At 41.4% G+C, this 60,000-nt stretch overlaps 4 protein-coding genes and 1 long non-coding RNA gene across 5 annotated transcripts in view; 2 read left to right on the forward strand and 3 right to left on the reverse strand.

Moving 5' to 3' along the window:
• Positions 1-494: 494 nt before the first annotated feature.
• Positions 495-3,706, reverse strand: LOC142937927 (homeobox protein engrailed-1a-like). The gene is made up of 2 exons (XM_076081053.1): positions 3,157-3,706; positions 495-817 (listed from the first exon to the last, which is right to left on the reverse strand). Exons 1-2 carry the CDS (start codon positions 3,704-3,706, stop codon positions 495-497), a joined length of 873 nt encoding a protein of 290 aa, XP_075937168.1.
• An 11,322-nt stretch (positions 3,707-15,028) lies between these two features.
• Positions 15,029-42,104, forward strand: marco (macrophage receptor with collagenous structure). Its single transcript, XM_076081029.1, has 11 exons — positions 15,029-15,195; positions 22,937-23,035; positions 23,216-23,370; positions 25,103-25,220; positions 25,724-25,777; positions 27,112-27,201; positions 28,248-28,334; positions 37,843-37,878; positions 39,204-39,263; positions 39,422-39,586; positions 41,102-42,104. The coding sequence occupies exons 1-11, from the start codon at positions 15,087-15,089 to the stop codon at positions 41,230-41,232; spliced, it is 1,104 nt and encodes a 367-aa protein (XP_075937144.1). The 5' UTR covers positions 15,029-15,086; the 3' UTR covers positions 41,233-42,104.
• Positions 36,332-52,586, reverse strand: LOC142937908 (uncharacterized). Its single transcript, XR_012949464.1, has 5 exons — positions 52,529-52,586; positions 48,826-48,917; positions 40,960-43,178; positions 39,070-39,625; positions 36,332-38,785 (listed from the first exon to the last, which is right to left on the reverse strand). It is a non-coding gene; the product is annotated as an uncharacterized LOC142937908 (long non-coding RNA).
• dbi (diazepam binding inhibitor (GABA receptor modulator, acyl-CoA binding protein)) lies at positions 47,584-54,492 on the forward strand. The gene is made up of 4 exons (XM_076081030.1): positions 47,584-47,728; positions 51,172-51,289; positions 52,558-52,620; positions 54,123-54,492. The coding sequence occupies exons 1-4, from the start codon at positions 47,714-47,716 to the stop codon at positions 54,194-54,196; spliced, it is 270 nt and encodes an 89-aa protein (XP_075937145.1). The 5' UTR covers positions 47,584-47,713; the 3' UTR covers positions 54,197-54,492.
• Positions 54,493-59,299: 4,807 nt separating this feature from the next.
• The window catches only part of cunh2orf76 (chromosome unknown C2orf76 homolog), a 10,657-nt gene continuing 9,956 nt past the window's right edge, over positions 59,300-60,000 (reverse strand). The window contains exon 5 of the mRNA XM_076081041.1: positions 59,300-59,772. Coding sequence (XP_075937156.1) covers positions 59,696-59,772 — 77 coding nt within the window. The 3' untranslated portion in view covers positions 59,300-59,695. The remainder of the gene's footprint in view (positions 59,773-60,000) is intronic.

The raw sequence follows: 60,000 nt of genomic DNA on the forward strand, positions 1-60,000 counted from the left end.
TCAAATGTGTGACATCTCTGTAAAGTGTACTGTGGGATTATTACAGTTCTTGGTCAAGCTGGTCCAGAAAAGCAACAAAACAAACGTGTAATGAAGCCCACGGCTGGTCTCGGTGTTCGGATGGTGTGTGTGGCTGGAGGGCCGCTGTGTGATGCAGCAGCAGCACCGTCCACAACCACAGCAACATGCTTCTTTTTTATTGTTTCTCGAAGTGTCCAGGCTCTGTTTTCCGATAAAATCTCTTTGGTTTTGCGGTGGCAGGTCAGTCTGAAGAGTCCGCAGTCTGTTCTGCTGTATAGTCACTTTTGAGGAGGAGGAAACGGAGATGAAGAAGAGGAGAACTTCTGACAAAACGCGCGAGATCTGCTCAGCTCTCCGTCCCCGTCCTCGTCATTAAATTAGATATATAGCATTTATTTACATTGTCCAGAGTGTGAGGAGAGCGGGGGAAGCACACAGTCCTGCCCCCTCACCGTGCGGCCGGGCCGGGCTCCTCAGTCGCTGTCCTCCTCCTTGTCCTCCTGGATGGTGGTGGTGGAATGGTTGTACAGTCCCTGCGCCATCAGCTGCAGCGCCAGCCCGTTCTTGAAGCCGCTGGCCTTTTTGATCTTTGCCCGCTTGTTCTGAAACCAGATTTTGATCTGGGACTCGTTGAGGCTCAGCTCCTGGGCCAGAGCCTGCCGCCGCTGCTCCGTGATGTAGCGGTTCACCTGGAACTCCGTCTTCAGTCTCTGCAGCTGCTCGGCCGTGAAGGCCGTGCGCGGCCGCTTGTCCTCTTTGCCGCTTTTTGACTTTTTCAGTTTCCGTGTCCTTGGGCCTGCAGTAGGGGCGAAAGGACCGGAGAGCGGGAATATAAATACGCAGCGCATAATGATAATAATGAGCAATGACTCACGAGAATAAATAGAACGAAAAAACACAACATCAGCCTGTGTGCGATGGACTAAATATGATGAATGTGACGATCGCGCTCACTTCCTAAACATATGGGGAAAGGTATAACAATGATAATAATAATACAAATAAATAGTAATATTAATACGTATTGTTATTATTAGTAGTAGTAGTATTGTCTTACTGACAATCGTACGAATCATATCAATATTTGTATGAAATGAAAATTATAATATTATAATAACCCAAATAGGAATTTGTCTTTTCAATTGAATTTAATTTAATTTATTTTGTATAGTCCAAAATCACAAATCACCAGTTTGCCTCAGAGGGCTTTAGAATCTGTACACATTTATAATTACATAATAGAGTTACAGCTCCGCAGCATATCTCGGTATAAAGATCATGTTATACTTCTGACTGCATTTTCAGCCCGAACCTTTGTTTGTCTGATACACAATACACACACAGCACACAACGATACCCGACACAATTATTGCGTCATTTTTGAAGTGTCGAAACATAATACTGTTTTCAAAATATTAAACACACACACTTCTACTGTTTTCTTACAGACTTACTTATACGTGAAAAACACTCAAATAATAATAAATGTTCATTATAAAAACGGAAAGTTAAAGATCAGCCAGATTGAACGAAGTAGCTAATATCTCACTAATAATGCGCAATACTTGTGCCCACAAAACATACAAACACAAATACAAAATAGTCCTAATGTAACATAGATACAACATGTAAAATGTGAGGCTATTCGTTTACAATTGACCTCTAAGTGTGTTGTTATTATTACACACATATTTATTTGTAGGCGTAATTGTTTGTTATTCTCGTGCAGATTAACAAAATACTTCAATTATAGTACAACCGATTAATCACTTATTGTTGTTAAAGATAACTTGATATCATGAAGTGAAAGAAAGCCATTCAATAAGTCTCATTGAAGAGTTTCCGGAGGCTCCGTGCGTCGGCCTTGTTCACGCGCACACTGTGTGTTTGTGTTTTGGTGAAACTAGGAGTGATTTCGGCTGAAATCAGACGCAATCAAACAGGCGGTTAATGGATTCAAAATGTCTCCTGTAGCGGCGACAGGGAGGGCGGATAGCCACTATTAACGGCTAATTCCTTTGTGTTTTATTCCGCCATGCTTTACTGACAGTAGCTCATATATCTCACAGCAGCCGGCTCGTATAGGACAACAGGTTACACACCGTGATCACACATGCGATCACTGGCCAAATGGCTTTATATCGATAGAAAAGGTCTGCTGTCGATCCCCTGAACCAAAACACGTGTCACACACGCCAAAAGCTGCGGGGCTTGTAGCTGTCATCTGTACAATCCTAATCCAGGAGGATGCTGGCCAGCTGCATATGGAAATGTAACAACAGATTGTGTCTCAAAGACAGTGGAGTTATTCAATAAATCAGACAACTGAATGACACATAATCTGACTCCACCTGCAGCTTCATCTTCAAAATCTCACCTGCACGTGCTCTCTCGTCTCTATTTAAAACCTATAAAACATAAACAAGATCTAGAGCTGGACTACTTCTTGGTTTTGTTTTACTTTAGTTTTATTTAGCAAATACACGGATACATTTAAAGAGACACCTACATAGAATAAAATAAAATAAAGTAAAATCGCATGAAATAAAGTAAAGTAAAGTAACATTTAATCAAATCAAATAAAATAACATTTAATAAAATAAAACAAAATAGAAATTCATAAAGAAGGTGGAAAAACATAACCTTTATGTTTTCAATCTGTAAATGTGTACACAGCACGCAGGCTAAAGTATCGTCGTGTACTTGTTAGTCTTGGTCTGGTCCAACAAGATAAAATATAAAATATAAAATATTTATTTTTGTTTAGTTTTAATCCTCGTTAAAATAATATATTTAATCTAGCTGAACTAATATATTGCCACCCATCTCATTTGGGATTGTAATAGTGAAATAAACTAATAACTAACTGACAACATAAACACGTTATTAAACACTTTTCATTTAAAACACCATGTTGTCTAAAATATTATTTTGAGCTTTATTTTCTTCAAAAAAAACTATCTTGATCGTCTGAAAGAAACTTGCTGCATGTAGGATAAATGTAACTTGGTGTTTGTGTCAGAAAAAGAAGGATTACAATGCATGTGATAAAGATTGATGTTATTCCTCCATTATAAATAAACGAACAGAATTGCACGCTTAGAGTTGGTTTTCTTCGTGAAACTATTGCCTTACCAGATGAGGGCCTGTCCGAGTACCGGGTGCAGTAGACCCAGGCAGGCCAGAGCAAGGGCTGGCTCTCCGGTGTGGACGCCCCGGTTCCGTTCAGCACCACCAGCGAGGAGGACGTGTTCTCCCCGGCCCCACCGCCAGTTCTCTCCTCGGCTTTCACGCCGCTGCTCTCGGTGGGGGCGGCTGCGGTTCCTCCACAGCTGCCGTTACTCTTTTTGGGACTGGCCAAAGAGGCGGAAGAGGCGGAGGACGAAGTGCTGTCACTGCTGCAATTTGAGTCCTGGCACGGAGTCCCGGGAAGGCTCGGCCTGCTTACCGCCGGGTGTACGCGTTCCCGGCCTGAGGTCTGCGCCCTCTCCCGAGGGCCCCGGCCGTGCTCCTTCTTGCAGCCAAAGTCGGGCCGTAAAATGTTGTCGATGAAAAAGTTGGTGGTTCTGTGGGCCTGCTGGGCGACCTGCAGAGGCAGTATGGGCGGCGAAGGCAGGCTGGGAGACGGGGAGACGCTCTCTCCCTCGCTGCTGTCTGTGCTGTTCAGATCCCGCTGCTCCTCCATCGCTGCTTTTGTGAAGAACGTGTCCTCTGTTCTCTCAATCCACTTCCACTTTGTTGACCTGTTTGTATCCAAAATATGACAAAAGGAGGCACTAAAACATAGTTATTTTCTCTCCGAAATATTGCTGGTTTGTGTGATTATTCGCAAACTGTGGACATCCTGCTTGCGTAAAGGCGCTCCGGCGCGTCATGGTCGGTGCCTTACTATAAAACTGGCAATGGATGCTACTGCGCACTGCTCTCACACACCCATAGATTTTCACCGCTGTATGACAGTCAGGTCTTCACAAAGTCCGTACATCACATCACCATGCGCATATACACACACTCATATAAACTGACACACACCAACCGGAGGTGCATGTAACATCCAAAGCGCAGCGGGCCAATCACCGACCGGAACACTTTAGGACAGGGGGTGACGACGTCCAATGATGTTAGGCGTCTCTGACTGAAGAGGGGAACTGTGGAGCAGAGTACAGGCTTCACCAGCGACCCAAACAAGAGATTAGAAGTGCTCCGTGCCTTATCTGTTACATCTTATACAGCTGAGGGATAGCAGGAGGAGAGTTACACCCTCACACACACAGCCCCGTTGCTGTCTTCACAACTGCTCACCTCCAAGAAGTTTACTTTTAACTGGACGGACACGGTGGGACGGACGAATTCAGGCTATATTTGAGTCCTGAATTTGGCATTTTTCGTGAAACGATACAAATTGAAGCGTCCGGCAGACATCTTTCACAATTATGCTTGTATGTGGCTTATAGTGCATAGTTGGTTTACAGGACATATTTAGCTTATCTCTCACACACAAGCACGCGGGCACAACACACACAAGGTGCCATATTGGAGAGTAGGCCTACAGCTGCGAACCAGCCAACACAAGGCATCTATGTCCCACACATTATCCAAATTAAATTGTCCAGCTTGTATACCTTCAAATGCGTCATTTAACGGGCACCTGCATGTTTGATGCACACACCCATCTCCTCTGTCTCTTCTTCTCTGAAGTACAACCACCATTGTCAGCCGGTATTGTTTTCCAGTCCAAGCACCACAGAAGCGCGCTCTTATCTCGCCCTGTGAGAAAGAAGCTGCCGGCGGATAATTTATAGCTTTTAATTACTCTGTATTCCGCCTGATCAGCCGGATCTTCATCACCTGGCTGCGGGAAAAAAGCGACTCAAAGCCTCTGTCACCATCACCGCGCCAAGCACTTCATCAAAGTGCGCGCAAAGAGGGCCGATGGAATAATAAATGCAACGTAACAGACGCGCAGCAGAGGAGCGTTTTCAATGTGTGAATGTCGCTGTGCAGCCTGCAACAAAGAGAAGACTGAAGGGACAACTTCATTATTGTAATTCGTAATTTATAATTCATAATTTGTGTTATTTGTTTTTTTAAATGTGAAACTGGAGGCCTTCCACCAAGAACAGACAAATACCTCTGTTGTCTATATTAGGAAATTCATCATCATTGTAAAAATAATAATCAATTCATATCATATCTGGCATTCACTGATTAAGTCTGCGTACCTTGTAAGATGCTTTAATGACCTTTTCTGTCACTATACAATTCATCATAATTCCATAATAGTCCAGTTATTGAAAGTGTCTGTGATCGTGTTTACAGTAGAAGTCTGTGTTACAGCGGGTCATCAGGAGGAATACTTTGTTTCTGTGTTTTGTGTATCGTGGCTATTGCTAATTGTTTCTCCCTGTATGTGTTTATTCATTCTATAATTATTTTGTTGTAAACCACTCATCTATTTATCAACATAATAATCAAGCTAAGAGACCAAAACTCATAATATCAACACACGGTCAGACATTTCAATAGGAAGCGTTTCTTCCTGCCGTTGCTGGAACTACGAATACGGTTTTTCTATAAAGTGCTGCTGATTACCGTGAAGGCCACACACACACACACACACACACACACACACACACACACACGGATAAGAGCTGTTTCTGGATGAAGATTGTGTCAGTCGGTCAGCCCCTCACATGGAAGCAGGGCTGAGATTTAGAGACTATTTCTGATTTCCACAGTTTTCCTTTTACTGCAGATTAAGATTTAATCTCAAATCATTTTGGTGTCACTGTCTGCAGGGAGGATGCACATAAAGGACACAGAATAACAGCAGCGAAATATACCAACCAAATCGGAATAAAATGTAAAAATAATGATTCCGTTAAAATGCAATACATAGACACGCAAATCCAGGTTATTACGTTGTAGTGTTGCGTCTTAATCTATATTAGATTATGTTAGGACAGAGCAGAAATCATTATTATGAAATAAATGTTAGACCTGTAAAATAGACTCATTTGAATTGACTAAAGTATATATAAATAAGACACATTTAGTTGCTTTCAAACGCATTAAACTCACTTATACCTCGGCAGCAGCTGAGAGGCTTTACTGTGTGGAGCAGGTCGGAGGCTGTATCCTCCCCGAGGGAAGCTTTAGGAGCTGTCCGGTATGAACACAGATCACAGCAGCAATAAGAGCCCTGTAGATGAAGGGGGTACATCTAAGGATGAACTAAACTAAGGACATATGCGGACTAAACCGTGGATGTAAACCGGCTTCCCTTCCCGTCGTGGCCTGATATTCTGTATTTATTATGTAACCAGAGAGATGCAGAGACAGAGGACAACTTTATAGGTTTCGGAAGAGAAAGCAAGTCTGCTGCTTCATGGTTTACTTTTGTGGTACCGACATTAAATAAACATTAAATAAAATAGACTTAAAATATCTTTTAGGAACATTTCTGATTCACAATTACGACATTAAAACTGCAAAATGTTCGGCGACGAGCTGGTGGCAAATAAAACAAGTGTTCTGACTAGTGACAGTAATGAACCCTCTTGATGCGACATCTTCTGACATTAAACTCAACCGTTAACTCCTCCTCACCCAGATACTCCAGAGGGCACAGTGAGAGAAAATGACACCAGAGCGACATCTGGTGGTCAATGAGAGTAACGCGTGTAATAAATGAGCCTCCTATAACACTGTATCAGAATCAATTTACAGTAAATAGCCAAGCATAGTGACACAAGGAGCTTGACTCCACTTCTCAGTGGCTTTTAATAAACTTCGGCCTACATAGTGCAGATAACACATGTACAGAAAGATACAGACACACACTAAACAGATGGAACAAGCTCAACAAACATTAGCACACTTAAACATTACGGGCAAGATTCAAGAGCTGGCCCTGCAGCGTTGTTCCTACATGGATGACTGATTGATCCAGATTAGAGTGTTGACGATTTGACATTAGTCTGGCTTTCTTTGATCCTCGAAGCATGCAAGATTCATTTGGAACTGTTGTCAGAACACCAGATCCTCAAGATGCAGCTTAATGACGACTGGATCAGGACCATGCCATACATTGTGTTTTTGCTCAGTATCTCAAACTATATTTTGTTGTATGCTTTGTCATAGCATATGTAACTCTTCATTATGGTGGAAGTGGTGGGAGACAGGAAGATGATGGCTAAGCTATCATCCCTGATGAACAACACCTCCCACCCCATGCAGGACGTCCTGGCAGCTCTGTGCAGCTCCTTCAGCCACCGGCTGATTCACCCCCGGTGTGTGAAGGAGAGGTACCGCAGGTCCTTCCTTCACACACCACATATACATATATATATATACATATATATATATATATAATAATAATAATAATAATAATAATACATTTTATTTATATAGCGCTTTTCATAAAAGTCAAAGACACTTTACATTAAAATCATCATATATAAAAGCAATACACTAAAAACATAAAATACACAATAGTGGTCACACATTAAAAGCAGTTTTGAACAGGTGGGTTTTGATTTGAGATTTGAATGTGCAAAGGTCAGTGCAGTCTAGGATATGTTTGGGGAGAGAGTTCCAGAGGGAGGGGGCAGATATGGAGAAGGCTCTGTCACCCCATGTCCGGTGCTTGGTCCTGAGTGGAAGAGACAGGAGGTTGGCATCAGAGGAGCGGAGCCGACGGGATGGAGTGTGGTGGTGAAGCAGGTCGGTGAGGTAGGAGGGGGCCTGATTGTGGAGGGCTTTATGAGTGAGGAGAAGGATTTTGTATTGGATCCGTTGTGGGACGGGGAGCCAGTGGAGGTTCTGGAGAACAGGGGTGATGTGGTCACGGGAGCGGGTGTGGGTGAGCAGGCGAGCAGCAGAGTTTTGGATGTACTGGAGTTTATTTAGGATTTTGGATGATGTGTCGTGAAGAATGCTGTTGCAGTAGTCAATTCTTGAGGTGATGAAGGCGTGGATCAGAGTTTCAGCAGCAGATGAGGAGAGTGATGGGCGGAGACGGGCTATGTTTTTTAAGTGGAAAAAGGCAGTTCTGGTGATTTGTTTGACGTGGTGTTCAAAGGAGAGGTTGCTGTCGAACATGACTCCAAGGTTGCGGATGTGTGGGGAGGGAGACAGAGTGGAGTTGTCGATGGTGAGGCAGAAGTTGTGACTGGTTTTGGTGAGGGATTTGGGACCGATGATGATCATGTCAGATTTATCACAGTTCAGTTTGAGGAAGTTGGTTTGCATCCATGATTTAATGTCAGTGGGGCAGCTGGTGAGAGTGGAGTGAGTAGCAGTGGTAATGGCCTTTGTGGAGATGTAGAGTTGGACATCATCGGCGTAGCAGTGAAAGTGAAGACCATGTTGACGGATGATGTTACCAAGAGGGAGCAAGTACAGGATGAACAGAAGAGGACCAAGCACCGAACCCTGGGGGACGCCTTGAGACAGAGGAGCAGTGGTGGAGGTGCAGTCGTTGATACTGATGAACTGTGGACACACATGGAGAACTCTGTCAAGCTACATATTAGGCAAAGTGAACATCTTTTCTTCTACATAGTTGTCCTCAGTCTCATCTGCTTAACTTGGTCATGGAGGCATCAACATTTAATTGAGACGGTAAATTAACAGTGAAAACTCATCATAGCTTAATTTAACACCAGTATTCATAATTACACTTCATGTTTACTTCTCCTGATCTTTACCTCCTATAACAAGGTTCATAGGGGCATCTCAATAAATACACATGTTATATTATTTTATATTATATTATATATATGTACATATACAGTATATATATATATGTATATATATATATATACAGTTGTGTGAAAAAGTGTTTGCCCCTTCCTGATTTCTTATTTTTTTGCATGTTTGTCACACTTAAATGTTTCAGATCATCAAACAAATTTAAATATTAGACAAAGATAACACAAGTAAACACAAAATGCAGTTTTTAAATGAAGGTTTTTATTATTAAGGGGGAAAATAAATCCAAACCTACATGGCCCTGTGTGAAAAAGTGATTGCCCCCTAAACCTAATAACTGGTTGGGCCACCCTTAGCAGCAACAACTGCAATCAAGCGTTAGCGATAACTGGCAATGAGTCTTTTACAGCGCTGTAGAGGAATTTTGGCCCACTCATCTTTGCAGAATTGTTGTAATTCAGCCACATTGGAGGGTTTTCGAGCATGAACCGCCTTTTTAAGGTCATGCCACAACATCTCAATCGGATTCAGGTCGGGACATTGACTAGGCCACTCCAAAGTCTTCATTTTGTTTTTCTTAAGCCATTCAGAGGTGGACTTGCTGGTGTGTTTTGGATCATTGTCCTGCTGCAGAACCCAAGTGCGCTTCAGCTTGAGGTCACGAACAGATGGCCGGACATTCTCCTTCAGGATTTGTTGGTAGACAGCAGAATTCATGGTTCCATTTACCACAGCAAGTCTTCCAGGTCCTGAAGCAGCAAAACAGCCCCAGACCATCACACTACCACCACCATATTTTACTGTTGGTATGATGTTCCTTTTCTGAAATGCCGTGTTACTTTTACACCAGATGTAATGGGACATACACCTTCCAAAAAGTTCAACTTTTGTCTCGTCAGTCCACAGAGTATTTTCCCAAAAGTCTTGGGGATCATCAAGATGTTTTCTGGCAAAATTGAGACGAGCCTTTATGTTCTTTTTGCTCAGCAGTGGTTTTCGTCTTGGAACTCTGCCATGCAGGCCATTTTTGCCCAGTCTCTTTCTTATGGTGGAGTCATGAACACTGACCTTAATTGAGGCAAGTGAGGCCTGCAGTTCTTTGGATGTTGTTCTGGGGTCTTTTGTGACCTCTTGGATGAGTCGTCGCTGCGCTCTTGGGGTAATTTTGGTCGGCCGGCCACTCCTGGGAAGGTTCACCACTGTTCCATGTTTTCGCCATTTGTGGATAATGGCTCTCACTGTGGTTCGCTGGAGTCCCAAAGCTTTAGAAATGGCTTTGTAACCTTTTCCAGACTGATAGATCTCAATTACTTTGATAAACCACAGTTAATTTATGTTTTAACAGGGGGGGGGGGGGGGGGGGCAATCACTTTTTCACACAGGGCCATGTAGGTTTGGATTTTTTTTCCCCCTTAATAATAAAAACGTTCATTTAAAAACTGCATTTTGTGTTTACTTGTGTTATCTTTGTCTAATATTTAAATTTGTTTGATGATCTGAAACATTTAAGTGTGACAAACATGCAAAAAAATAAGAAATCAGGAAGGGGGCAAACACTTTTTCACACAACTGTATATATACATATATATGTGGTGTGTGAAGGAGAGGTACAGCAGGTCCTTCCTTCCTGCTGCTGTCAGCCTGCACAACAGGCTCTGCTCCCAACACTAAAAATCTGTGCAATATAAATAAACTGTGCAATACAAAAATGATTCTGTCTGTATATATAATATTTTAGTTATTGTGGATGTTTTATTTTTTTACTTAGTTCATATTCTGTTTTATTACTTATTTACTTATTTATAATACTTGTTTTGATCTTGTTTTTACTGTCTCTTGTGTGCACCGTACTATATGCTGCTGTATCCTGTACATTTCCCCGTTGCGTGACTAATAAAGGATTATCTTATTTTATCTTATTAATAAGGTATATTTGTGATAATTACACTAACCGATCATAGTAACATCATTATTCAAAATAACTTCATCCCGGAATAATACAACAAAAAACCTAAGCTGCATGAGAATAACCATTGAACGTTTTAAAGCCTGAATTACTTAAAGTTACTGTATGAGGAGCTTTCATTTGATGTTGATTTTGGCGGTCCCTGTGGATGAAAGTGGTAGTGTTTCCAAGAACCAGATTCCCCTTAGAAAAGCACTCATTTTACTGCAGCAAGGTCTGACAGTCTGGCCCTCGCAGTCTTGGTTCTGGTTCTCCTGTCCCTTCTGAGGTGAAGCTCTAGTTCTGGAGGATGAGGAGACGCTGTTGCCAGACGCTGAGCTCTCCTCTCCCCGCCAGAGCGTCTGACTGCAGGTCCAAGGCTGCGGTGAAGCCGGATCTGGGTCTGTCCACGGTGGACCGGTCTCTGCTGTAGCTGGAGCCTGAGCTGAAGGAGTTTCTGGTGAACCTGCATGAGTTCATCTCATTTCACCAGGATTCGACCCGGTGGCACCGATGACAAACATTAAGAATAACTTATAGAAATAGACCATCTTCTCTCTGATGGTCTCGTTTACTGATGAAGGTAGAGGATCAGGACTGGACAGGACTGAGACTGGTTCAGGACCAGTTAAAAGTCCCTTACAGTGACTTTAAGCCACATTTTGAGAAAAATACACAAATTTCAGATTGTAGATTTAGATAACTTTGTATGATGATGTATGTTCATCATGTCCAATGTAAAATCTCTATTTGATCACGTGACAAGCCGATACAATGGTGTGTGTGTGTGTGTGTGTGGTAACTAGGCTGCACTAGTGCCCGTCATCATACTGTGCACTGGGGCCCATTGTAACTAGCTTACACCACAGTGCAGTTTATTGAGAAATGATTAGAATCTGTTGGTGTTATCTATTTTTTCATAATGAAGAGTTATATACAGACCTCACTTTGGTGTAAGTAAGGTTTCTTTTTAATATAGAAGGGTCATGGTTATACATAATACTATCTTGCTTGTTCATTGGGGAGAATCCCACCAATTATGCACTCTTATCCCTCAGAGTCTGACTGTTCATTGGTAATATATCATCTTTAACAGAGTGGAAACGCTGTGGAGCGTCATGTAGGATAATAGGACCAAATGGCCCTTGGAACAATGCAGGAACACACGTAAAATGAAATGTCAATTCATCTCATTATGCTTTATTTCCCAACACACCTACCTCATGTAACTGCAATCACATGATCTGCATTCAACCAATAATATGGATGCTGATCAAAGTTTCATGTCTCTACTCATGTTGCATTTATTTCACATTAAGAGTGCAAGATAAGATCATTTAGGATAAGGAAATCAATCCTCAAGCTGCAGACCTGAGACCAGAACCCGCTTCAATAATGACTTGTGAGGTAAGCGGTGTGAGTCATGATCCAGCTAACTATCAATGAGCCTGCACTTTTTTGGCAGACTTGGCCGTTCTGACAATAGTTCCAGATATAAAGTAAGACAACTTCAAAGAACCAAAACGTCCAGACTCACGTCAAATTCTTAGCCGTCTAATATGGATACATACACAGAACAGTGCCCTGCACATCAGATAGTGGACTACAATTCAGATTTATACATTTGCTTGTTTATTTAAGAGCCAAAACAGATAAATCATTTGTCAAATATAGGAAGTCATTGTGCAAGAGATGGAATGTATAAAGGCCAATCATGTTGGGTTTGAATGCAGCTGATTTGGTTCTTTGAAGCAGTTTGAGGATTGATTTGTTCATCGTGGTGACGTTATCTTGGGTATCAGTGCACTCTTCTTCTGAAATAAAGGCAACATTAGTGGAGGGTTGAATGTTTGAAAAACTGATTTATGGGCTACATTTATAAGCGTAACTGCTTGACATCAGTCCATGAAATAATGCAACATATTGTGTGCAAATGAGACTGTGTGAGCCAGGTATCTTTATATCTGACCTTTGTACATTCCACAGGGAACAAAGTAAGTAAGTAAAGCTTCATTTAGTCATATCTCTGGCCACTTGGGGGCAGCAGGCTTTCTAAGTGAGTGAGAGTTCTCTTCCTGTTCTTGAGTCCACTGAATTATCTTCAACTTCCACACCATTTCTACACTTTGATTTTTCCACCATCCAAGTTTCAATCCAAACACACTTAACTTACCGACAGCAACAACTCAAAGTACACTGTTCAGGGTCAGGTGAGAGCATGACAAGAACACTAAATAAAGGAAGATGATTTAAATGAAATTCTGAGACAAGTGGAAATTTGAAGTCATACAAGCTTACATGAGGAAAGAGGAGATGTGATGTAACTTTACTTCTTCTTTTCGTTTTCCTCCTCTTCTGCATACAAACATACTGTCACATGCTGACACATGCAGAACCTTTGATCAATGCATCTGTATGAATATACATTTTGTTATCTAATTACATCTATGTATACATATCTGTTATATTGATGTTTCACAGAGAAAAAAAGTATACAAATGTGTTATTTACATGTGAAATTATTTTGGACTCTAAAGACGATAAATTAGGTTTAGTCGATGTCCCCACAGTGTTACATCCCAGAAACCATTTTTTCCCATTGATACCCTTTGATTTTGAATTTGTTTTCCAGTCTATAAAAGCATAAATGATCCTTGATCATAATTGAACCACAACGGTGTTTGCATTTTGGCTCTAAATATTTTGGGCTGCCGTTCTTCCTTTAGGTCCTCTGCAGTCAGCGGTTGCATTGAAGAGGTTAGACAATGCTATCTGCTGCTAATACTCCAGTTGGGCTAACCCATTTATATTGTAAAGTTTCAAGAAGAGCTTAGCTTAAGTAACACTCCTGTAAATATTCCAGCTGAGCATTGGCAGCATTATCATGAACAACGTTGCCCTGAAACAGCATTTCGTCCTGTTTAAATCTGCACACATCTCTTCCTGTAAGCTTCCTGTTTCTTTTACCAATAACTGCTGATTTATTCTATTCTTACCCAAATGTTGCTCAGAGGGATCTTTGTTAAGAAGAAGAGTTAAAAGCATCAAAGAGCATTCAGACATGAAGAGCAGTCCCCTCAGCCATTTGACTGAAACAAATCAAGCCGATGTGGGAGGCAATCCGTTTATATTCAACCAATAAATCTTAAAGTATTATTTTTTTTGATATTGTCAAAAACTCCCATGACAAGACCAAAATGAACAATGTGTTAGCCCGTCTCTCCATACTTTCTGATTTCCCAGCCCTGTCTCTGACTCTCAGCCTCAAGCCAATGAATTCCTGCTGAAGACATAATCACAAATATACAGTTTGATGTTTTTAAAAAGGCTCAGCAATTCCCCAAAAGAGCTGCTCCCTAGTGTATATGTCCTTTGAAAGATTTTCAGGAACTCAAGTTCAAGCTGAAGTTCAGGTCAGACTCTGTGCATTGCTCTGCTTTGTGTGTGTACACGCAATTATTTATACAACAATTCATTTTGTATGTGACTGACTCAACTTGCCGTGTTCTACTCTGTTCTAGATTGTTACAGTATGAGATCCTGTCTATTACATCAGATAAACTAGTGGACATGATGATGAAACAAACAGTAACATAATAAGTAGTGTGGTGGAAACATTCCTATACCCGCTTTGCGTGAGTCTTTTAATGCTGAAATACATAAAACCAAAAACCAGGTTGTCTTTGAAGTATTTATTCTCTGCGCAGAGAAGGTTCAATCATCACAACAGAATGCGTTCAGTCTCAGTGAGGAATAACCTCGGAAAAAGTGAACAAACTTTCTTTATACAGAGTGAGCAAAGGTGGGGGCCGATGGCCAATGTTACACACATTTCAGTCTCAGACGTTTGGTCTGAGACTGAAAGGAACAACAATGAAAAACAAACGGTCAGCAACCAAAGCAAGCGGCCCAAAGGCCTTGGTGCTGGAACATTCTCACACAACACAGTTAGTTATCTCTGTGAGCAGAGAGGAGAACTCTTCTTCTGCACAACAGAGACACGCTGAAGTTCAACAAAGTTCAGAGCAGAAGTACTTATGAATACAATATACTGAGTAGAAATATATACTAAGTAGAAATGTGCTATTACAGTAACATAATAATGCACCAGTCATTCTAAAATTGATGAAAAATAGTGAACTTTATTTCATTTAGTGTTTTGCAAGTCCTTCTTGCATCCGTGGTTTGAGTAACAACTTCCTCATTCTACTCCACTGCATAGCTGAGCTGCTGAATTTTGGCCACCTCAGCTATCAGATGTAGTTACTTCCTCTCCTTCAATCCATGTGAGTTCTTTCACAGCTTCTGTTGCAATCTGGGGTGAATTGTGTTTTCCCAACACCGTGCACTGTGATATAAGAGTTCCTGAAGGAGGAAGTGAAGGTGATTCTGGACTCTAGAGAACATGGAGACATCAGTGGATCAGACGAGGGATGGAGTCTCATTCACCCAGAGTAACCCTCTGTTTGAGATGTCACACAGCAGGACTGACCTCTACAGCTTCCAGCCTGATGGTGAGTATCTCACAACGAATAGATTGAGCTGCTGTTGGCACTTGTGAGAGAAAACATGGTAACCCGATTGATATGATTTTATTATAGGAACATGCAGACTTTAATTTACTACATGGACACAACAACTCAACTCATTTGCTGCAGCATGTAGTTAGAACCTGATAGGTTGTAACTTGTGAATACTTGAGTATAACTCCTCAACAGGAGTATAATGAATTACAGTATGATGATGACACAAAGCATGGATTCATTTCTAAACACTTTCAAATGATAAAATTGGTCTAATGTAATCTAGAAATGTTGAATTACCTTTTTTAAACTGGGTCTAATAATGAGAACCTCTGGGGCTGATTCTATTTACATGTATACAGTTACATGCTGTTAAACTTGTCCACCAAATGAAGACATTCAGCCTCTCATACAGTCGGGCATAAACGAACTTCATTATATTGAGAAGGAGGAGAATATCCCATTGTTTAGTTTCGTCCACATAAACGTGGAAAGAGATCTTAAAAGAAAGACTATTAAGCATATAAATAGAAAATAAGATGAACTTATCCTTGAGGCACCCCGTAGCCAATCAAAACAAAAGAATCAGTTTCCTGTGAAGCAGTTTCAGTGTTTCCTTTTTCAGCCTTTCGGTGATGCAGCACCTGGGGCTCTGATTGGCCAGCTGCTTAATGCTGACAGGGCTCTGGCCAATCAGAGTTTTTAACACTGCTCTTTAGTATTTTGACAGTGACAAACATTGTTTATTTGTATTTATAAGACTTCAGTGTATGATAGTTATGGCAGCAATCCAAACATCAGGCCATGTTGTGAGGGGACTAACTGTAACCCTTTACTGTGAAGGAAGAGAAGATTTCCAAATGTTTTCAACATCAAACAATATGTTAATCAAAAGCATCTCCCTCCACACCAAGAAAGTAATGAATTACCAAGTGAGTTTAAATTCTCCTCCCGCCTTCGCAGCTTTTGATATTTCTTTTTCGAAATGATACTTTGACAAACCAGCCTTACAGCAGTGCAGCACTGAACAAGCCTCCGTCACAGATGTTTTAGTAGCTGGAACTAAGAAGATTAAACCTGCATTAACTGATTTGTTTGGCTACATGGAGGTAGCGTAGCAATAGACTTAAAGCTGACATATCAGCTCATAATGTTATATATAAAGTTATGTATAAAGTTATATATAAAGTTATATATAGCTAATTAGCAAACAGTCCAGCAGACACAGACAAACATAAACATCTATTTGCAGTCTGTTTGTGTCCACTTGATGAATCTAAGTCCAATATTGATTTGTTATATATATGTATATATATTGTTTTAGCTCCACCAACTCCTGAGAAAAACCCACATTTAGCTCTCTTAATGGCTATGCTATACATTCACCAGCTACTCTAACTCTGCATGGCATTAGGTGCTGGGCAGGTAGTGCCCAGCACTACCTGCCCTACCAGCCTACCTACCTACCTGCCACTACCAGCACTATTTTTTTTTAAAGTAATTAATAAATACATGGCGAAAAGTATGGAAGCCCGTTTCCGCCACTGTGAGGAAAAAATACAGATCCTGTAAGTCATTATAATGAGATACTATCTCATAATAATGAGATACTTATTATGATTTAGTGACTGAGGGCGGGGCATAGCAGAGCAGGGTTACGGTTTAAGAAGGGACCCTGTTAACTGGTGACCTTCAGCCAAACTCAAATGAACTCAGCTTGACACATCTGTGTTCTTGGCTGGTTGAATTCTTAGTTTTATGGATTTGCTTTTCTTGTTGCCTCTGATGCGTTATTGTCCACATTGTGTATTTTCACCTCATGACAACATCACAAACATCTGCCTCATTAATTTGCAGCGCTACAAAGATTTGTCTCGGAAACCAGCTGTGTTGTAAACTGCTCCGTAGTACACGTCAAAATGCTCCACGGTAAACACGCAATCTGGTTTACTTAAAAGTGATTGCAATTTTCTTTATTCTATTATTTGACAAAGCACAGACGGAGGAGTCACAAAATGTTATTTCAATAAAAATGCAACATAGACCATTTTGTTACAATTTTGTTGGGGCGGTGGGGCATGAACATTATTTCTTCCTCCAAAGTGGGGCGCGACAGAAAAAGTTTGAGAACCACTGCCTTAAAGGAACAGTGTAGCATTTAGAGGGCTTAATTGGCAGAAATGGGATATATTTTCATAATAATGCTAATGACCTGAAGCTTAGATAAAGCCATTTATATCTACATGGAGCGATGGAGTCCATCATGTTGCACCTCCAAGTTCCTACAGTAGCCCATAACGAACAAGCTGAACACAGCTGCAGTCAGAGCCGTTCACGTCCTGAGTTATCTGCATAAATACCACAACCGGGAATTAAAGGGCCCCAGTGCAACATATTTAAAGACCGGAGACTTGATAAGCCGCAACCTTACTGGTGCTTTTTATTGATACTTTTTAATATTTTGGTGTCATTTATTATCACGTTGCAGCGTGCGTCTCCTCTGCTCTCTCTGTCGGGGCAACACACACACACACACACACGCACACACACACACACGCGCGCGCGCGTAGACACTAAAACACGCACACGGAGGTGAGCAGAGGTGCAGTGGTGCGGTGGAGATATTAAAGGGAACCAGGTGAAGTGAAGATTATTCAAGTTGAAGACAACTATGTGCGCTGTTCAACAAGCACGAACATGTTTACAGAAGTGAACGCTTGGAGAGGGAAGGTGAGCGGATGCATGTGTTGTTGTTTGCTATCTGCAACCCCACCACTAGATGGCTCTAAATCTCACGATAAAAAGTTCAAACGTGATCTTCAGGTTGAGCACAAAAAAAGCTTGTCTCTATATTCCATTCAATTCAATTACATTTATTAGTATAAACCAATATCGCAAATCACCAATTTGGCTCAAAAGACTTTACAAATTGTACAGCATATGGCTTCCTCTGTATGCAACAAACACAGCTCTGCATAAAAGACACAAATACACAATCATAACACAAGATACACAGGGATATGATATAATACACATGGAACAATTTTTAACACATACAAACGCACTTGAAAAAACACAAGTAAATGAATAAGTAAATGTCTTAAAAGTCTTTAAAAAGAAATGTGGGTGCATGTGAAAATAAAATGTTATTAATAAGCACATTGTTTTAGTGGTGGTAAAGTGGATTGTCATCAAATAATTAGACATTACTCATATTATTTAAAAACCTTCTAACCTCAGAAGGAGTGATTTAACTGCTGGTCAGTGGCACAGTTGGCGTATTCATTTTTCTTTACAACCACATATTTTGTGTCAGGCTATAAATGAATGAATCAATCAGCTTTTACCTCCAGACGAAGTCTGACCACGTTTAGGAGACGTTTCAATATGACTTGAATATGACGACAGGCTCCCCGTGGAATTGAAATTTGGGGCTATTTTGAAAAAAAGTAAAATAATTAATCGTTGTATCTTTGATGTAAATTCCCAAACTAATTTGGATGAATAGACTTTTTCAAAGCAGATGTTTGACATAAAAGCAGAAGTGTTACGAACAATAAAGATGACTCTGTTCTATTTCAGAGTCAGCCTGTGTGACAGTGAGCTGCATGAACAATACCAGGATATGAAACTGAAGCTGCTAAATAGAATTCAGCCATTTTATAATTTACACCTGAGCATTTCAAAATGTCTTTGTGACAAAGGACTCTATAACACCAGACACTGCTGTCAAAGGGTCCACATGGACAAGCCTGTTTTCTTTTGGAAGTTGCTTCAATTATAATGCAATAAATTAGGACAACTTCGAAAGAAATATGAGCCAACAACATCAGCATTGCCCAGCCCACTGAGCCCACTAAGGCCACTAAGAGGGCCAATTGGTTTAGCTAGTAGCAATAAAGAATACATCCGCCAATCAGTCAAGTTGCAGTTACATCTATATGTCTTAAACGTCCTCACTACATCATTTTATCCTGTTAGGCATTTGTGTGAAATTGTCATAATTAGCATATGAATTCCTTAGGTATGGACAAAAATATGTTTTGTGAGGTCACAGTGACCTTGGCCACTAAATTCTAATCAGTTGGTTCTTGAGTCCGTGGATCAGTGGATGTTTGAAGAATATCCCTCCAGGTTCCTGAGATATTGCCGACAATGGAACGAACGGACAGACGAGCAGCTGTCGCAGCGCAGTGGTATAAGAAGACATATAAATACAAGAGCTTATGGGGAACGCATGAAGTACTGTACAAAAGTTACATTAGTGGAAAAGAAAAAAATGAAAACAAATCAAGCAACAAAAACACAAGGGACATACACATTGTATGTTTTTACCGTTTTATGCTTGTACCTAGAGTCATAATGAAATGATTTTTGCAAAAGTCTCAAATTCAGACATTCAGATAATTCAACTTGTCCACCTTGCAGACGTACATTCACCTATCCTCCTCCATTAAAGCACTCAGCATGCACTGTGAGGTAACTCAGACTCATTACCTTTCAACATGTCAGAGTGAAGAACAGATGTTTCTTCTTTTAATAGGACTCAGTAAGTGCATGCAATAAACAGGAAATACATGTAACAATGTGTATTGTCTTAAACTTTATTTCTTTTTGATTGTTATGTATTTAGGTTTGAAATAGATTATGGTCAAATGTTTATAAAAAAAGATGTCCTGTCTCTTACATCATCTTTCCTTAGACTTAGTGCCTAACCATACGTACTTTAACCATAGAAAGCGGTAATCAGTGGTATTTCATTGCATCGGATATCATTGGGCGGCTGTGGGTAGAGTGGGTTGTCCTCTTATCACAAGGTTGGTGGTCCGATCCCCGGCTCCTAGTGTTTGAATGTGGAAGTGTCCTTGAACGAGACGCTGAACTCCAAGTTGCTCCCTGTGCGCTTCAAAGAAACCCACTGCTGCTAAAGCTTAGGATGGGTTCAATGCAGAGGTCAACTGTCATGTATGTACTGTACCTGTATGCAGTGGTGGGCCGTCAGGGCCTTCAAGGCCTTCTCTGCTGGCCTAAACAGAATCACAAAGTTATATCTATTTTATAATTTAATATTAAATACACTACATGTATTATAATTGATATAAATATTTTCCCCATTATCTTATCTTCTCATTGCACAGCTCCTGTCTTCCTCAGTTGCTCTGCTTCCAGTGCAGCTTGTTTTAAGTAGAGCTTTTATCCAATCAGATTTCACCTCTGTGTCTCTAGGTAAGAACAGAGGCAGAGGCCTGCAGACTCTCAAGTGCATCCATGTGCAGTTTAAGTGAATGGGGACGATATTGTTGATTGTCATAGTGTTCAACCAATCAGATCTTTAGTTTGACATGTTGGGCGTATTCTTTGACGTGTCAGAGCTGCTAGCTGGCCTACAAGTACGTCAGCATTACATGCAGCTCAGCTCTGCAGTGAGGAGCAGCGTGTGCTGTGATTGGTCAGTGGGCGAGCACGTGACTATTGGAAAACGAAACTTAAGCAGAGGCTTAGTTGGAGTAGTAAGAGTTGAAATTGAAAGATATGGAAGAAATGATTACATTTTTTGCATTTTGCTTGGTGTAGATTATTATTATTTTTACCTAGCTTTGTTTTTTAACACTCAATGGCTGAAGGAGGAGAAACGGATTTGTGAGTTGGGATTTAACCGTGAGATTAAACTCCTTGTCAACAAAGAAAGGAGGATGGAGTTTGTCTTTAAGTGAACAGCATTTGGTAAGTCAGTAGCTTTAAGATGCTTGTTTATATATTATTATTTGTACAACTTGTTTTTATGAAGATGGATATTTGTTTGGTTTAATATGTGATAGGAACTATTGTTACATCCTATGTTGCTCTGGGGACATATTTAGCTGGTACCAGTGTTGCCAACTTTCCAAAACCCTCTTGGAGACTTTTTTTGTCAAAAGCTACTAGCGACAAATCGAGTGACTTGTTCTGGTGTTGTTGGAGACTTTTGTGGCGTTGTGACTCTGACGTTAAAGCTCGTACGTTCTGCACTGTGGTGAACGAGCAGCGGTGCTGCCGTGAGCCGCTCCGCCGCCCCAAAGCACTCACAGGCGGTCACTCTCACAGCAGCCTCGCGCAGCAGTCAGAGAGGAGACGCAGTCTCGGCATATTCTCTGCAGTTAGTGTATTTATAGGTGTTGAGCTTCATCTTTACACAAAACAAATAATAACCGTAGCTGTGTTTCAGCTGCAGGTCAGCAGTGAAGCCCAGGTATAACATGCACGGCCCGCCACTGCTGTATGTATGTGACAATAGAAATATAGTTGAGCAGAGTAAAGAGCAGATATTAAAGAAAAAAGCAAATGATATATGAGTAGTGAAGGGGTGGCAGATAGTACTTTCAGTATGGACGTTTTGAAACTTTGCAGATAACAAAATCTCCTCAATATGTTAATAGAACATGTAACTCACATCATTTTATCAACACATATATGCCAGACATAAAACATAAAAACACAAGACTTTTAATGATGTTATTAGATATTTATATAGTTTAAGATATTTTTTCCTTCAATGCATTATTCTGGTGATGAAGTTAGACAATGTGCTAAAAGGAACAGCTGACAAGTGATATTCATGTCATATCTGATCCATTTCAGTTTATTCTTCTATACAAAAGTTTAATCTCAAATATATTACACAACACTATCAGCGCTTTGTTCACAATACAAGGCTATTAATCGGCTATCAGCTTTACCTGCTTAAGTATCGGTGTTATACAGTCTTTAAACTCCAGTATTAACTAGCCTCCACTAGCCTTGTAAAACACGTCTATGAGACAGGGTTGTTGCAACGGCTTCTGGAGACATCTACCCTAATTGCTACGCTTAGATCATGAATATTGACGCACCAGATGGTTTGTTTAAACAGAACCATTTGAGAAGCAGTCATTGGAAACTAATCTAAAATAGATGTCCGTGTGATGTTTTGATCGCTCTTCTTGCGTGATCTCGTGGTGTTGCAAAAGTCCAGCTGCTGTGCACGGTAAAGCTGTAATCATTCTCAAATCAATCGAAACAACAAACATCACTGACCATCACTTCAGAGCATATTACAAACTCTTCTAACCCACTACTTCCCAGAGACTGGGTAGGGACACGCAGGGCGGTCGCAGGAGATTTTATTTGGGTCGCCAAATTTATTTCCAGGATTTCTTCCATTGCCCTTTTTACATTTATATCTAGAATAGACTTTGAGCCACACGAGGGAGCTTAATTGTTCGTGATGTTCTGGTAATTGTAGCCTACTTATAGGGTAGCGTACATTCTGGTTGTATAACCGATGTGAGGAAATGAAAAGAATGAGATAGCCCGTTAACTCCGCCTAAATGCATTTAATGATGCGGAAATGGCAGTAAAAATGGCCAGGAATGTTCAATTCTACACAAATCCGCTCATCTCACGATTTATAGATAAGCCCAGTTGTGAATTGTGTCAGGATGGTTTGCCATTTCTTAAATAGTGTGTCCGCAGATACAGGACAGTTCTTTACCTCTCACTCTTAATCACTTTGGTTTTGTGTCACTTTCATGAAATTTCTGCCAACAAAAATAATTCTCACTAGGTTTTCATTGTGATTGACAGCTGACAATTTCCACTAGTTGTCCAAATATGTTGTGCTCAGAGCGTTGCACATTTATAAAAGCATTTGTATCAGCTGGATGAACCAGGCTGCTTGTTGTTGTGTTGATGCAGTTTCCTGTTTGTGTTTCAGATCTGAAGCCGGCAAGGCCCAGAAGACACTGGTGTTTTATTGTGATTGTTGTTTTCCTCATCTTGCAGACCTTCCTTAATGCTTTTCTCATTTATAAAGGTATGACTGCTTACAGATATTATTATTTATTGACACATATATTTAAATGTGATGTATTGAAGCGGAACATATTTCTATGCCAGTTTGTACTCTGGATATTTGTTTCACTAACTCAAGCTGATATCATTATGTAGGCCTGCTGATGAAACGTGCTTGTTGTTTTTCTCCTCTCTGTCCCAGTTATCACGTTGGAGTCTTCATCGTCTAATCCCAGGTTGGAAAAGCTGACATCCAATCCCATCCAACCTCCTGATGACCACATTCAAACTCTCCTCTACAACAACAGTGAAGAAACCAAGACCCTGAAGAGCCATCTATGGGCCCTGGAGAGCCAGGTCCTCTTGCTGTTCATATGTAACATTTTACTGAACTTTTTACTTTGGTACATAGGTAGTATATGTTTATTGTTTTATTTTTACTTTAACTGTTTATCCAGTTTTTCAATGATAAAAATTCTGTAAGGCCTTGGAATAATTATCATGACTTACATCATTACAAATACTTCAACATTTTAGAATATAGGCTTATTTTTCTTAGAGTGAGATAAGAAGAACCATATCAATCTCATTCATGTGTGTGTGCTGACTACAGAGTTGGAGTCTGCGTAAGCTTAGAATAAAGACTGGTACTCGGGGAATTAGCTTACCCAGCTAGGGAAGCAGTCAGTAGGTTGTGGATTATGTATAATAATGGTCCCCATGCAACCCACTTACTCATGATGATCGGATAAGAGGCACACCATTTGTCAAGAGCATAAATGTGCCAGATCGGGCAACACTTCATCTGCCATCTAGCACATTTAATACTGAATGAGTCAGGGACGACTCAGATACATCTTGCAGATAGAAATGAATGAAAGGGCACAGAGAAGCCCCGCATGCCACTGCGCAGATGTCTGCCATTGTCATCCCTCTGAGGAAGGCCATGGATGAGGATAAAGCTGTCTTGGAGTACGCCCCAACACCCTGCAGAGGCTCCTCTCCCGCTGCGATGCAGGTTTGTGTGATGGCGTCACACAGCCAGTGAGACAAACGCTGCTTTGACAGAGCCACACCTTGCGAGTGGCTTCTGTAATGAACGAACAGCGGCTGCTTCCTTCTTATGTTTAACGTGTGGACAACAAACTGAGATGAAGCAGAGTCGTGGGACACTTCTGCCTCATTCAGATGGTTACTCACTGTGAACTGCACAGAAATAGCAAGCGCCCTGCAGGATAAGTGCTAGCCCAACATCAACAGTGCAGAGGCATCTTTTGCAGCTCAGGGGAATGTCCGACATGGGACTGTAGCCCATCTGGCCGCCAGTACAAGGACAGACACCGCTAGACCTCTTCGTCTTCATTACTTCTTCGCCTGTGGACTGCTTGACGCTGAAGAAAAAATGTGAGCAGAATTATGGTTGCACGGCTGTTATATTTTGCAAGTGCAGACGTAAGGGCTGCCTGTGCTGCGCACAAGGGCACGGAAGAAGTCTTCACAACACAGTATGCACAGGGGGGAAAACCCAATAGCAACAGCGTTGAGAAGGCGACGCCTGTTCGTTATCGGGGCTGCCTGAGCTCAGTGGGTACAGTGGATCGTCCATTAATCACAAGGTTGGCAGTTCGTTGTGTATCTGTCACAGTTCAGCTCCACACCCTCCTCACTCTACTTGTCAGCCACTTTAATGCCAGACTTTCCAGCGCTCTGTCACCGACTGATCGAACCTGCCTACCCCTGATCTACCCGTCCCGCCTGACTCCCGGTAAACCCACCAGCCTTCTGTTCCTGACTCGGATTAATTCTGCCCACTGTATCTGCCGCTCTGCCAAGGACTTTGTGTATCATTCTGTACCTGCTAAGTTTATAATGTAATAATATAAGCCAACGGTTCCTGGAATCTCGTGTGCTGTATTTGGGTCCATATACAACCCGTCACAGCACTCAAAAAAAAGTGTTTCGCTCTCTGTTTGAACACACTTTGTGTTGGTTAATGTATTTTGCAAATGTTCATTTAATTGATGAGATTGTGTTTTACAGCATCGCACTAACACAACAATCATGTTTCTGTTGGTTTGCCTGACAACAGGTCAACAGCCTGTGTGGAGAGGAGGGTCAGCTGGGCAGGCTGCTGTCTGACCTGAACCTGCTCAACACCAGCACCCACAACCTGGAGGGCAAAGTGACAACCATCAGCCTCATACCAGGTATACACACATCTGTGTATTGTATTGAATGTGTCATAACTCTGTTCTGCTGTTCATTCTGTACACATGACATCTATCACTCTTCTGTTCATCCTGATAGAGGATCCTCCTCTGTTGCTCTCCCTAAGGTCTCTTCCTTTTTTGGGGGGAGTCTTTCCTGTTCTGATGTGAGGGTCCCGGGTCAGAGGATGTTGTATGTGTACAGATTATAAAGCCCTCTGAGGAGAATTTGTGATTTGTGATTTTGGGCTGTACAAAAATAAATTGAATTGAATTGAATCTGTGTTTGTGTGCGAGAGTATATACTTGAAGTCACAACGTCAGGAAAATGAGCATTTATCACAAAGAGCATTCTGTGGTTGTTAGCATATTGAGGATGGATTTTAGGTTTAACACTGACTGTTAAGGTTAAGCTGCAAAGCATAAAACTGTAACAACCTCAACAGAATTTTAAGGGCATTGTTTATCAACCTAGACATTATTTTGTGTGTGTGCGCCCTCAGGACCTCCGGGTACAGATGGGCATACAGGCGCGCCAGGAGAGAGAGGTATCAAAGGTGAGTCAAGGAGAGAGGAGTTAAAGCTGAAGTTAAAATCAGTTAAATATGAAAAGTGTGGTCAGCATCTCAACAATAACCAGATTTTATGGTCTGATATTAGAGTGGAGAAAGATAATTAAATCTGTTTAGAGCCTCGCGCCAACCTCTGAGCTAATAAAACCACCAAACGAGAAGTGAATCTGGTTTTAGCTGATATAGCAAAGCTGTGTATATGTGTTCAAGAAGCATTAGCTTTCAGCTGCTGGTCTGCCAATGATCCTGGCGTTGATGACCTGTCATCTCTTGTCAGACGTCTGATGAAAACTGGCTGATAAAGAGGCTGCAGCCATTATTTGACACCCTCACAACTTAGTCAGTACACTGACATTTACTATATGAGATCTCTATCAGCGCTGGACTTTTACCCTTGCTGACGAATGACCAAATATTTAGATAAATGAATAAAGATTCAGTATATCCCTACCAGACTGATTGTCTTGCAGTGTAGAGAAGGGTTTGCAATAATAGGCCATCTTGTGATTAACTTACAGAAGATCAAATGAAAGAGTTAACTGAATAACTAAAGGGTGTAGGGTCTGCACTGGAGTCATGACCGTATATTTCTAAAGATCCTGGCTCTGGACCTAGCTCTAGAAAAACTAGTACCAACCTTACTTTGTCCCCAAACTGCCTCAGATTGCCATGCACTTTATACAGTATATTTGTGATCCTCATACGATAAGTCTTAAGGATTTTGGAGACATCGTGACCTTTCCTTCTGCCATCAAGCCAAAATTCTATTGGTATAAAAAGAAAATCAAAATCTAATCAGCAGATTTATTGAGCCACTTCCATACAGATAACTCATTTATCAACCTCTCCTCAAACCAAAGGGTGAAATGGGACTCAAAGGCCAACCTGGGGCGCAGGGCATTGCTGGTGAAGTTGGTGGGTTTCATTACGATTATCTGTGGAATAATGTACTTGTTGTTATTATTAAAGCTGTAGATATGTTTTTTTGAAAAGGATAAACCTTTCATTTCAGACTTTGAGAACAGCGTGTCAGTATAGTGGCATGTAATGAGCATTGTGGGCTCCAAGACCTAACATCGGAATTTTATTCTTTTACAATCTCGTTCAGCTGGACGTCCAAGGACGTGTGATTAAATGTATTCATATGTCGCACGTGTGTAGTCTAAAGAAGTTCTAAACTGTGGACTTGGGTAGTGACCCCTGACTGGTGTACAGCCTTATCCAACGGCACTGTTTGTGTGCATTATTCAGCATGCTTCAGTAGTAGTGTTGAGCAGCAGAAGATACAGTCCATCACATACCTGTCATGTTCTTTCTAGGTGACAGTGGTGTTGCTGGCCCTCCAGGACCAAAGGGTGAAATGGGACTCAAAGGCCAACCTGGGGAGCAGGGAGTTGCTGGTGAAGTTGGTGGGTTTCATTACGATCATCTGTGGAATAATGTACTTGTTGTTATTATTAAAGCTGTAGATGTGTTTTTTTTGAAAAGGAGCTTAAAACACAAAATGAGGCTCCATCAGAAAAGGGTCTCCCATCATAGTAGATGACATGCTGTAGGGAACTTCAGTGCTCACCAGAGCTGACAGATGAAAAACAAGCTGCAACATCCAGACAAAGCTGGACTCACTGATGTGACAAACTCTTTCAAATCTGTCTGCTTCAGGCAAAGCATGGCAACTTCATTACTTTATTATAAAGCATCATAGACAATATTTGCAAACAATTTGGAATTTAAGTCACCTGGACCCTAGTGGTATCTTTGGTTTATCACCACATACCTGCAAAACTAATGACTTTCCCATCACCACAGCCGTGCTTTGTGTTAATTATCAAATGCTTAAATATTGCATTAAGGTTAAGCTTACTCTTGCTAAAGATCTACATGTTAACAGACACATTTATTGCCTAGGTTAGAGTTGCTTTGCTCTTATTGTCATCATCAGAGTGGCACGTTTCTCCGGTAAAAGCAGACCCAGTGAATAAAGATAGCACCGCGAGGAAAAGATAGGCGCATGAGATGCTGCATGGCAGTGAATGTTCTCCGGCAGCTGCTACGAGCAGAAATGTGACGCAGCCGAACACTGTTTACATTGGTCATTAGTCGTTTTTTACTGAACATATTTTATGGATAAATACATTAAATAACAGTTTTTTAAAAGTTCTCTTTCTATAAAAATAGCTTTATTATAACCAGGGCAGAGCTGAAGGGAAAAATGTGTGTTCAGGAAAAAGAGGCTTCACAGAGGCTCAGTTCCTCGATGGATCAGCAGATTGCAGTTATGAAATTATGAATTTCAGTTTCTCTTCCTCTTTTAACTTCTGGGTATCATCTGTTATATTGCTGACACAGCATGAAATGAATGAAACAATATGCACAGCTTGCATTTATGAAATATATATTTGCACCAAAACATAAATGTCAGTTCATAATCGTGTGTGTGTGTGTGTGAATGCAGGTCCAAGGGGTTCACCTGGGCTCCCAGGGGCCCCTGGGAATCAAGGACCAGGTGCAAGGGGAGAGAAGGGAGAACCCGGGGCCCAAGGTAAGGGTTTGGATATTTATTAAAGAATTCATAGCACCACTGTGTAGTTTCTATCTACATGGTGGTGCTTGCCACTGAATAGGCATGGCGGGTCTCCCTGCTAACACAGAAATAAAACTACATGTATCCTGACATAATGAGCCAATATTTCCTCTTTATTCGGCCAGGAAGACCATGAGATTTGTCATGTGTGTGCGTGCATTCGTGTGTGTGCGTCTGAGTGAGTGAGTGAGTGAGTTTGCAACTCTGAGTCTGTCCAAAGCTAATCCCGCGTTCTGCAGCAGCGAACTGCTAAATACTTTTGGTTGTAGGCTTAAGGACCTCTCGTGATTGCGGTGACAAACACTTGTATTGTTTTATCCCGCCATTGACTGCCCGCCTACTCTTCTCTCACTGGCCCTGGCCGGTCGGGGCCACTAATGATAACATGGCCATCTCCATGCCGCCCAATCTAATACTCTGTGCCCACAGTGGGGGGACAACAGTTGATTATGTGTTTGGCTAACAGCTCACTGAAATACCACAACACACACTGCTGTGTACCTCTCGGCCGCTGCTCTGCGGCTCACTTTAGTTGTTTTGGACGGTGTGTTTGGCTAACCGCTGTTGGGAACGTAGAGGAGCCTGTTTGGTTATCAGCATCTAAGAAACTAAATTCTTGACATCAATAGAATTATTAATGTCAGTAACAATCATTAATGATTATTAATAATAACGGGGCACCACCCTGCGAACAGGGACCAATAACCAAACAATAAAACTAAGTCTCATAATTAGCGTTCACTCATAATGTCAATAGTCTGAGTACTATTACACATTCAGAGTGAAAGTGAAGGTTTAAGTTCGAGCACAGGCCACTACATCCAGTTATTATTACACACATATGCACAAGTAATCACAGACGACTGCTCTTTAAAATATAACAGAGTTTATGAAATAAAATAATAAATGATCAAATCAAGTACTATCAAAATAAACAAACACTATCATAAAATTATATGTCTAATACCTAAAGTCAAATGAATAAAGTGGGGTAAGGATATGTATATAGATATATGTACACGTGTGAGTGTGTGTGTGTGGAAACAAAGGGGGGGGCCTACTCAAACAGTGATGGTACGTAACCTAAAAAGGGGCGTGTGAGCCTACAAGCAAAGATGGCGGAGTCTATTGACCCGCGACAAGATAGCTGAGAGGTGGCTACGTGTAACCACGTGGGACGGCGCACAATGTGGGTTGGGACAATAGATTACGCGACCACGTGTCTGAGAGGTTCACCCAAAATCAGTGAATCTAACTATGTGTGTGCGGGTTAGTAGGAAGAGAGGGAGAGAGAGAGAGAGAGAGAGAGAGAGAGAGGAGCTCTGAGCGCGGTGCTCAGCGCTGCAGTGAGAATGTGAGGAACAGCTGATCACTCGTAAACTCTGCAGTCGGATTCTGAACCGACCGGTCACGCTTGTACGGTGATAGTTGCGGTTCTAGATCTCACTCACAGAGCCGATTTAAAGAACAGAGAATAAAACCAAACAAAATAAAATAATCCCCAAAACAAAACATCTTTATCACTGCGGTGAGATGCGAGTATTGCTCTCTTATCACCCCGAAACTCGGTCGGCGAGACGAGGCTTCGCCACCGTGGTTTTGGTCTTTGAAGTGATAAAATCACAACCTCCACATCCACTAGCAGCGACGGATCTAATGCAAACAGTTACGGCAGGAAATACACAATATAACGGGACTCCGTGGTCCGCGATGCTTGCGCAATAACACGTTATAACACGACAGTAACTTAACGTAACAAGACACAGGAATAACAACGACATAACGAATAGGCTAAATTAAGCTAATGCTATGCTAAGCTAAGCTAGGCCCAGATACCAGTAACTCTTACTTGTAGAAGCTTCGTTCGGTAGGGTACGTTTCCCGTGGTGGGGATCACTCGGTCCTCGAGTAGCCGCTGGCTCTCGGTGGCGCGGCCTCGGGGCTGGCTGGCGCAGACTCGGCCTCCTCGCTGCAGAGAGGGGCTTTTTAACTTCGGCTGAGGGACGAGGTTTGGGTCGTCCTTCCCGGAAATCTTCGGCGAGGAAAGATTGTTACCTTCTGCCGGCGGTGTGTACACAAAAAGGGTGGGAGAACGGGGCATAGGAGTTATCCGTTCTCGCACTACAGGATCCAAAACTCAAAATAAAACACAGTCTGTTCGACCAGCGAATGTTGCATGTGACCCGATAGGATTTGATGAGGCCGCGGTTCCTCGTGGATCTTCTTGTCCCCTGGACGAGTCCGGAGTGAAGAGGCCTTGTGGACCTCCTGACACCAGCGCGTGTCCGGGGTGAAGAGAGCCTTGTGGATCTCCTTACACCAGCGGTGTCTGGACGGAAGAGAAAGAATTCTAGCTGTGCTCAGGCTTATAAACCAGGTGGCACAACCAGTGGGGGGGCCCTTTCTTGGCCAATGAGGGACCAGCATCAGGTTTCTGCTGGAGCTGGAGGGTGTGGTCATCCGGCATGAGGTTTCTTGTAGACCCCATGTCAGGCGTTTTGGTGAAAGGAAGGAACATGGCTGCTCCTTTGTTTGAAAAGCACGTGTGAAGGTCTCAGCCAGCCAGGACAGCAGGGTCAGATCCCAACACCGCTAAAAGAACTACCACACACAGCTGTACGTTTCTGCAACTCAGCTGCTGCTACGCAGGCAGACAGCTTGGTGAGTTTAATTCTTTTTTTGGCCAAGATTGTATGACGTGCCTTACACGATCACTTTAAACCTTTTGCAGATCACCGCTTGTGTTTAAGTTTGAATGAAGTTACGCCACCTTACCATGATACCGTTGGTATCAAGATGGGGGATTATTCATTCAATCACACAATAAAGCTTTTGGTCATTGCAGACACACCTTTCTATTTCAGTCATTTCTTAAAGTTCCAATGCACTTACATCTTTACAAAATGAAATAAACGAAATAAACTAGCCCCAGTTCAAAAAGATTGGTATCAATCATCAAACTCATGTAAGTTGAGTCATGAGTCTTAAAAAGATGGCAGGTTAATTACCGGGCTGTTTTCCCTTTGCTGTTAAGAGTTTTATTTATTTTTCAAATAGAGTTTTAGGTGTTCCTACACTTACTGTAAGTAGACAAGCTAGCAAGGCTACAGAATGTGCCCACCCAAACTAAACCAACATGATCTTTTAGTAGAGACTACATATATGCTTGTCATGTATCTATATTGTGTAAAAGAGAAGAGTTACTCCCCAAATCCAAATCTCGCACCTTCATTACGCACAATGTAGCTCAACTGCTGACTGTTGAGTTGTAGAATCAGGTGTGCTATGCTATTAGCAGCTGATGTAGCCTTGAGCCTCTAGTCTGCAGAAGAGATAAGCAGTGGGCTACATGAGTCAATGATTTATATTCACACAATACCAGGAGTTCTCCACCTACCTATTGACTGGAGATTTCTAAATGCAAAGTTGTTGCTAACAAATATACGGCCCTTATATCCTGGATTCTGACAGGCCAATAACAACCCTTTATCTACATGTGTGGGAACATAGGGAGTCCCCATGTGGAGATGACGAGCTGTTAGTGGTCGACACTGTCAACGGACGGATGAATCATGTTTTGATAAGACAGTCTGTTCCAAACCGATTAACAAATACTTTTGCCGTTAGCCTGACAAACACAAACTAACTTTGAAGGAGTTTTCTTTGGTGACTGTGGCTGAGCCATCCTGTGTTGCACGGGCGGAGGGGAAGAGCTGCTAAGTAGAGAGCAGAGATTCTGAAAGAACAAAATTTCAAATCACATTCTTGAGCCGCTTACTGGCAGGAGAGCTCTGAGATTAAGCAACAGTGAGGGAACTGTATGTGTCTGGTTTTAAGTCATGTGACCGTGGTGTAGTTTCTTTATAGCCTAACATTAGCTTTTTACTTTTGGCGATTGCATTTATTCTTCAGAAATCATAGTGGTGCTAATTTCTAAAGATTGTCTTTCTAAACAAAACGTGTAAGTATCATAAATGTTTGTTTGCCACAGAGCTTTTTTACTGCAATAATCCAAATTGACAAGTAAGTAAGTACGATTTATTTATAAAGCGCTTTTTACAGACATAAGTCACAAAGTGCTTAACAGGGGCAGAATTAGAGACATAAAAAACACAATGTGACCATATAAGGGCCAATAATGTACATACACACAGAAAGAACTAAATTAAAACATGGTTTAAAAGCAGGTCTAGGACATGAGTTTTTAGTCAAATGCCAGTCTAAAGAGATGTGTCTTGAGCTGATTCTGGAATGAATTCACAGAATCTGTGAAACGTAAGGGTGCAGGCAGAGCAGTCCACAGCCTCGGTGCTACTGCCTCAAAAGCTCGGTCACCACGGGTCTTAAGGCGAGTGCATGGGACAGACAGAAGACCTAACACGTTTGACCTGAGAGCGCGGGCGGGTGAATAGGGGTGAAGTAATTCAGTCACATATGTAGGAGCCTGACCGTGAAGTGCTCTGTAAGTGAGGGTGAGTATTTTAAAATGGATCCTAAATGCTACTGGGAGCCAGTGGAGAGATCTGAGTACGGGGGTGATGTGAGACCGTCGATTTGTCCTGGTGAGTAATCTGGCGGCAGCATTTTGGATGACCTGTAAACGGTTAAGAGCAGATACACTGAGTGATGAGTAAAGTGTGTTACAGTAGTCGATGCGTGAAGAGATAAATGTGTGTATGATCATCTCTAGTTCAGCTGTTGATACTACAGATCTCAGTTTACTGATATTTCTTACGTGGAAGAAACAGGATCTAGACAGCTGCTTAACATGGGGCTCAAACGACACTGATTGGTCAAATATTACCCCTAGATTACGCAGGTTGCAATGAGCAGCAGAGGAGAGTGGACAAATACTCTGCTTGATTGTAGGGGCAACTTCATCTGGTGCAATAACCAGAACCTCCGTCTTGGTGCCGTTGAGTTGTAAGCAGGTTTCTCCCGTCCAGTCTCTGATGGCATTGACACAGTCCGGAGCCTAGTTACTGTGAAGGCCTCGCTGGGTTTGAATGACAGATGGAGTTGGATATCATCTGCATATAAATGATAGGACACATTGTAACTTTTTATAATCCGTCCCAAAGGCAACAAATATAGGGAAAATAACAGAGGCCCCAGAACCGAGCCCTGCGGTACCACAAGACAGTGGAGAGGTAACAGACACAGAATCACCCACAGAGACACTAAAACTTCTGTTATTGAGGTAAGACGTGAACCAGTCTAACGCTATGCCAGATATGCCAACCCACTCACGTAGCCTCTTAATCAAGATGTTATGGTCTACAGTGTTGAACGCAGAACTGAGGTCCAGAAGTACTAACAGAGAGCAGTCACCTCCATCAGAAGACATGAGAATGTCATTTGAAACCCTCAGGAGAGCGGTTTCAGTCGAATGTTTTTTACGGAACCCAGACTGGAATTCGTCGTACATGTTGTGCCTCTCCAGTGCAGCAGTAAGTTGGTTGTTCACCACTTTCTCTAAGATTTTTGAAAGGAAAGGCAGTTTTGATATGGGCCTGTAGTTCATGGGCAGAGCCAGATCCAAGTTGGGTTTCTTTAATATAGGCTGGATAGTGGCATGCTTAAAATAGGAAGGGACAATTCCTGTAGACAATGAGGAATTAACAATAGATGTTACACTAGGGCCAATAATTGGCCGAACTTTCTGAAATAGAGAGGATGGTATTATATCCAGAGGGCAAGATGATGGCTTTGTTTTGTTAATTAAGTCCATCAGGTCTTGAAGGCTGATAGGCTGGAAAGAGTCCAGAACAGTAGGAGATTGAGAGGAGCTACATGTAGATGAACAGATCCCAGGCTGAATGCCAGACCTAATAGCTGTTACCTTATCATTGAAATAGGTAAGGAATTTGTTACAATCGTCAACAGAACAGCATGGTAATGTAGAGACAGACGGTGAAACAATTCTCTTAATTGTGTCAAACTAAATCTTGGGATTTCTCTTTGAGGAAGAGATTAAGTTGGCAAAATAAGCAGTTCTAGCTTCCTTTACTCCAGCATTAAAAGAAACTCTGAGGTCTTTGAGATATGAGCGATGCACTTCTAGCCCAGTGGCTTTCCAGAGCCGCTCTGTCCTGCGACACTTCCGTCTCAAGCTGCAGACAGCGTCTGTCATCCACGGAGAAGTGTTGTAGGCAGCCCTGGTCCTTTCCTTAAGAGGTGCCACTTTATCCAGCAAAGTGGTGCAATGTTCATTAAAAGGCTGTATCAAGAGTTCAACATCATTAAGATTTGTATTAATATCACAGCAGAAGTGCATAGAGAACTGATCAGCTGTACTCTGAGTGATAATGCGGGAGTGGAATGTTTGTTTCAGACACAAGGGGTCAGCATTGACAGAAAGATCAAAGAAAATACATTTATGATCACTGATCAGTAGGTCCTCACAACTGGTATTATCAATATCAAGACCCAGAGAGAACACAAGGTCCAAGGTGTGACCACCCCTGTGAGCGGCGCCAGAGACATGTTGCGTGAAATTAAAAGATTCAGTAATATTAAGAAACTCAGTGGCACTAGTCTGTGGCATCATTGATATGCAGATTAAAATCACCAACCAGAAGCACTTTGTCTAGCTTGATAATAGAGGTCAGAAAGTCTGTGAACTCTGATAAGAACTGACCTGCTGGACCTGGAGGTCGGTAAATTAAACGGCTTTAGCCGGCCCACTTTAGTCAGCTGGAGTTCAAAAGTAGCGGGAGTGACGCGGAGTGACATCACTTGAGGATATTTATCATTATCTCTGGAGACACTTAAGGCTTTATAGTACTCATTTTGCGCCACATCATCTGTTAAACAGACTTTCATGTGTAAAATTGGTGGAGATCCCCTTGCAGGCACCTCACTGGTAGGGCTGTGTGTTGTGCCTTCTAGCAGGTTACCAGCTGGATTAGATTTTTGACAAACATAGAGTCAGCGCAGTTATCAAACCAACCTGGCTGGTGCACATGGACATCACTCCAGTGTGCTGAAGGAGATCCCTCATTTTTTAAGCCAAGATTTAAGAAAACCAACAAAAACTATAAACTAATCCGTCACATGCATTCATGTAAAAGGCTGATTTAGTTGTGTACCAGTTTTCCACACACTGTGATCTTTGCTGACTGATGAATATCAGGTCCTGTATAACAGTACCATATTCAGTATGGTGTGTGGCAGCTGTGTCTTAGTCATGATTCAAGTTTGATACATGATACAGTTCTGGGGTTGGTTTCATTCTCTAGTGAGCAAGTTGCTGTTGTTCATATGTTGTTGGGTTTAATTTTCTGTTAGCCCACAGCTGATATATACTGTAGACCAGTGGCGGGCCGTGCATTTTATAGCTGGGCCTTCAGTGCTGTCCTACTAAAGTTGAACCATCTCCTAATAACCTCATTATGACGCCACAGCTACGGTTATTATTTGTTTCTAGCGGTGTAATAATACAGGTATTCGTATTAAACCGTTCGGTACGAGGCTTACGAACCGAACAATTCGTTTGAATAATACTAGTGCATTTGGAAAATGCAGAAGCTTAAATTGTGGGAAATATAATGTTTTCGGTGGACTGCGCTCAACCTGGTTACCCCCATGACGTAACAGAAAGCTGTCTGACACTCCGACCCCGGAAGAAAAACATTCTACACGTGACGCTAAACTAGCTGAGCAGGAAAATCAACAGCAGCACACACGCTACAAACTCCCCCGCAGCGTTTAGCTGTTCCTACTGATTCAAACAGGCTAAAGCAATCACCACACAATCCCCATTTCTCCAGACCATCATTCCTGCTTTGTTATAGAAAACAAAACCCCAAACAGAGAATCAAATGTCCGACCCTAACCCCGCGCATGACGGGATGCTTCGTCATTAAAGGACAATGCATATAGTCAAAATCAACATAATTAACACAATGACAAGAACAAACTCACAAGAACCAGTCACATATATTTACATGACAACAAAGCAACAAATCAATCCAGCAACACTGCAGCGCTACAACACGTATTCATCCGCACACTGAAGAACACGAGCCATTCAAATATTATCCACATCAGAGGGAACAATATTAACCAGATCATAATAACACCACCATAGACACATGAACACAGTAGTAACGCTACTGCAGATGTAAAAACACAAAAGCACTTCACTTACCAAAGCTGCTGTTCACTTAAAGACAAAGTCCATCCTCCTTTCTTTGATTACAAAGAGTTCAATGACGCGGTTGTACAGAACATCGGTGCGGTTCAGTTCCAGCCAGAGGTCCTCCTGTGAACGTGTTCGTTGAGTTGTAGATCCACTCGGGTCTCAGCTAAAGTTTTCAAAAGCATCGTAGCTTGTGAGTGTCGCAATGCAAACGCATTCTTAGCCATAAAATGTGCAACGCTTCTCCGACGCTGTCAGCCAGGAATACCGTTCGTACAAATCCTTTTCCTGTCTGGGTCAGGGCTGCTAGCTGTGGGGTTGGCCGACCCTTTCTTACAATGTCCATTTTTTCTGGAAATGTCTTGGAAATCCGTTTCTCCTCCGTCAGCCATTGAGTGTTAGAAAAACAAAGCTACAACAAGCAAAACTCAAAAAATGTCATAACTCCTTACATATCTTCCAACTTGAACTGTAACTACTACTATTAACTTCTGATAGCTGCTTCGGTGTCACAACAGTCACAGTGGCCCACTGACCAATCACAGCGCACGTTATTGCTGAGCTGCGCATTAATGCTGACGTACTTAGCAGGCTACCTCGGTAGCAGTGGCACGTCAAAGAATACGCCCAACATGTCAAACTAAAGATCTGATTGGTTGAACACTATGACAATCAACAATATCGTCCCCATTCACTTAAACTGCACATGGATTCACTTGTGAGTCTGCAGGCCTCTGTTCTTACCTAGAGACACAGAGGTGAGATCTGATTGGATAAAAGCTCTACTTAAAACAAGCTGTACTGGAAGCAGAGCAACTGAGGAACACAGTAGCTGTGCAATGAGAAAATAAGATAATGGGGAAAATATTATAATACATGTAGTGTATTTGTGAAAAATGATTAAATTATAAAGCTATAGCTTTGTGGTTCTGTTTAGGCCAGCAGAGAGACGGCCCACCGCTGCTGTAGACTGATTTCACTGTCATGGACTCCGGGTGCTTAAGAGTGAAACTTTGTCTCGTGATTTATTTGCTTCAAAGCTGCAGGGATTTCATTAAACTGCACATACTGAGTGTCATATGTTGTTAATCCATGCTTGTTGTGTTTTTATTCCAGTGTGCTTCAGTTAGCACTGCTGCAACTGCTGCAAGCATATTTAACGTTATGGTCCAGTGATTGAAAACATGTTTTGGTTGACGATCAAAGCTCTAAACATGACTTAACTTTAAACTATAGATTTAATCTACTCACGTTTATTTATTGGCTATATATCAGTGATGTCCAGCAACTGTCTTTAAAGAGATATCATGTTGTTGTCATCAGGTATAAGTGGACCCCCTGCTTTCAATGGAACTGAAGGTGAGTGTGTACTAACGTAACAGGTTTCTTCCATATGTGATTTATTGTGCAAAGCATTTAAAATGACAGAAAACATCAAATAACAACTAGGTGTAAAACAAACTTTTCCTCCCAAACATCCAGACACCAGGGGCCAGATGTGTAGATGATATGTAAGCACAGAAACCATGCAGATGCCTAATACCCACACATGAACTAGTGCACTGGTTATAAAAGAAGATTGAGGTACACTTCAATACTTCAGAACACATAGTTTTAGTGACATTATGAGGAGATTAAATAAAAGGTGAGAGATGTAACTTTATACTGTAGTAAAATAAAAAAACATTTTAACAGGAAGTCCAATAGAAATCTTGTTTGGTAAGAAACAAAGTAAAAATAACTTTTCTTTTTTCTTAATTTGTTTTAAAAATCATGAACTTTCAAGAGTTGCTCATTAGCCATTATTCTTACACAGTTAAGGCACTCAAATAATGACGTGTATATAATAAATAAACGTCTGTGTTGTTAACGTATGTCTGATTCTGCAACGCTCCATCATAAGACATGGGAGCTGCCGGAGCACTGAGGGCAGAAGGAGCCGCCGTCCAGTCCATTTCTGTTTCATTCCACGAATCGACACCTTTTGGTGAAGCCGTTGTAAATTACATTTTCAAGTGTATCCACAGATATACCAGACTTCAGTTTAACTGTTGGTATACTGTTACACAAAACCTGGTCCCTTCAGCTTGATTAACCCGGCTGAACCAACCAGCATACTGCAGCACACCTCAACTGGTGTGCTGCCAAAACTTTTCAGGTGAAACTCGCGCTCCAGAGTTTTGCGAGTAGTAGACATAGATAGCTGAGTAGGTCCCAGGGCGTACCGAAAGAATGGCGTGTACCAAACCGAAAGTCCAGAACCAAACTGTTCAATACAAATACACATATTGTTACAACCCTAATCTCAACACATTAAACTACAACATAAGCATCAGAAGGTCTGTGGTTCAACTCCAGGCTGCTCCAGTCCGCATGTCGAAGTGTCCTCGGGCAAGATACCGAAAATAATGCGTATGAATATATTTCTCTCATGTACACACAGCTTTAGTGGTGAATCTATACAAGAATGTAAGCATCTGGCCCCAGGTCTGTATTTCACTGTGAAAGAGGAATGAGTCAGAATAGATGTTGACGTATGTAATCACTCACCCGTTGTAGAGTTACAGAAGATAAAGACGATGAGCCTTCTGTACTGTGTAGCATATTCAGTTGATGGATTCATACCAGTTCATGTAAACCGTCGGTTTGGTTGGAAGATGTATTTGAACATTTTTCCTCCACAGGTCGTCCTGGACCACCAGGTCCCAAAGGAGACAAGGGAGACCAAGGAAATCCACCAGAGTGTAATTCATCACATGACTGACCTGAGAGCAGTGTTGAGAACGAGAGATATTTTCAAAAGCTACTACTAACGAAAACAAATTGCTAAAATGCCACTTTCAATGTAGAATAACTTTGAGCTACCAGGAGCTTTAAACAGCTGTACTTTGTGTCACTACAGTAACTGTGCGTCTTGTGCCGGGGAGAGTCCGAGGGCGAGTGGAGGTGAAGCACAATGGAGTCTGGGGCACCGTGTGTGATGACGGCTTTGATACTGTGGATGGCAAGGTGATCTGTAAAATGCTGGGCTTCCAAACGGCCATTTCCACCTTCACTGCCAGCCCGGGTAAGAAGTCTCCATCACATCATGTCAGATGAGGAGGATCTGTTTCCCATAGCAGATACAGAAAGAGACAAATGATTACAGATAATAATGACAGCAGCAGTGATATAATAGAATGACAATAGTAGCCGTTATAGTTATATGAATGATGATGATGATAATACTAATAATAGAATAGAATAATAATATCCCCTAATGCTTAACAATACCCTTTAATCCTTTGTTTCTACATGAGCACACTGTGACGCTGACCCTCCCACTGCTTTCTCTCGTTTGTGGGCCAAACAAGATAAGACAGGTTGTTAACGATCCAGCACTTTATCCAGACGACCGAAATCACTTTATTTGAACGAAAAAGTGAGAAAATGTCTGTACACTGAAGGACAAGTTCACATTTTTTCAAATGAGCTTTCAAACAATAGTCAAAAGGCCATATGTACATGTAAAGAGTTATTAGTCTCTGTAAGCATTCCTCCTGTCCAGTGCTCATCAATAGCACCTATGTGTGCTGCACAATGTAAGTACTGGACAGATGGATAAACTGCTCTTTAACTTTTCCTAAAATAATAATAAGAGTTAGCAGGCTTATACTAACTGAAAAGTGTTACCAGCATTGAAATGTCTGGTTGCTGCATGTTTGGTTGTCAGAATCAAACAGCTCACTCAATTTCTACAGAATTCCCACAGCACTGTTTCAGAGCATCAGGTGTGTGACTTTCAGTCAGATGCAGCCATTGTTGCTCGTAGTAACAGTAACTGTATTTTAACAGGATTGAGGGTCTTTACGAGGACACCTTCATGTTCTGTTTGTGTTTTCAACGGCTCCCTTCACTACGTGCGACCACCAACGCATCCGGCTGAGTCAGCGGTTAACACGGTCACTCGTTAAACCCATAACGGAGTTGGAAGTATCGAGTGACTTGTATGCTTGTAACATTACACGCTATGTTTCTCCATCACATACATGTATATATCTGGCCACTATATGGCCACTTGCGTATGTATTCTAGCCACTCACTGAAAGCATCATGAACGGTTCCTTTCATGATGCTTGGTGCTTCATGCTCGTGCGTAGCTTGATAAACTATTGCACTATTGCATTGTTTTGAACTTTAAAATGGTCTACACCAACTTTAATATTAGTAAATAAGTAATTACAAAACAAAATATAAAAGGAAGAAAAAATAACCTGTATGAAAATACAAAATATCATAAACCAACAAATTATGATATAACATATTAAATGAAGCTACCCAGCAGTATATACTCTTGTTAAAAAAGCCCTTCCTTTACCAGTACTAATAATAAATACTATCTTCTAGTTTTACTTACATAAGATTTTGAATGCAAGATTGAACTTTTAACAGTAACTGTACCTTTTTACTGAAGTAAACGATGAAAGTACTTCCTCCACCACTGCTAACACCAAAGGAAAATGTAACCTTTGTTATTGCACTTTAATATAGAGAAAAGCATCTGATGAATGCTTGTTTTCTTCTCACTGCTGTCCTTCTGTAGGGGCTGGTAGGATCTGGCTGGATGAGCTCAAATGTTTAGGAACAGAGTCCGACATCTTCAGCTGCCGACACAAAGGAGTTGGTGTTAACAACTGCCAACACAATGAGGATGCCGGAGTGCACTGTGCCTAGACTGACACCACACCGAAGACCAACAAGAAAAATGTGTTCCAAGCGTTGTACACAGTTTAATAAGCATGCAGGGACAAGCTAACTGGCAGGGATCAGAGACACACACACACACACACATGTAAAGATATATACGCACACATTACATGCACACGGCTCACTGGGGATATAAGCATACAACAGTGCCACTACTAATGATGTTCACAGCTGTATCTCATTACATATTCATAAAACACAGCATCAAACTGCATTCACTTCTAAGTTTCACAACATTACTTAACACACGAGCCTAAATGACCGTGTACTGTCAACACAAAATCATGCTAATATCACTTAACTGGAATAAAATTTCCAGGCATCATTTCTCCACTAACATCTCCCAATGAGGCTGCGCTGCGACCGTGATGCGCTGTCCTCATTAATCCCCATCCTCCTCCACTGGGCCTCTCTTCCTTTCAGTGACATGTTTGCCGTCACCTTCCATCCATCACGCAACACGTGAGTTTGCAAAGGTGAGCAAAGATGAAGAGGTCGGACAGGAGTCGTGCTGAGAAATGGTTTCTGACACGGCTCGGTCACGTTTTCCAAGATGTCTCAGGGAACATATTGATACTAATGTCGAGTTCACTTCGATTGTTTAAGAAGTTACCTTTGATGTCTGATGTCACCTTCATCACTTCTATAAGGAAGCCCTGAGAGGCAAGTGATTTGTTTATGAAATAAAACAGCTGAACAAAGACATCTTAAGTTCCTTATCTTTGGCTATATTTTGCCAGGTGAAATCTTTTTGTTTGTTTTTGAGGATCATTTGTTGTTGTAAGTGTTGTTGTACTTGCCCATATTCTTAATACGACATAAAGATTAATGTTTTCTTTCATGTGGGTTTTAATTCCTCCATACACTCTAAACACAACGCTAACCCATCCAACCATCCATATCTACCTGAACATATATGATTTAATTCTAACTAATCAATTAGTTCAAATTCAATGGTCCCCCAAATCAATCGGTCAAGGTTTGTTTTTTCACCTTTCAATCAAATCAAATGCTTCAAAGTGCTTTACAAATAACAAGGTGAAGAGATTAATGCACACCAAATAAAGTTCATATATAACACTGAATAAATTGACCAAAAAAAAATGTAATAATTAAAATATGTATCAATACTAAAACCACAGCATAAAAACACACAATACACTGTATAAATAGAAATAATTGTAATAAGCAAAAATAATAAAAACAAAACCCTTATTCATATTTTCAGTAACTCTCTAACAGTAGCGTCACTAAATGTTTTTGTTCTGCTTTGTGGAATAGCTAAAGGACATGAAACAGAGCATCTATAGGGCCTTACTTAAACCCGAGGGTCCCCAATATTGGGGACCTAGAGGGGGTACCCCAGGGATACCCCTGTGTACAATTCACTTTTGTGAAAGGAATACAAAAGTAAAAAAAATAATAATAATATCTGTGAAAAACTGAAATTCTGGGCGAAACAACCATGGCAGCCATTTTACACACTGCAAAACACAATTATACATGAACTAAGATCATATCTAGAAGAGTACTACAAGTTTTCCACAAAACCACGTTTTTCTGGATAAAAAACTGCGTACTATCTACTTTGTTTTGGTCTGGCATGAGAACGCGCGGAGCGATCTTGGCGGATGACCACATGTAGCAGGGCCGTGATTCGACCCCGCGACGAATAGCGTCGTCGGAATTACTCTCTTTCAAACCGTTCAAACGTTATATATCTATAAGCCAACATCAGTCACATGTCACCAGCAACAAAATTGGGTAAAAAAACTTACATTTTGATGGTTTTGAAGATGAAAAACGGATTTATTCCATTGGATTTTCGAGCAGCGCCTTCCTGCATCTCTCCCCTCGCCTCTGCAAGTGAAATCAATGCGCTGCGAGGTTGAATGAGAAAATGCCAGGGTATTCTGCAAGGGGGACCAAACCAAGTAGAGAGGGGGGTTAGGCCAGCATTTTGCGATTTCTAGTCAGTAAACAGACCCAGATACGATCAAACACCCCCGCATGGCTCCCGTTGGACTATCCCGCATCTAAAACTGTTTCACACCTGTAAATCGGCCGATCACAGGCCTCTCCAGGGTCACATAGACACACAGTATGAGGCATTTATTTTTATGATTGACAGATATGACACATCATAACTGCTCAACATTATTGAAAATGGTGTCAAACTGCTTTATTATGATGTATTGAACACTCTTAGTGATAAATCAAGTGAATATATAGTTAATATGTAGTTATATAGTATATAAAATGAGTATACAGCAATGCAACAGCTGGTTCCGAAAATCAAAACTTTGATTTTTATGACCATGTATGCTGGCCTGCTTCACTCAATCAAAGTAAAATATGTTGTGGGGACATGTAACACGTGTTGTTCTATGACTTTAGCATGGTTTTAGGCCAGCCAAGGCCTTATTTTAAAAACACAGGTTCAATACAAGTGCTTTTTTCCAGGCGAACTTGGAACTTTTTCCATTTGAGCTGTGCCATAAGTCACATCAGTTATTAACCAGTAACATATACACAATATTTACACAATTTAACACATCTCACAAGTGTTACCAGTATTCTAGCATAAAAATTATTAAAATAGACCTTGTAGTTAGAGCTTGGACTCTCTATGGGTATGTGTATGCAATTTTCGAGCAGAGGGCTAAAAATAGGGCTAGGGTCTAAGAGGAGAATATTGAACCAGATTATTCATATGTTTTCTTTTAATTATACTATATTGATGGGGAAATTCGTCTCTGCACTTGACCCATCCCTGTATATAGGGAGCAGTGGGCTCGGAGAGTCGTTAGGGGATCAGTGTCATTTGCCCACTTTGACAAATGACACGTCCCAGCCAAGAATCGAACCGTCAACCTTGCAGTTAGCAGACCCTCTTAACCCAGTGAGCCACAGTCACCCCCAGATAATATTCTGTATGGGGAGCCAGTGGATGTTTTGAAGGACTGGGGCGATGTGATCTCAGCAGACGGGCAGCTGAGTTCTGGATGTATTGTAGTTTGTTGATGATGTTGGGGGGTGAGCCGTACAGGATGCTGTTGCAGTAGTTCAGTCGAGAGGTGATGAAGGAGTGGATGAGTGTTTCAGCGGCTGAGGAGGAGAGGGAGGGGCGGAGACAGGCGATGTTTTTGAGATGAAAGAAGGCGGTTTTTGTGATATGATTGACGTGACGTTCGATGGAGAAGGTTTGATCAAAAATGATACCAAGGTTACGTATATGCCATTAGGTCTCCCTGTAAGGGGCACGCCCCCCCTTTCTTCCCTCTGTCCTTCTATCCACAGAGGGACAGCCGGAAAATAGGAGCAGGCAAGACATATTACAACTGATTGACTCACTGAAAGTGCTGATTATAATTGAGCAGCCCTGTCGGTCCGTATCTCGTAGGGTGAAAGATAGAAATAAACATGAGGGAGGTCTCACTCTGTTGTTCGTTAGCCAGACCAACCCCAGGTAACCCAGGCCTGCTCCCTGTCCCTAGACCACTGCCAGTAATTGAGGGCTGACGAGGATAAATAAATAATAGGAGGGGGTTGGGAAGAGAAGTAGTGGGTGACAGAATGGGTAATGGATAATGAGGTTGCCCTGCTGTCCTCCTCCTCACCTGTGTAACCCCCTCAGTACTGCTGTAGACTCTCTCAGCAGCTGAGACGTTTAGGAATATATTCATCAGCCATACTGCACATAGTGCCATACTGTGTCCTCTGAGTCACCACAGAGACTATGCTCTCTCTCTCTATGTAACTGGCTCAGTCTTGACTCAATATTAAGTTGAAATGTATGAGGAATGATGGACAAGATCGAGGCTTACCTCTATCTTTGTGTTGATTTGACTTGTTTTGCGCGTCTCTTGTGAACTAGCAAAGTTGTACTGCATTAATGGTATGACAAAGACATGATCATATATGTACCTGAACAGAAACAGAATATACCGTATGTCCTGGTCAATCATAGTTGGCTTACCACAGTCTGCTCTGAGCCAGGACACTATAAAAAATATAATTTCAGCAATTTGGCTATTAGTGATTGTTAACCTGGCTGGTTAGGATAAGATTAATAAATGAATAATTTACATACACATTGGCTCTCATTATGGGTTATGTAGGTGCGGTATTAAAAACCCTGACCCACACATCACTGCTAGCTAGCTAACTTTCCGAGGACACTCCATGTTATATGACAGGTGTTTTCAAACAGATGTACAGTAAACTATCACTGGATTAGTGCTGCTTATCTTGGCAGGTAAGACACACTTTAGATAGAGAGTAGAGTAGCCTGCAAGTCAGTACAGTATCACACCGTTAAAGCGGATTTGTTTTTTCATTTTCATTTATTCATCAAATTTATGGTGACTGTGGCTCAGGGGATGGAGCGGCTCGATGGAAAGAAACTATTTTTGTGGCATAAAGTCTTGGTCCTGATGGACCGCAGCCTCCGTCCAGAGGGAAGGGGCTCAAAGAGTTTGTGTCAAGGGTGAGAGGGGTCGGCTACAATCTTTCTGCCTGCCTCAGTTCGTGGAGGGACGGCAGATTGCAGCCAATCATCCTCTCAGCAGAGTGAATGATACTCCATACAACGGAGATGGAGGAGCAGAGGATGGACTCAATGATGGCAGTGTAGAAGTGCACCATCATTGTCTTTGGCAGGTTGAACTTCTTCAGCTCCCTCAGGAAGTACATCCTCTGCTGAGCCTTCTTTGTGATGGAGCTGATGTTCAGCTCCCACTTGAGGTCCTGGGTTATGATGGAGCCCAGGAAGAGGAAGGACTCCACCGCGTTGACGGGGGAGTCACACAGGGTGATTGGAGCAGGCGGGGCTGCGTTCTTTAGGAAATACACATTCATCTCCACTGTCTTTAGAGCGTTCAAGTTTTAGTCTGACTTACCATTTTATTGAGAAGTCTTGTAAAATGGCATTGGGCAGATAGCTTCCAGATATTTGTTTTGTTTTAAGGTTATTTGTGTTTGGAATACTTGAATATAATAATAAATATAAATTAAAAATTAAAATGTTCATATTTGTCATATGTAATTTTCATACTTTTATGTAAATTCCACTCGGCTTCATTACAAATTCTGAAATGATTGAATTTACATTTAAATATGACAATAGCAAGAATACATTTGTGGTAAGTTGAAAGCCCAACAAAGGTAGCACATCCTCCCCCATTACCCCCTTCTCTATCCCTTCTTGTGCACACGTACGTACACCTGAATCACAAAATCTAAGTTTGGTTTAAGCCGTGTCTCTTCATCCCATACTTCATCCAGTTTATATTCTAAACCATTAAGACATCCTTTAAATGATTGATCCTTGCATTGCACTGCAGAATTAACATGAGTAACACTAATCTTGTGAACATGATTTTTTGTTTAACTGTTCTCCCTGAACAGCCATCCCAGTCATTCCATGAATATTAAATATCTTGCTGCACACTTTACGATTATTTCAATCTTCTCAGCTTTCCCCTTTGCTTGGAAGGTGTACTTCAGCCATGAAATACACAAAACTCTCCTTATCAGCAATAGAAATATATTTCTATCTCCCATCAAACTCGTCACCAGTTTCTCACTTCACATCCACCATGTGCAATTTGCACATTTCAGCTCAGTCCCGTCCTCACATCTCCCAGACCCTGCTGCAATATGTCTATATTATATTTTTGGCATTTGAAACACAGCAAAGGCGGCGGGACAGTTACAGTGTAACTCATATATCCCGCTGTCACTTTATCAAACAACACCTTCTCTTGGAAATTCAGCAACAATGGTAAACTATCAACCCTGTCTCCTCCTCTTCTTGCTTGCAGACATAATCATTTTACCTCTAATGCTTGACATCAAATTCTCCACCATTTCCTCCTCTGGGATACCATACTATATATAACGCCTCTCACAAAGGGCCCACCACTTGTCTGCTTGGCTTTGTCCACCATCACGCTGCACATATTTCAACTGTCATTGCTTTTTCTCTTTGGTCCTTGCGATTATATATTATATATATATTATATTTATATTATATTATGGCCTCCCTTGAAATCTGATATTATCTTTGAATGCCTCATGTTCAACAATCTTCCTCCTCATCACTCCAGCTTCATCTCACCCTTCCAAACTACTACGCTACCAGATACACGACTACGAGTCCTGACTAGGTTTGATATCCAAAATATAGCTTATTTATAAAGCCATGATTTTTTTAAACTTCTATTATTTGTAATAATAACAATACAAAACTGTCATAAAGTCGTAAAGCTTCACACTCCGGTACAGTAGGTGGCGGCATGCTCGTTTAAGGTCGGTTTGTAGTCCGTCAACAGGTTGTAGAAGAAGAAGCAGCGCTATCGCCAGTAGTTGCGTGCTGGGCGCTTCAGTGGACTTTGCTCTGATCATCCGTCAAGTTGGCTGACTGCAGTCGGATCCTCAACTAAAAATGGCTGACCTCCAGGTGTGTATGGAATTAGTCCGCAACGTGTCGGCGTTGAAGAGCGACTCCAGCGCAATGAGCGACAGTGAGCTGAGTAACAGCGCGCCTCTGGCTTGTTTCCTGGTCTCCCGAGCCTGTTGCTCAATACACGAGAGGAGCGTCGCTAACCGACACTCTCACATTGCCAGTTGTGTTGCAACAGAGTGAGCTGTTGGCTTTTGGATCGTGTGTCTCCATTAAGACGTGACAGTGGGCTATAATGGGACTTGCAGTTCACCGTTATAACTGTCTCCGCTAGGACATCTTTGCCGTTTCTGCCGTTTGTCGGTAATATCTTGGATGGTACTTTGAACGGGCCGTACTGAAGATCTCAACTTGTAACATATGTATCGATTAGTAAGATTGGAAACTTAAAAAGGAAATGCATAGTTCTGCATGCTATTCACACGTTGGAGGATTGCTTAACGTATGTACATAAAGGACCGTCCGTAAAGTTCGTGTCCTGCCTCGCATCATACATGTCAGCTGACCAGTAGAAGAGTGTGAGTGTTGAACACGTGCATGCGTTCAGACCTTATTCCCTGACCTTTGACCCACAGCCACCCAGAGAGCCCTGACTGATACCTGATAACATTGTTCCAGTAGCCCGACCTTTGCTCCATTTAGTTGTTTTGTTATAGATGTGCTAGATCTCTTCACAGACAGCTAGCGGGGCGTTTGTTGTGTGGAGGGTCCAAATGAATGAGTAAGCTCATGTGCTCCCCCTCCACACACAATGCATTGTTGTACTTGTAAGATTTTCAGTAACACTGCATTCATCCTCAGATTCACAGTCTGGATGCATTAGCGTGGCAAAGGGAGGTGCTGCAGGGACTTCAACAGTAATACTAATGATCAGCCTGTACTGCACTGTATCTGTGTGTTTCACATTCTGTTCTTTCCAGAGTCAGCAGCAGCTGAGCTTGATGCAGGTTTAAATATCATATCATATGGATCATACTTTTTATCCCAGCTTATTCCCACAGAAGTTTTCAGATTGATCTAAAAAGTGTACAATATCTTTCAATTGTTAATGTTAAACTTTAATATGCGTGTGCATGTGTTCTGGCCTGTCTTACCTGGCTCGTCCGGTCCTGGTCAGCATCGTTTTCCATTTACTTATTAGTTCATTACTGTTGAGCCGGAGTTAGCTAATTAACATCTGCAGTCCCTGAGAGGGAGAACATGAACAAGAAGAGAACATGTCATACAAAATATACATGATGTCATTGTTAGAAAACAGTTGGTTCCACACAAAGGTTTAGACCAGTCATCACATGACTGGTCTTTGCTTTACCTCCGGTGTAACCAGTGTGACCATCAAGCTGCCGGAATGAAACACAGTGTAGTCCAGTACCCATAGTACCCTTCTTTTTAGTATGCCAAACGCAGTATGACAAAAATACCAGAATGTCCGACTGCATCCAGTCGCATTTTGCAGTATGCAAGCCGGCATGATATTCTAGCCAGTCTGACCCACAATCCTCTGCGCTGCGGATAAGCATGAGGGTCAAAGTTCAAAGTGAAATGTTATGAGGAAGTAGTGTGTCCCAATTGAATGCATACTGCATGTAACAGTACAACCTTTGTAAGGGCAGCTACATTATGTACTAAAAGGAAGAAGTATGCGATATGGAACGCAGTGACAGTGTTTCCTCCAAAGTGCAGCCCCTCAGCGCTGTCAAAGTCATCACATGCGTCATTGGTTTACATACGTTAGGCTACCGTTCACATGTGTGATGTGCTCTATCATTATCAGTCACACTGACCCTCAAGAAGAGGGTCTTAGCTTTCTAATGATATCAGCATCGTTTCTGTTCTTCAAATATCAAGCAACATACGTCATGTTACATAATGACTGTCAAAGAGCCGTCATTTTGAGAAAAAGGCCCTCAAAGTTAGCACATTACTAGTTATTTATTCAAATGAAACCTGAAACAAATTCATCAAGACACGTTGAGCCAAACACACACACACACACACACACACACACTGTTCTCTTTGTCACTGTCACACGTCAAATCATGGAACAAAGGCACTCAAGTGCATGTGGGCGCACAGCCCCATATTCAAATGCATGCTCACCAAGTTAACTTGTGCATTGTGGTTATGTTCCAGCTCGTGCTGGGCGGTATGACCAAAAATGTGTATCACGGTATTTTTTTAAGATTCTGGCAGTTTCACGGTATATCACGGTATTTTCTTGACTGTGTTTTTCTATATATGTTTATATACTACTACTGTCAGGAGTACATAGAACATACAAACATGTTAATGTCATCGTGTATAAAGGCTTTGCTTACTAGAGGGCAGGGGTATTCAAGTACATTTCCAAAAGGTCCAGATTGAATACCGTGAATACTGAATACATAATTGCGTGTCAACTTAGAACAACAGGAGAACAATTTGGCACTTTCAGTTAATTCAGATAAAGGAGCTGCATGAAAACAAGCAACAGAATAGATACATATACAATATCCAACATGCCAGAGTTATTTTCAGAGGGGCCAGTGTGACATATGGATTGAAGCAGAATATATAGTTCGATGAAGACAAATTACAAAATAATAACGTATCATTTCTCAGCAAGTATGTAGAGGATGATCGTTATTTTCTTCTCTGTGATCACAAGTTGCACCGACAAAAGGTAGTGAAGCTAGTGAGCCAACAGCCCACTGAATTTAATAGAACACAATGCAGATAATTCACTGGAACACATATTTTGCATTCGTCCATCAGAATGCTTTGATGAAATTAAAGCAAAAAAAGTAGAGGCCAAAGTAAGTTTTAAATATTTTTATTATATTATAATAAATTTATTTTATTATATTATTATATATAATATTTTCCCACGGGCCAGGCAAGACACAGCAAGCACTTAATGCAGCTCCTCAGATGCAGGTTTTCAAACTTCACAAGGACGATATCCATGTTTGTAGTGACTGATTCCAGCTACTAGCCACGGGGCTGGGTGCGGGAGAAGATCCTGTTCTTTACTCGCTACAACAAAGAGATTCCAGGCGTTTCACACTTTTGGGTGAGCTTCCCATTTAATTAGTGTTCACAGATGATATACAATAGGATAGCACTTCTCTTCCTGGTCTCCCTCTGGTATGTCTGGCTTGCGGTAAAAACCGTGCGATCTCCCCGTCACCCATGCCTCATTACCTGTCAGTTGCACCTGTGCCCCATATATAAATTACCTGCCGCAATACTCCACACTGCCACCCGTGGTCAACCTGAGATAGGCTCCTAATTCAAACATATAATACACAGACATAACTAATGGCTCCTACAATGTTATTGCAAAGTAGTGGTGCTGCTGTGTAGGCGATCCTGATCTCTGACCTACTGTCGTCCACGGGAATCAACAGCTGGTTAATCACATCAGTATTGTTCTGAAGTTTGTGTCCTCTCCTCTGTAGGCTAAATTTGATGATGCAGCAGCTGAGGTGAAGCAGCTGAAGGAAAAGCCGGCGGATGAAGAAATGCTGCAGGTCTACTCACTGTTCAAGCAGGCCACTGTGGGTGATGTCAACACAGGTGAGAAAGCACTCTCTGCTATAGATGCTCTGCAGCACTCAACGCTAGTGCTGCTCCTCCATAAAACGATTAGTCGACGAATCGGTAGTTTTAGATAAGTCGTTTTGATGCTTTTTCATGCTGAAAGCCTTATTGCCAAGTAACTTATGAGCACATCTCTGGCAAACATAAGATTTAAAGTTCAACCGTTGTGATTCTTTGTGGATAATAGGCTTGCCCCATCTTCATCGACTAAGATTTCTCTGGTTGATTAGCCCTTCTTTATGCTTTTTTCATGCTGAATGACTTATGTCCAAGAAACTTAAGAACACATCCCGGGTAAGTGTTTTTGTGTAAATCTTCCCGGGAGAAAATCAACGAATCGATTAGCTGACAAGTGCTCGTTGTCTAGGACAGCCCTATGTGCATCTCACGTCATTGTGTTGTCAATTTGCCTGATAGGCTTCTGTCGTAGTTTGAATGAATGGAGAAGAATTTATGAACCGACTCTTTATAAAGTTGTCGGACAAACTGTCAGTTAAACATTTGGTCTCCTCTGGGATGTTTTCCCCGTTTCCGGTTGTGACGAACTTCCTCTAAAAGGTCCAACAGTTCGAACAAGAAACAAACCAAACCACGGTTTAATTTGATCTGGACCGAGACTGCTTCTTTTTGTAGGACTACGGTTCTACTGTCTGGTCTGTGGTTTCACACCTGGAACTTTGGTTCAGATCAAACTTAAAAGTGGGGACCAAACAAGGTAACAAGGTAGGTGTGAAAAGGTCCCAAAAGCAGTGGAGCCACAGAGCCTTTCATAGTCGTTCATTCATTCATAGTATGTAAGAGCATATCCTTGATATCTGGGTTCGGGTTCGACAAATCTTCCATCATGTGCTCTGACAGACCCTAATTCTTACGGTTGTGCTCCTGAATAACGCGTGTGCCAGAAAGCATACTGTGTTGCTATAACAACTGGCAACCATGAGCTGTTCTCACCAGTTTCTGCTGCAGCATCGAGGGCACCACATCTGTAATGGCAAAATAAAAATATTTGCCTTTTCTTAAGCGACCCACTTTGGGACCACTGGTTTAAATCTATCGGGCTCGTAAGTGACAAGTCCTCCAGAGGCCTTTCTCTTTTAACGGGTACTGTGGAGAGGAGCAGGCTGGCCACGTGGCTCCAATTCCCACACTTAACTGTAGGCCTTTTGACCTCAAATACATTATCCTTGTTTGATTTCCTTTAACCTCTTCACTTACATCTGTTTGTGTCTTTCTTGTCTCTGAAGGTCGCCCCGGGATGTTTGACTTCACTGGTAAAGCTAAATGGGATGCCTGGGAGAAGCAGAAAGGTACACCATCAGTCCTGTAGATGTCTCAACCCTGGCAAACCTTCTCTGAAACTATTTCCAGTACTTCTGTATACCAAATGAGTTTGTTGTACACGATTTTGCTTCTTCTTACACTGCATTCATTTTCAGATTGAAAGTCTGAATGAAAAGATTTGAGGGTTATATCAGGCAGAGCTAAAGCTTTGCTGATGTAGACACAGCCAAGCTCCTGACTTCCAATGCATGTGTGTGCATGTTGTCACATCAGTTAAAAGTTCAGCACACCAAGCATCTTGTTTTCATCATCCATGTAGGAGTGAGCATTAGTTTATGGTCGGGATGTCCCTGATCCAAGTCCTTTTAATGCTCGGCAGAGTTCAAAAATAACTGTGGAAATATAAAGAAGAATAAATAAAAGAATAATTAAGTCAATTTAAATAATGTGAAATATTAAGAGAAATAAATAAATGTGGAAATGTAAAGATAATTAACAAAATAATAAAGAATAATTCTAAGCATTTTCATTTATTTATGTATTTTGTATTTTATACTATTTTCAAAGTGTATATATTTTATTGCATATAAAATGAATACTAATAATAATAATAATAATAGTTCCTGTCCACATGAAGCGATGCTTGAACTGTGTCTTGAGAGCGTTCAGCCGTGTGCAGGAATTAACTGCTCGGCCTGGACAGGGAGGCTTCTCAAAGCCAGTGATTGGCAGCTTGACCCTTCAAGGAAAAAGAAAAAGCAACAATGAAAAGAATAAGAAAATATGTAAGAATAGAAATGACTCAAAAAAAGAAATCAGTAATTTTATATGCTAATTAAATAAATATATAAATACAGAAATTAATCAACAAATAAATGAAAATTCTCATAATTATTCTTTTATTTGTCTTTATATTTCTTCTTTTTTTCGTTTCTCCTTATATATCCATATTTTTCTTATTCAATCTTTTATAAATTGTCTTTATATTTCCACATTTATTCTCTTGTTCCTTTACATATATTTCCGTCATTATGGCACTCCTGTGACACCATAAGCCACCAGTTGTCACAGTCCTGTAAACTGGTTGCACTTAGTCTGGTTCTTGTGGTCTCCATAGCTGCTGTAGACCTGATTATCTAGACGTTGTTTGCAGATCTCTGCACTTCCTCTTGTTTCAATGTAACCTTTAGTGTTTACTCTGTCGAGTGTTCTTACCCATAGAAACAGCCAACCCGAAACAAATACAATACAAGTAGTAAGAAAGAAGAAATGTTCTTTAAAACTTATATTGTCTATCCACAATTATCCTTGAAGTTATTTGCTCTCACTAACCCTAGTATTTGCAAGGACCAGGCCAGATTAGAAGGTCCAATTTCATTATCAAACCCAGTAATTAAGCTTCCTGAGTCCTGAGGACTACACATTGCATGCAACAAGGATGAAGTCGATGTTTAAAGTAGGAATAGTGCTCATTTCTTTTATTAATTAATTCATGTGTTTCCTAAAATTCATTTTGATTTACTATCAGGCAAGAGCAAAGAGGATGCCATGAACGAGTACATCAACCTGGTGAAGCAGTTGAAGGAGAAGTGTGGAATGTGACCTCACAGGACCAACTGCTGGATGAATGGAGAGCAGTGGCAAAGACCCCCACCAGTAGTCCCTCATCCTCATGCTGTACAACGCCTTCAAACCCAACAAATGTGTCCTTATACAGCACGTGTGTGTCTTGTGGAGCGCTTGTGGTCCAGATGAGATTACATTGGCCTGAATAACCACTGATGTATGATCATGAACTGGCCTCCACCAGAGTACCATCATATTTTCATTCATTATTTTAACCATGTGTATCTGCACAGATTCCTCTCATTTCAATATTAAATTGTTCTACTCTTTCAGTGTTGATTTTGGTGGATTTTATTTTAGTTCGTTTCACATGTTCTGTGTGTATTATTGACATCATGTCCTGCTGAGATCAGAAATGATTTACAGTGGATTGGATGGTGGCGAGGTGACTATCTTCATCTTCCAGGTCTAAAGAAAGCTGAGAGTTCCGAGCTGAGAGTTCTTCAGACTTTTTGACAAAGTTGCTTAGCGCGGCCCGGTTCCAGTGTGCCTCCTTACACACTCCTGTCAGTCCACTATTTATCGGTAGTTGTCTTGTGATGACCTAATCAAAAATGTTGTTTAAAAGAATTGTTTCTTTATTAAAAGGGAACAATTAACTGTAAAACGACAGTCTGAAATATCCTCCCACTGCAGCAAAGGATCTGAGTTACAAGGTAGCTCTAGTAGTACATCAGATTTATGTAGCGTGAGTAAACTCTGAACTTTAATACTGACGGAATCAAGTGAAAGAAATGATGAGAATTAAAGGGTGTCAACTAGAAAATAAAAACGAGAATTCAGATATGAATTCACAATACAGACCTGGGGCCCGGTACACCATCACAAACAGAACTGGCTGTAATGTTTTCCAGGTTGGGTGTGAAAGACTAAGAACCAGGCTTTCAAATGAGTTATAGTTTAGGTTTAGGCTTTAATAATAGGCTTGAGTCAAAGATGGCTGCTACTCCACCTCCTCGGCCGGTGCCTCGAGGAATGCGAGTATTAATATGACTTGGAGGAGTTGATTCACCGCCAGGGGTCGGTAACCCGCGGCTCCGGAGGTGCTTGTAGCTCAGGGAGCTCCCTGAGGCTACATCCACACTAATACGTTTTCGATCTTTGTCCACACGGCGTTTCAGCATCGTTTTTGAAATGATCTCCGTCCAGACTAAAACGCCTGAAAACGAATATCACGTGACTATTCACGTACACTGGGCATGATGGTGCCGGTGTAAACAGGAAGTAGATTGGTTGCTTAGTTAAAAAAATACAACAATAAAGTAATAAAGTAGTCTTTAATGACTTAATAAGATCTTCCTCTAAAATCTTCTTCTATGAACTCAAACATACACACTTCGTGGAAAATTATATTTTTCACTTAGTTACAGCGCTGCGGGTCTTTCTCTCACACATCAAATTTACTTTAATATTAACACTTTCACATAAAAGTTTACTAGATTGTGGTCCATAAATGTGGTCAACACACGTCTCTCACTCATTTTCAATGTTACGTTCTCACTCGTAGCTCTGCTGGTGGCTGAAGTCTCTGTCCTACTGGAGAGCAATTCATGTTTAGTTCCTTTATAAACATCGAACAAAAAGTTCGGAAATTAGTGTTTGGTAGATTATTTCTCTGTTGTAACAATGCTTCTTGGCAATAAATGTTATACCGTTGGAAAGCCTGTTTAGTTACCTTTCAAACGGTGCCCCATTTGTAAGGAACATGTATTTGTGGGATGAGCAGCACAGCTGAGTATGTGGGTTGCACCCATGAAAAATTTGCCAAATCTTCTCTGCCAATGTCAAACAGCTTATTCTGCTGTTGCTATCGACTCTTGTTTGGTGGATTGGATGATTGAAGTCTATCAGTAACAAGGAAGAAACAAGACATATTGGCAATTTCACAATTTATTCATTTAACAAACAGGAGCCTCAGTACCGTGTGGAAGAACCATACACAGCCACAACAGCCTGGCACCTCCTCCTCATGCTGATCACCAGCCTGCTCACACACTGCTGTGGGATGGCATTCCACTCCTCAAGCAGGATTTGTCGCAAGTCAGCCAACGTGGTTGTGTTGGGCAACCAGTGGCAATCCCATTTCTCCACAGTCTGGGACCGAACTCCATCCTCTAAGATGAAGACGCTCGCCCCCACAGAGCGGTTTATCAGAGACTACCTCCAGAATGTGGGAGTGGAGAGGATGGAATGGCCTGCCAGCAGTCCTGACCTCAACCCAAGTGAACACTTGTGGGATCAGCTGTTCGTGCCAGAGTGACCAACACAACCACGTTGGCTGACTTGCGACAAATCCTGCTTGAGGAGTGGAATGCCATCCCAAGAACAGAAGGCAGAGAAGATTTGGCAATTTCTTCATGGGCGCAACCCACATACTCAGCTCTGCTGCTCATCCCAGAAATGCATGTTCCTTTCAAATGGGGCACCGTTTGAAAGGTAACTAAACAGGCTTTCCAATGGTATACAATTTATTGCCAAGAAGCATTGTTACAACAGAGAAATAATCTACCAAACACTAATTTCTGAACTTTTTGTTCGATGTTTAGTTTATGTGTGTGGACTTCACAATAGTTGTGCAGAACAAAATAAACAATAATAAGAAAAAGAAAGTCCTCCGTTTTGTGCCCATCGTCCTCAACGCCGCTAACCGTGCCTTCAGATGGCCGCTTCGTTTAAGTTTTTAACTTTAAGTTCTACTTAAAACAAGCTGCACTGGAAGCAGAGCAACTGAGGAAGACAGTAGCTGTGCAATGAGAAAATAAGATAATGGGGAAAATATTTCTATATATTACATGTAGTGTATTTAAGAAAAATTATAAAATAGCTATAACTTTGTGATTCTGTTTTTGCCAGCAGAGAAGGCCTTGCTGGCCCTGACGGCCCACCACTGATAGAAGATGATTAAGAAATGGAGGGTATTGCTCAATTTGTATTTTTATCTCAGATAAGCGATGTGCAAGTGTTTTTCCATGAATCTCCTTCATTGTGTCTTTGTCACAGGGTGAAAGGACCAGAACAAAGTGGAAAATGTCACAGAAAAGTAGCCAGATGATTGATGACCCCAATTGATGTCTAATTGGCAAATGTTAAATTAATCCATCCCATAATTCCAGTTTAATATGTTTAAAAATGTTACTACCCAACAACAGCCTAAATCAATTCAAAAGGCAGGAAATTTAAGCTTTAAATTCAGTTAATTCAGGAGTAAGTGATATTTCTCATCTAAAAAGAGAAATCAGTGAGCATGGACTTTATCTGTGGTTATTAAACCACTTGTTTCAGCTCTATTCTCTCTGTTAACATTATTGTTGGACAGTGAATTCATGTTAGGATTCTGATCATTTTGGCCTCTTATGCTGCGTTCACACCAAACGCGGCGCGAGTAGATTACATACAAAGTCTATGCACAGACGCGATGAGACTGGCGCGGCGCGAATTTGCGTTGGCGAGGCACGATGGACGCGAATTTGCAGCGCGATGGACGCGAATTCACCCCAAATGCGTGAGTTGAAATTTTTCAACTTCGCCGAAATATTCGCGCTACGCCTCGGCGCAATAGCCTATCAGCGTTGAGATGTTTCTCCTGTCATCACTGACTTCCTGCCGTTGTTGAATCAGGAAATAAATCCTGTAGCCGTCTGTGTTCACCCAGAGCTCTACGATACCTCATATCAGTAGAGACCGGACTGTGTATAAATGTGTGTGTGTAAACCATATGGTACAAACAATGAATAGACGCTGCCGTATTTACGTCTACATGACGTTATTCTGAGTGTTGGTGGAGCTGCTACAATGTTAGCTTAGCACCGATCCATCCGCTCCATTGAGAAGACAAGTAGCCTACAAATCGGCATCATTACGTAGTTATTTCGGAGTCCCTTTTTGTCGGTTTATTGCCGTTAAATCACAGCCAAATCAGTTTATTTTGTGTTCATACAGCTGTAGTAAACAGCGACGTGTGGCTCACTAGACACAGTGAATACAGCTCGATAAAATCCACGGAGCTCCTCTGGACAATGTTATGAACCAGACATGACGGCGTTTAGTTTCCCGGGATATAACACATACTAAGCAGAAATAGGTTATTTTTTCCATGGTTAATGGCGGACAGTTGAACGGCTTTCAGGGCGATAAGCCCCGCCCCCTCTCCGGCGCGATTCGCGCGAATGTACACAAACGGTCCCCGGCGAGACCTGCAGCGCGATTGACGCGAATATGCGGCGCGTTTGGTGTGAACACGGCATTAGGTTTATTTTCTGTGAATTCATTTAGATGTGAGTTTGCTCAAAAGAGTTGTGCTTTGTCTCGTAGTGGCGCTTCACATTACCGCTTTTAATAATCGTCACGGTCTCTGAACACATGAGACAAACTGTTTTTAAACTGCCCGTGGGAAGAATTAACATATACGAGTCTGTCCATTCTTGGTTAAAGGCTCTGGTCCCTCCGACCACATTTCTCTTTTTGAAGAACGTCATGTCAAATAACTTCTCACTCACGTAATTCTCCTACTCTTCGTTCTCTTTCCTCGTCTCTCCCGTGTGTGTAAATCTCACTCGAGTTAGGAAAGTTGTCAGAATACACATATTTGATTGGCTGAGCAGCATCACGTGATGTGATTTACAACGCATGTAATTGGTCGGTGTGTTTCCTGGACCGCTGAATAAGTGCCGTTAAGGCTAGAAAAGCTGCGCTGGTTAAAATAGAAGCGCTCCATCAAATTTTTATAATTCTCAATTATCTATCGGTTGTAGGTCCAGGGTCCGGATACAACGACTGAGTCTGGATCCGGACCGTGGTCCACCTATTAGTGACCCCTGGCTTAGAACATTATGATGGAAGTATATGATGACATTCCCGTGCTATATGTTTCATAAGCTTCAAGTACATTTTTGGATTGACACCTTTTGATACAAACAATTTTTGACAACTCAAGAATTGATATAAATGGCAAGAATCACTCATACCACATTAAAACAAGCTCTTGAAGAACACCATTGCAAAACCCATGCTGTGATTTAGAATAAAAAATGTTGAGATGAAGAGAAGTTTGTCCAAATGTGATTAAGTCCCAGAGAGAAATTGTTTTGGTAACACTTTACTCACTGAGTCAAAGTGGGCACAATTAACATGCTTTTTGAAGTATAGTGCAGTACATTTTATTCTGTTAATTATAAGCAACATTCAAAAAACTTTGAAACAGTTAGAAAACCTAAGCATTTTGTTTTTCTAAAAACAACACTGAAAATGAATGTCCACGATCGCAACTACCAGAAAAAAGAAAAATAGAAATAAAAAGGTGTGTGGTGGATAATACACTTTGGTTTTAAAAACAACCCCAGAACTGTGACGTTAACATTACGGTATAATTCTTGTTTTCCTATTGTTTCTGGCACGCTAGATCTTAAGAACCCCCCCCCCCCCCCCCCCCTCTCTGTTTTAGAAAGTACAAGTTAAGTAAAGTAAGTAAAATAGTGGTCACCAAGCAATTTTGGGATTTGCTTTATAGACACTGTAGTCTTCTCTCCTGAAGAAGGCCACTTCTGTTTCATTTGCTGAAAAAAACAACACAAATGTTAATAAATTAAAGTTGACAGCAGATCATCAGTATTGATCACTTAATATTATTCACAGACTTATTGCTTGGAAATTATTTAACTGAACTTATATTACTGGCCTCAGTATATCATTACTCAGGTGCAACACAACAGACACACACCAGACACACACACACACCGGAGACACACCAGACACAACAGACACACACCGGAGACACACCAGAC

The sequence above is a fragment of the Anarhichas minor genome, unplaced genomic scaffold (genome assembly GCF_050575085.1).
Source record: "Anarhichas minor isolate MPS153535 unplaced genomic scaffold, ASM5057508v1 ptg000078l, whole genome shotgun sequence".
NCBI lineage: Eukaryota > Metazoa > Chordata > Actinopteri > Perciformes > Anarhichadidae > Anarhichas > Anarhichas minor.

Coding starts and splice junctions, on each gene's coding strand:
- LOC142937927 (XM_076081053.1), bottom strand. CDS start 3,706: ATGGAGGAGCAGCGGGATCTGAACAGCACAGACAGCAGCGAGGGAGAG. Junction 818..3,156: donor CTCGGACAGGCCCTCATCTG/GTAAGGCAATAG, acceptor CCCCTACTGCAG/GCCCAAGGACACGGAAACTG.
- marco (XM_076081029.1), top strand. CDS start 15,087: ATGGAGACATCAGTGGATCAGACGAGGGATGGAGTCTCATTCACCCAG. Junction 15,196..22,936: donor CTACAGCTTCCAGCCTGATG/GTGAGTATCTCA, acceptor TTTGTGTTTCAG/ATCTGAAGCCGGCAAGGCCC. Junction 25,778..27,111: donor AGGAGAGAGAGGTATCAAAG/GTGAGTCAAGGA, acceptor TGTTCTTTCTAG/GTGACAGTGGTGTTGCTGGC.
- dbi (XM_076081030.1), top strand. Junction 51,290..52,557: donor TGTGGGTGATGTCAACACAG/GTGAGAAAGCAC, acceptor TTGTCTCTGAAG/GTCGCCCCGGGATGTTTGAC. Junction 52,621..54,122: donor TGCCTGGGAGAAGCAGAAAG/GTACACCATCAG, acceptor ATTTACTATCAG/GCAAGAGCAAAGAGGATGCC.